The following is a 60,948-nucleotide window of genomic DNA, read 5'->3' on the forward strand; positions in this document are numbered from 1 at the left end:
TCACTTCAACACATGAACACAATGCACAATCACTCAGAAAACAGCTGTTTTACGGGGAAAACAATCTCACACATGTAAGTATATTCACCCAAACAGGACTCACCGACTAAAACTGCCACTCCAGCTTACGAGTCTGCTATCATGTTGCAAACACGCACACTCGCTAAAAACACCAGCAACAGTGTCTTACAGCCAGAAACGACAGACACGAGACAGATGTGCTTATAGCCAGAATTGGCATCTTGCTGCCATATGCACACGTTCACACACAGCAAGTTGGAGCTGCTCGGTGTCAACTGGGACTTTGAAGCCATAATCAGGATTAAACGGCTGGAAATCTGCTGTGACGAAGCGAAAAGGGGAGGACGGGGTTGGATGATGCCGGAGAAGAAAATGGAACCAAAGTGAAGACAAATGCACAAAGACAGTTGAGGAAGTCTGGATGGGGAGAGAAGGAAAGTTTCCATTTGAATGGGACTTAGTGAAACTTTGCAAAAGAAAAACGTGAATCAGGGGCTTTTCATCACCTACTCTCATTCCCATCCTCTCAAGACAAACCAAGTTACCAAGTGTTGTTACTACTCCCTGTCTGATTGGGCATTTTAGTCAGCTGTGTGAATAGGGCTCGTTTCCTCTTCTGACTACAGATAATGTGTGGCGTTTTCCTCCACCACGTTTCCACAAGCCTTGGACCCAGCGTGTCATAATTTATTCAAAAAATTCCAAACCTTTTTTGTCCTTTTTAGTTTTTTGACTTTCTGGCATTTCCTTCAGTTTTCTTTCTAATTTTTTCAACACTTGGCAGTTGGAACAAAGAATTACGTACAGGGTGTTGTGTTTATTATGCATTCAATATAATAAGATGGATATAAGATGCAGAAATGTCACTAAATTATAAAGTAAAAGATTTCCCTTTTGACAGTTTGTTCAGTGGGGTTTTCAACATAGTGAATGGAGCATATAGCAAACTTAAAAGCAGAAGACATGGTGTTTGAACAGCAGCTTCCTCTTTGGCGGCCTCCTCACTTCTTTTCTCTTTCTCCTCCCCCCCCCCTCTGCCGTTCTTTTCTTTCAATATGTCATCCAGCTTGAGTGCACGTACAAAAAACAAAAACGCACACTCTGTCCCCCCAGTAGCTGTCTGGACGTCTGTGTGAATATTAATTTGTCAGTTGCAGACTGAGAGTTGGGAGGTGCAAGGAGAAGGCGATGACCTTGCTGGTGTGAAATTTGATTAGTTGGTTGAGTAATGTACTTTCCAAGGAGACGGGCTATCTGTCACGGCATCAAATTTTTTGGGTCAACTGCAGTTCACCTCCTTTCAACTCACAGCAGTATGTGATTGTAGAGTATGTGTGCTCCGTTAACTTTGATGGAATAACAACAACAACAAAAATACTCATGAACTCGTGGGTTTAGCTGTAGATGACGTAGGCGGGGGAATGAAAATTCCCCTGACACTTGCTGGTGAATTACTTTGCAATATCCCACCTTGAATGGCTTGGAAAGTAGTCTGAGTAAAAATTACAATTTGCAACCAAATTTCCAAAGTGTATGTGTAGGCAGCAAGTACAATTTAGAAACCATAAGAGAGCATCTTTTGAGGCAGCTGAACAAACACAGCCCATGTAGAAATGAAATGCAGTCAACATGTCATTTCTGTTAGTAATCTTCTCTGGCGTGTTGCCTTGAAGCGCAGTTTGATTTAACATTAATATGTTCATAAATTAAGAGTTAATGATCAGTAACGTCTCAGGAAACCCCTCCGGCTCAGTCCGGGGAGCAAGTTATTCTTGAAAAGGACAGAATGCATGTTAATTAAGTTCAGGCCTACGCTGGTCCTTTCTGGCGAGTAGAGGTACCCGAGGGCAGCTAGAACGGTCGATTACCTGTTTCTGAAATCACAACAGGACAAGAAAAGTGAAAAACAATCCCACAGTTAAATGTGGCTTTCAGTATTAGAAGTGGTGCAAGTTCCACTCGTGCATATTGGGATTCAGCAGCGCTGACATGCATACAAATGTAGACATACTTCCAAACACACTTTGCACACAGGAGTAGGGTCCAGCAGGGGGAGGTGTTTTTTTTGTTTTTTTTAATTAAGGGTCTGTACACACACTGATTAATTGATGTGTTCCAATACACACTCTCTCTCTCATTCACTCACTCACTCACTCTCTCTCTCACACACGCGCGCACACGCACACACGCAGACCCTCATCATGGTTTCTTCAGTCACTCTAATAACAGATGGAATCCTCTAAGCTTTTGGGTTTAGATGTGTATTCCCTTAGTGCTTTAATTAAGATTTTTTAGAAGACAGGGAAGCTTTGAATGTCTAACATGCTTTTTATTGAAACCAATTTTGAATTGTGACCAAACTTTCCAGTGGCTTGCTAATCATGTAAGCTAAGCTGTCTTGGTAGCAGCAGAATCGTCTGTTTGAACCGTGGTGGCCATGCACCTGTCTAACAGTCCTCGTACAGGGGCCTCTGTTCTTTTCTCCAACATTTTCAAGTGTAATTGAACAGGCATAATGGAACACGGACCTGGATTCCTCTCCACCGGCTGGTCGCCTGATTATTCCAGTCACACTCACGGAGACAATGAAATGCTTTCCAAACAGTTCATCTTGAGGGCAGCATTAAATGTGGCAGTAGTTTGTTACGTGCAGTAAAATGTGATGAGTACACCTGGGAATGCATCTGTTTTTTGTTTTTTTTTCAAATGTTTTAAAATGCGTGGAAACCCGAGGCAAGTCCAGTCCATCAGAGCAGCCAATTTTGCTCATTAAAAGCAGAGCAGTTTCCCTGTTTTTATGTACCAGCAATACTGGAGCTGGAGGTCTTTCATTTTTTTTACACTAAACATGCCATCATATACCTCCTCATGAGTTGTGCTGCTTATTTGACAGCTGTATTTGCTTGTTTCCGTTGCAACATCTGGCAACCCAGTAGCACTGACAGTTTTAATGTTGAAGTTGTTTTTTTTCTCCCCAGACTGAGCCTGAGGTATACCTGCTCTCACTGTGCTCTCCCTAATAAAAAATTCCATTAAAAGTCTGCACTCTTTCTAGTCTGGCTATCACCAGACCAAGCTCAATCTTTTAAGATTGAACATTAGTCTGGGGAGTCTGCTGTATTTTCTCTGCACAAGAGGCGTGATCAACGGGTGTAGTTCAGATGACTATGTACGTAATTGGATAGTCCTTCAACCAATCAGACCAACGATCCGGGTAACGTAGCAGCGACAGCGGCATCAACGGGTTGCTGCGCTTCGGTGGCCAGCTTGTTAAATGTAAACAAAAAGCTGCTTGGTCGCTTCTCTATCGTCATCGTGTTAAACCCTCCAGTAGCGCGCCAGGTGGACAAGCCAGTTTGTGATTGGTTCCCGCAAAATTGTAACGGAAGCAGGATAGATAAATGTACAGGTTTCCAGCGTGAGCTGCAGGGCGAAATCAAATCGCCGGCAGATGGGGCTGGGTTTACCCAGTCTACACTCTTTCAGCACTGGTCTGGAAGAGTCTGCTTTTGCTCGTAAAGCTAAATGATGAAAACTGTACCGCACAGTTCATCAATACATTCTTTAAAATCGGACTCCAAACACATCCTTCTCTCTTCTACTTGCTCTTTCGGTTCTTCCTTCCACTCCTGACAGTTCTAAGTGCCGAGCTCAGCACCACAGTATAATTACAGTGAGAATGCGTACAGTACATACATAAGCACGCGTGCACCCCCTTTGGTAGAATTATAGGACGATCCAGCCTTACTCTACAATTTTACATTAACAGGTTAGACGGAAGAGAAAAGTCAAGTAGAGGTACGCTTGATTGTAATTTTTGAGCCAAAGTAGGGTGTAATGTTCTTGTTGGCTGTAAAACAAGCCTCGTCCATAACAGCCCTCCAGTTTAGACATTTACAAAGGCCTTGTTGAGGCCCTACAGAGCCAGAAGCCTGGCAGAGGTGACATGTTTACAGCTGTCTTGGACAAAGCCTTTCAGAGTGGCATTTCATCACAAAGTCTAGACAGCTAGATCGATGTGGAGGGAGAGAGGGGAAAGAAAAATGCAAGACTTAAAAAGTCTAAAGCCCTGCCTGCTTGAGGCTGCATTATTCATTGAGCTTACAGTCTAAAAGTGTTGGATACATTTGCTGTTTGTAGACCAAATTCACACTGAATATGTATATATGAATATGTATTGTATGTAATATGTATGTTTGGCTTATGGCACTACAGAGTAGGTTTTCAAAAGGCTTTTTTCCTCGAACGAGTATGAACATGCTCAGCAAATGTCATGATGGTCGGTCAAAAAAATGTCTCTGCAGTTCTGCCATTAGTTGACGCTTTCATTCCAACATTTCTGTGGAGAATTTGGACTGAGGTGTGGTTACCAAAAACATTCCCTTTTTAGCAAAAATCTGTAACAAATTTGACAGTATACAATATATCTGCTGTGTTTTTATGTTGCCTGCTGTGCAAGTGTGCTGTTTTGAGTGGAGGAAATGAGTACCAGTGTGCTTTTCACACAGCAGTCCCTTGATCAAAGAACTTATTTGGTGAAAAGTTAGCTGCTTCCTGGAGCCTCGGAAGGAATACGCTATGTGAAAGGATATATGACACTGCAGCAAAGGGTTGGGCATGGGATTATTTACAATCCTCGTAATGTTGGTGATCTCGGAATTGAAGCTTATTCTAGCGATGCCTTCACTCTATGTGGCTCTGGATAAGAGCATCAGGTAAATAACTAAAATGTGAAATGTTCCCCTAAATGGTCTGAGGTATCTTTTTTAAATTTTTTTTTTTTACAGAAGCTGTCACTAAACTGTCTGTCAAAGGACTTAAATCATCCATACAGAGATAATTGGATAAGTACTGTGCTCTCCTATCAGCTGACTGGAAAAAATAACTTAAATGGATTAATATGATCCAATTAAATCAGTCTTTTGGCAATAGACTGGACTTTAAGTATCTAAATGGACTGTGTATAAGCAGCAAAAGCCTGATATATTCATCATAATTCAACTGTTCTGCCTGAATAAACAAAGATTTATTTGCCAGACTCTTCAGAGAAATTCTCATCTGTTGATTGGGTTTGCAATGGGCTCTTTGATATTTCAACAAATCAAACAAGGCATTTCCACTCCGATAAACTGACAGGAACAATGAGATGCATGCTATTCTGGTGTTCAAGATGAAGTAGACAAACACAATGTGTAAACTGCAGTCTCACACTGAGTGGCAGAATACTGTTTTGGACATGAAAAGTCCAGCATGAGAAACAAAGACGATGTCCACAGAGTTGCTAGATGATGTTTCAGGTTTGAACATGTTTACTTGTGCTGTAGAAAGCTGGCTAGAGAGGGCAAAATAGAAAGAAGAGTGAAGGGTTGGAGAAGTGAATGGAGAATTAGGGGAGAAAAATGACATCACAAGAGAGAGAGTGCTATTAAGAGGGTTGGCAAAATATTTAAAAGTGCTACAAGAACAAGAGGGATGAAGAGGAGAGAAATTACTTTGGTAGAGTGCCTTCTGTTTTAGCCGCTTTAATGGCTTATTGGGAACAAAAGTCTCTTTTCTAATTCTAATGAGTTTAATTAAGGCTTGCCCTTTGCCAGGTGTTTGAAGCAGCTAATGTCTGGATTCATTAATTGTCAATTAAAACCAAATCAGATGAAGGCTCCCGATCTCAGCCAGCTCTCACTGCAAAAAAATAAAGAAGAAAAAAAGTAGAATAACTGTTTATTGTGTTCAGACGCTTGATGACAGCCCACTAAATAAATAAATAAGCTAAGCCCAGGTGGTAAGTTCTGATAAGAACTCAAGATGGATTTAGGATATGCCTCTCTAAAGGCAAAGTGCCATTTTCTTATCTGTGTTTCTCTGTGATGAGATAGGATTGGCAGTTTGCGTTTCATGCTGCAATGTGCCTCCTGCTCTTGGAGAAAGCGGATCGAGGGAGGGGCCGAGTGAAAGACAGCAGGAGGGAAAGCGAGGATGCATAAGTAGTGTTGAGATCGATAGAAAAGCGAGGGCTGGTTGTTTAGAGAATCCAGACTTTTTATTCTCGCAGATTTAAGTAATAAGGTGTGTTTCCAAGTCTTTGTGTGCATGTGCAAGAGTGTGTTCTTGTGAAAGAGAATAAGGGGATTTGTCTCATTTTAAGTAGACGATGAATTTGAGCTTAATGCCCAGCGCTGCTGAAAACAAAATGCTTTCAACTCGGGAGAGCAATAAGGGAGATGGAGGGGCCGGCGAGGATGGAACGGGAGTGTTAACTACAAGCTGTACTTTTTTTTCCCCTCACCTGCTGTTCCTTTCTTCTCTCCTCATTCCCTCTCTTCTCCTCCTCCTTCTTATTTTACTTTAATCCAATCCTCCCTGCTATCTCAGTTTCTGCATTTCTCTCTTCTACATTTCTCGTCTGAAGCAGCATGAAACACTTTTCATGTAGGAGTGGTACAGAATAACAAAATAAAGTTACTTGCTAGACTTGGGACCCTTTATTGATCTTATTTTATTGTAGTTTTTGAGTCAAACAAATTCACATTTCTGGCATAAATTGCTCTACATTACACACATGAGACCATGCCTCCATAATGTTTATAAACATTTATCAATGGCAGTCAATGGAATGCTAACAGCGGGTGAGTGCTTGTTAGCATCAAAATGGCGCCATAGGAGCTATGCTTGCCAGACGCTCGCTTACCACCTTGGATAAAAGGTAAACCATATTCTAGCTTTCTTCATCACTCAAGAGTTCAGCTTTTGTGATCCTTTTTTGTGAAGTCCAGTTTTTGTGGCATTTTGCTCTCAGATACAAGTGGTTTTAAAAGGGATCACTGCCATAAATAAGACTTACTATAGAAGATCAGTTTTTATCCACAGTCACAGAATGGTTCTAATTATTTTAAAGCCTCATTCTTGTACATTATTTAGTCCTAATGTTTCTATATATGTCTAGATTAATCTCTCTAGTTCCTGGAAGCTACAACATTTAAGATACATCTCAGTATAACAGTAACCAAATCCAAGATGATATTAACTCGTATATCAAAATATTGATTGCAGTATTGATTGAATGCCCATGATTGAATGAGAGATTCAACTGGGAGCCATTGTTTGGCATACATTTTAAAGTTGGCACATGGCAGTAATTGTATGCCTATACTGACACATTGTAATTTGTCTTAAAGTTGGGAAGTGCCAGGCAGAATGATTTGGCGACAGAACAGACCACACAGCCAAAGCAGCAGCAGTGTGGTGTGTCAAGTTTTTGAGGAGACACAGTTAAAGGTCCTCTGTACAAATGTTCTCTTTTTGTCCGTTCCTTTGGGGCTCTTTAAGGGGGGAAATTATGTTCAGTCAGGACTTGTAAGACTACAATGAGCATCCCAGCATAGTGGTGGACTGTGTAATGAAATTGGTCAAGCGGTGATATTTGGGTGGTGTGCAGCGCTGAGTTGCCCATACTGTTGGGGGTTTTATTCTATTTAAAATACACTTGAACTACCATAATGGCGACTGTGTGCATGCAGATAAACGGCTCTGCAATTAAACTGTCACCAAGTTGTTATTCTTTACTTTTCTTTTCCTATGCCCATATAATTGTCCTGTCATTCACTGTCTTATTTTTTCTTCCAGCAACGTTCTCAAGGTATGATTTATTTTATTTGTGTCTTCTTAACCTCAGCATTATTCTATTCCCAGATTGCTCCTTTATTCTTGTAATTAAATGTAGACATTAGAAATGTTTCACTAAGGTTTTGCTTGTGTTTGCAGTGCCTATAGACCTGTGTGTGTGTGTTTGTGTGTGTGTGTGTGTGTGTGACCTTTCACTTCCTTGTGTGTGGTTGATGTGACCCGTTTGCATGTTGCACCTCTTTCATTTCGTTTTGCTATGCATCTAATGTATGCGTGCATATACACTCCTATACATTCTCTGAATGAGTGTACACTGCTGCAGCACGTCCACCTCTGAGCCTGTGGGCGCCCATCTGTGTGGTTCAATTATATTCAATATAACTCAATAATGCCAGTGTTCAAATTCAGCAGCAAAAACCCCAAGCACACCGAAGGGACAGTGTCAGCGGCTTTGTGGGCGTACAGCAGCGCTCTCAGGGTTGCAAAGGTGAAGTAAGTGTGTGTGTGTGTGTGTACCTTGTTGCTCTCCTTTTGTAGAGTGAAACACCCTGCAGATGTTTAAGGAGTCACAGTTCACTGTGTGACGTTTGTGCATTGCACTATTAATTATGGGATTACTAGCAGGCGAGTGACGTGCTAGGTTTGAATCTTGCTGTTTTACTGTCAGCGAAAAGGCTCACGCTTTACTCACAAATGCAACTGGAGTGTGTGTAGGTGGCAAGGCAGTGTTGCTGCCTTTTTATGACAATGGAGAGCACTCAAGGTGGGATTCTTTTCATTCTTAATCCCGCCACTTGGTTTTTATTTGTTGTTCCTTCGGTAGCACAAACACTGCTGTGTTTGATGGTTTGATTCCCTCTGGAGACGCCCATTTGAAATCTATGAGTCTTTGAGATGTTTTGGGTAAATATCCACCAACTGTTCTTGTGCTAAAGTTAAAAATAAACCCACTAACAAGAAAAGTCTTTCCTCAAAAGTGTGAGCATCTTTCAGCGGAGGTGACGCATTGTGTAGTCGGCGCTGTTATCTATTTCATAGATTGAAGCCTGCTGTATTTTCAGTTACTGATTAAATATTTAATTATTATTATCTTGTACAAGCGATGGCACACAAAAGGACACTGTTTAAGTTCCACCTGTTATTGAACCCTGCATAGATTTCAGAGACTAATCCGTTATTGTCCATGCAGGTGACTGAGCTGAACTCATGCAAGCCGGTCTGTACATAGCAACTAAGACTGCACAAAATCACTGCAAAATGACTTCATGATTCATTATTTCTTTGTTGACAAATTGTCGTCGGAGGCTGGTGCCATTTTCTCTCAAATGAAACCGCTGATCTGAAAATTGGAGTGCACTCAAATAGTGATCAACGACTTCCCAAAATGCAATCTTTTTTTAAACGGGAAGGTCTTTCACAGGAGCAAGTGGATACGTTTAGTGATGGAATGCTGTGTTGCATGTTTTCAGGGAGAGGAAGTGCAGCATCAAACCTTTTTTGTTTTCCTCTCAGTGGCGTTATAATCATAACCTTGGTCATTTTCACAGATTTTAACATTTGTAGTTGCAGAAGCTTTAAGCCAATATTTGGCTTTTTTTGTGTGCGCAATGCCAGCAGGAGACCTCATTTATTTGATTAAACTCTTCCAGCTCCAAGTTGAGTAGAATTTTTTCCTCACATAGCAAATGGTTTGTATTGTAACAAGTGTTGTTGTAGATTGTTGAAAAGAGTGCTACGAGCAGTGCTTTGATGTGCCAAGGTCTGACATCTCTGTATGCAGTATTTCAGTGAAGAAATACATTTTCTTCAGCATCTTTGTTGCTGGTGTTGGCAAGCAATGGGACGTTGTTACAGCTCTGCTGTTCCTCTTAGAGTCTCAAAGCTGCGAGTGTTTGACAGCACTTTCATGTTAAACAACCATAACCTAAGCTTTGGCTTAAGATGCAACCAATGACAATATGCAACCCACATAGCTGCAGATATTGTATATACAGCCCTCAACTCGAGAGACGTAATTGACAGCCTATTGTGTCAGCCTTATATGACTGTAAAATCTATTTAGAGGAGTAGCAAAAATCCATTTGCTTTTTATAACAAGTTTTCCCCCAAACATCTGCGGAGGAGCTTTACTGTAGAATCTCTGCTTGTATAGTTTGTTTTCCAGAGTGCAATACAGAAGTCCTACATAAATAAATGAATCCATTACACCTTCCTATTGCAGATTCAAATGGAAGATGGGTTTTTATTTCAGATCTAATTGTTACCAGCTGCCTAAACAAACATTTCCCACTGCCTCACTTGTTTGGTTTGCAGCAAAGAACAACATACCTTATGGGATCTTTTAATTCATTTGCCTAGAAAAGTCATGCACATGAGCACAAAACCTCATTGTGATAAGTGCTGGATAACCACAAAAGAATCCCACAAACAACTAAACAGTACCGCCCACTGAAATCAGAGCTTCCTTAACCCTTTTGTTAACTTTGGGTCACATTGACCAGTTTTAAATTATAATTTTTTTTTATATCAGAAAATATCGGACGTAGAAATAAGCGCTGAAAATGTGTAGAAGAAAAATTTTACAATTTAAAATGTTGGAAAAAGCAACGTTTTTCAAGGTTGACGGGCAGACAACACAAGGGTTAAGAAGAAATGATTCATTTATTCATTTATACACAGTGTTTCAACAGGTCTTGCCTAGGCAAAAAAAGCAATGTTAAACTCATGATGATAATAAACATGCACCCATTTGGCTAATAAACGCAGTGTTTTCCTTCCATAAACCGAACACCTGTACTGACATATTGTCTCAATCTCTTTCCAGCTCCTGTATGTCTTTCTTACTCTCAGTCTCTACAGACTCTCTAAGTTAAACCAAGGAAAAACAACGCACCGAGGTCCGAAATATCCACCTGCAGCCAAACACTGAATATTTAATATTGATAACCTCCCACAGTATTTGGCCTTTAGGCATGGCTGCATACTGGCTGGTGCTGTCGCCTGAAAAGCTAAAGGACCCTCTCTCAGCAGTTAGTCCCACTTATAGCTCAGCTGAGATTCCCAATGGTTGTAAAGCTGTGTTTCTTAGTGCTGAGTGCTCAAAAGCAAATTTACTTCTTGCAGTATCTGTACTAAGGAACCTTGGTGACTGGGTGAGGTTTTTTATCTTAGTTTGGGTCCCAATTGAATCGTAAGCAGTAGGCCCAGGGGCAAAGTTGGAACTCCAACAGCTGGATCATATATTTTTTTGCTATATTTTGCAGAATAATTGTTTGAATAGGACAATCATCTGTTCCCTCCACAAGGAAAGAAGGGAAGTATTGTAGCGTTGAGCCATCTGTTTAAACATTGGTGTGGCTGTTAGTATAACTAATTGGGCATAGGTATTTGGGCGATTTACATAATAACTCTTAGGTTTTTAGTGTTGGTTCACAGATGGGAGTGGATTTGTGAGGTTTAGCCTCCCTAATTGAGCTGCCACAAAAGAGAAATGTAAGCTGCTTGTATATATTTTTGTATATTGGCAGAGCTCAGTGAGCATGTATGTTTGTAGCAGTCATTTGGCAAGGCAGAGCTAAACACACAAAAACAAAAAAATGCTGAGGGTCTTAAAAAATGCCATCATTTCATCTTTCGTCTTTTTCCCTTACTTCTTTTCAACTTTTGGTCTTTCATCGACATCTTTTTCTAATTCTTTTACTTTGTCCCCTCTGTGGCTCTACTTTCTCGCCGCCTATTCTTGTTTCCCCCTGTTCTGCTCTCGAGAAAAGCTGTAAAGGCTGTATCTCTCTTATTCTATTCCGTTGTCTCTCACATACACAAAGCAAGATCTCCCCCCCCCCCCCCCCACCCCCCATTTCAGAAAATAAACCGCAGAACCTCACGAGATGAATGCAGGTACAACATTTCACTACTTCCCTCAGATCAGGAGTGAAGGGAGCCCGCGGGGAGGATGAGTCGGAGGAGTAGGTGGTAAAGCTCCGCATGGAAGGAAAGAAAGAGATGAAATGGAAAGAATGAGAAAATTACTTGAGGGCGGAAAGTTGCGAGAATGGGCAGTGGGTGGGAATGTTGAAGAAGAACAGAGAAGTGATGTGTGGGATGCTGTAAAAGGGATCGGGAAATGAAGCCATGGAGAATGAGGCATCGAATAAAGCGACATGAGATAAAATTCATGCTCATCAAGTTTTCTAAGAGAACCTGTCAGTGAAGTGATGTGCTTCCCCAGTTGCAACACAAGACGCAAGTTAGACGAGGGGAGTTGGCAGAGGGGAAAGAGATTGAGAGGAAACAATCGCAGGACCATCACGAGCGAGTACTGAAGGAGCAAAAGGGGGAAAAGGACAGAAATTGGATAAACGCAAAGATGGAGAGGGGTTGAGACTAGTAGAGATCGGCCAAGAGAAGCCAGCGTCTCACAGGAGGAGACTACTGGCCAGGTGCAGGAATGGAGGGCACGTTATGGAAAAGATTATCCAGCTCAAAAATATGACTTGCTGTACACTTTATGTAAGAAATAGATCTTAAGGGAAAATATGAACATACAGCGTTCAACCGTTCTTATTCTCACTTAAAGAGCTCATATTATGCTTTTTGGCTTTTTCCCTTTCCTTTTATTGTTATATATCCTTTTTTTTTGTGCATGGAATAAGTTTACAAAGTGAAAAAGTCCACCCCAAAGGGACTTACCATCTCCCATAGAAAACACTGTTCACAAACTGCTCCAAACAGCTCTACTGTAGTCCAGCCTTTACTTCAGAGACAAACGCGAGTCATTTTGTAGCACACGTTATAATGCTCGCCTAGCTGCTAGTGTGGCACGCCCTCGAACCAAGCTAGTTAAAGCGGAGGTTCAGATAGCTGTATCGCCATGTTCAGGAGCCATGAATTAAAACGTTACGTATGAAAGAGTAATTTGTTAACGTTTAAACAACTTACCACTCTGACACGTCTTGCTCCAGTCTAGGTTGCGAAGCTGGTTCGGGTTGTTCTGCCAGGGTTTCGGGATCAGACTCGGGTTCAAACATGTTTACGGCTGAGCCGAAGCCATGGTTACCAGCTGAAGCGGCCTTCGTTTGGATCACACTAGCTTACTTGTCAGGGCCCGCCCTACTCTGCTTCTGACTGGCTAGTAGTCCTTACCTAAGCACCGCACATGTGCGACTCCCAACAAAGATGGAACAGAAGTGAAATGCCTCACTCTGTAGCTAAAACAGAGAGCTCAACACACAGGGTGAAAAGAGGAGTCGCAGCAATGTGCCTCTAAATACAATTGGGAACCTGAAAATAAGCATAATATCAGCTCTTGAAATTTGGTCGTTAAAATTATACAAAAAAATAGAAAACACTGCATTGATTCATAAAGCATAGTTTTGTTTGCATTGTACTAATGGGAATTGTTTTTGTAACCACCTACTGCTCTCAAGCAAATCTGATTCGTAGACTCCACAGCTCCCACTGAGCCTGTCCTTTCTGCTGTGTGAAAGGACTCATGTCGCTCAACTGCTAAAACATTGAACGACACTGCCGTAGTCAGGGCTCCCATTCCTTGTGTAGCTCAATAGCTAGGCTAGAAGGGTAAGGTGACCCTAATACTGCTGCAGGGCTTAATGGGATAAAAAAACAAAAACAACGTGCACTCATATTGGTGTAGGGCGCATTCTATAAAGGCAGCCAGCAAAAAAAAACAACACATGTTCTGTTCCCTTTCTTTTTGCTGGCAAGCTAACTTGAATAACATTTCCATTTTTTTCTCATGCCTTTTAAATAGACTGCAGAATAAAACTTATACATTTAAACCGGGACAGAAAGAGAGCTAGGAGGGACGGTAGTCACTGAAAGGGAAGGGATATCATCATTGTCTCTTAATAAAAATGTTTTCTTACTTAGTGACTGAATAGGGAGTGGGCTGAAGCAGGAGAATAGAACACGTGCCAAGAGTGAGGACAGAGGTGAAGGAGAGAGCTGGTGAATGGCAGAGGTTTTGTTGTTTCTCAGCATGAATTTGAATAGATGGCTTTTTTCATACATTTTGAAGCTTTTTAATGAAGTGAATGTACACTAAGTGGGATTGATGCTAAGAGACATTAAAATTATAGAGGAAGATGGGGGGGAAAAAATAAAGGAGAAGGAGAATAAAGTTAATATTCTTCAAGGGAGGATAACAAAGATGAAAACTATGTTCCTACAGTCAGGAGAGCAGAATACAATTAGAAAAAGACTGTTTGAGCGAACTGGCAAAAGAATGAGAGACATCAGGTCAGGGAGACGTCGAGATTAGGAGCGGATGTAGTTAACACTGGAATGAATAAGGAGTTGGTTGAGGTGAAGGAGAGAGCAAATTAGAAGGCTAAATTAAAGATTGTGGAGAAGAGAGGAAATGATGCATTAAGGTGAAGCTCATAGTCTAGTTTGAGCATTGCAACTCCTCTGTTTTCCTTCTTCCTTTCGTCTCTATTTTCTCTCACATCTGATCCTTTTTAAAGGTGCTCTGTGTAGCATGTCATTATCAAATTAACTCCGCTACCCTGGCGTGATTAAACGAACTATAGCTGAGACGGTTGGTGTCTGTGGGATCACACTAGTGCTGGTGTTTATCAGCACATTTCCAATTAACCCTTATGCCTACCATACACTAGAAGAAACAACTGAACAAACTTTGAAAAGACTGAAAACTGACACAATCTCACATCTAAAGACAATCATCTCACATCTAATGTTAAAGACTGTCATAATATGTAATAATAAAGACCCCCCGTCTTTATTATTACATATTATGACAGGGTCACAAATTGATAGATTCGTTTTAACCAAGCTAGCTAGCTGCCGCTAGCGTTAGCTGGTAACTTAGGGAAAAGTGTGCCGATTTTCTGTTCTGCCGCACATGCAGATGAATGTCTCCAGTTGGTAAAACTCCCGTTGGATGATTCGCTTCAGAAGGGTTGAAAATCAGCAAATTTAGCGCTTAGTTTAGCGCAGCGCTATAACAACCATAAACAACACATACTATATATTGGAAAATAGTCTGCGACAGTGGAATCGCTTGAAAAGTGGTTTGGTGTAAGGTCGGCATAACTTGAGGGTAATCTGCTTCACGCAAATCGAACGCTTGCTACCTGTGTCTGTCAGCACTTCTGGGATCCCTTAAAAAAAACAGACGCTCTTTCTCTGCATCATGTATTTAGATAAGGCACATGATAATTGACCTCTCTTCTGCTGCTGTAGTACTCAAGTTCTCCTCCTCCTCACTTCCTCCATCGATCTCTCCCTTTGCAGCAACTCCCATCTCTCTCCTCTTTGCCAATCAATTTTTTTTATCTACCTCTCTTCTGCTATATCTCTACTTCTATCTCCTCCTCTTTCCCGGCTCTCTTTCTCTCTCTGCTGAGTTACTGACAGCACATGATGGAAGTGTCGTCGGGGGCGAGACAGCACATGATGGAAGTGTCGTCGGGGGCGAGAACCAGCTTTGTATGTCTTTACTTCCCCTGGTCTGAACCGCACTGCACTGAACTGCAGGCAAATACTTCTGAATGCTTTGACGTGCATCAAAGCTGATAGTAAGGTAATATCTCACACGGGCTGAATCTCATAACCCTTATTTGATAGCTCGTCGACTCCTCGGTCCTCGGCTGAAGCGGAAGGTGTTCTGTTCCACCTCGGTGAAGGCCATCTCAAAGATCATCAAGGAGCTATAGCCGAGGATACACGAGAGCAGCCTTCCCGGAAGCCGTGCAGCTGAAAGAGTTGCTAACTCCGCCCATACATCTGACAAATTCATGTGACGCTTCAGAGGAAGGGAAGGGTCTAAAACACATTTGCTCGTTGCCTCTCTCCTCCCATAATTTCCTTCCGTCTCTCCCTTGCCTCCTCGGTGGGAGCGACTAAGACACATGGAAGGGAGGCAATTTAAGGGTTATGAGATGCAACTCTAGACTGATATTGTGACGCATGCTCAATATGAGCGTTCTATAGTCCTCATTCAAGCCTCATTTCCCCTGAGCCTTGTTAACCCTAACTGCAAACAGAAGAAACCGACAGAAACGGCGATTAGTGTCCGGCTGGTCGAGAATTCTTTAAATGTTCACGATTGGTATTTAACTTGAAGTATCATGTCAAAATGGCACGGTTCCTATAATTATTTCGAATGTCCAACAATAGAGGTGCGTGATGGTTCATTAGCTCATACAGGGACGTAGGCAGTCCGAGCTGTCAACTCCAAAGAACTGTGTAGTTAAAAATGGTAAAATTATATTTCATACCACAGGCAAAAATCTCAGAAAATGTCTGGAATATCAGGAGCATGGCAGAAAAGCTTTTACAGTAAATGTAAAGTGACAAAGTTAAATGGCACAGCTGAAGTGTACTGGTAGCCAGATGACATGCACATATGGTAAAAAAGAGCCGTCATGTACTATCAGGAGTCTGTTGTAGAACAGAAGGTCAGATGTGAAATTGCGTCATACTCAAAAGTTAAGTGAAGGATTTTTTTTTTTTTTTTCAGCCTCTCAAAAAACTTCTTTAGATGTGTATTGAACAATAACCGTCTCACTCAGTCACACTACTTTATATCCACTAAATCTTGCTGACAATTTCAATTTAAGCCACTAATTAAGTGTGACTCCTACTGCTGCTTCATCTTTGGAGGGGTTGGAATCATTCTAAATGTGTTGGAAGAAAGAAACAAGAGAGAGGGATGGAAACAAATGAGTTTTCTACATGGCCACCACTTTTTCTGCTTTGCTTCACATGTGTGTATTGCCCGTACATTTTTATTTGAGGGAAGTGTGTTGAGGCCTAAATCAAGGGCTCCATTTTGATGACAAAGACTGATTTGATTCATTTAAAAAAAAAAAAAAAATTGTTTTGATGAATCCAATTTCATAATAAAATGGGTATGTGATATATGATCATCTTGTTTTTCTGGGATTTGTTGTTGTGGTATTTCAGAGCATTAAACAGAAGAGTTTAAATAAGCATCTTCTTTATTATACCGTATGTGCCCATTAATTTATACAAATCTGTTTTTAGTGTCTGAATTTTTCTTTTTACAATTATTAGTCTCTCTTCTCAGTAGAATGGTAAGTTACAGTGTCTGCCCTTATTGAATCAGTTTGAGCCTCGGACAAGTTATAGAATGCCGAGTCATGTTTTAAAGGGACTCTATTTGGCTGTTTTTGAATTTTTTTGTTGAGAGTAAGGACTTTATCAAAAGAGTTCAACTAATGATACTGACTGTATTTGTGACACAGCTGCAGTAGTTGCCATGGAAATGTCATGAGTTTGGAACATGGTTTGATGTGATGATCTTGGTACCTTTGACTGCAGATCTGATTTTGATGTTGCAGCACTGGTCCAACTGGTTTCTAGTGCAAGAGGTGCGGAGTGTTGATGCACCCTGAGTCAGCAGTTACTCAGCACACTGCAGGGAAATGCATCATACCTTGATCATAACTGCAAATGTCAGAGGAAATTTGGCTACGGGCAGCCATGGCCTTTCAAGATGAACACACACACACACAAGCACGCAGAAACATGCACTGCAACACGCACTGCCACAAGGTTATCTTGCAGAGTGTATATATGCACATTTGTGTACGAGTGCGCCAAAAGGTGTTTGTGTGTGTTACTGTGGTGTTCTGTGCTGTGTTCTTCCCCTTCACACACACACACACACACACACACACACACACACACACACACACACAGTTTTTCTTTTTCAAAGGGGGCTGTAGCACAGACTCAGTCCTGCTTTTAATGTGGCCACTTATGAGATTCAAATCAAATTGTCATCTAACCTAATGTTAGATGACACACACACACACACACACACACACACACACACACACACACACACACACACACACACACTGCAAATACAATGACCTCCCCCTTCACTTCTCTCCCTTTCTCCCTTGCTCATCATCATCTATTTGTTCATCTCCTAAGTGTCAGCATTCTCACATTCCCCTCTCTCTCTCTCTCTCTCTCTCCCTCTTTCTCTTTCTCCACATCTTTCACACTCCATTTAGGCATTTAGCAGCGTCTGCAAAGGGCTTAATAGAAAGTGAAAACATGCAAGAGGAGAGGTAGATGAAAACATAATGAGATTGAGGGAAGTTGATAGAAACCTTTCCACTGCTTTCTGATTTTCTCTCTCTCTCTCACTCACACACACACACACACACACACACACACACACACACACACACACACACACACACAGATGTGAGGCTTTATTTTGATACTTAAATTGAATGACTCTCTCTAATACTGCTGATTTCACTGAGAATGAAAACCAGCTCTGTTCATTCCATTCAGCCCCTTTCAGCTCCCTGTTGTGTTGGTTCCTGCCTCCCAGTCGCCTCCCTACGGAGGTGTTCTTGGTACATGCACTGGGACGAGAACCAGAGACAAACCCTGGACATGATGGTGGGACTCTATTCCCCATGTAGCCTGGGAAATCCCCAGGACCCCCCAGTAAGAGCTAGATGACGTGGCTGGAGAACAGGAGGTCTGGGCTACCATGTTTCACCTGTTGCTACTGTGACCCGGTTTTCGTTTGCTAGTTAATTTTTTCAAATGTACTGCTTGTCTATATTTTTAGAAGTTTAATTAGCTGTGTTCAGTTTCGGATTGCTACCAGCTCATGCCTTTGCTTTGCTGCTAAATTAGTGTTTGACTCAGCTGCAGGGAGCAGCGTAAGGATCTTGTAATGTTTTACATTAGAAACCAGCAGATATGGTCGGTAATATCAAAGCATCACAATCCTGATCCATTAGTCTGACAGCTTTTAGTTATTTTTCCATCTCTCAATCTCCCTATTCTGTGTCATATCAAATCGGTTCTGTTTTTAGTCTTTTGTTTACTCGTATGTTACTGTCTTTTTAAAGATCTATCTGTTCCTGGAACTATTGATCTACCTCTTTGTGTGCCTCTCTTTTTTGCACTTTTTTTTCTCATCCCATCTCTTTGGTCTCATGTGCTGTTTTTAATTACCTTAAGAAAGTTTTCTTCACCCTTACCTTCTAATCAGCTCCACTGACAGACAAGTAAACAACTTCCTTTCTGCCACACAGACATGCATGCGCTGAAGCTGCTTTGACTCACAAGTTTGCCTTGAGCTGGAAACCTTTCCAGACTGAGTCATCTTCCCATTTCTCTCCAAATTCAGAGTAAACCAAAGAGCTAGCATGTTTTGTTCTTCTTTATCCATGTTACTAATATATTGCTGAATTAAATAGCACTTAAAATCGGGTTTAGGCACTTGGTGATAAACTGACACAGACAAATAATGTCGTACTGTAAATACTGTAAATTCTTTTCACACATACGCATGTAAAGTACATATGTGAATTCACATACATCCAAACATGACACACCCCTTACTCCCTTGTGTTAATGAGTCTGTCTCGGTTCCATACATGTCATTTTTATTATTTATATCAAGTCCAGAGAACAATATTGACTTTGGCAAAATGAAAAAAACAAAACAGAAAGGAAACAACCGTAATGGTTAAAAGTCATTATTATTAATGTAGTTGGCTCTGTTTCATAGGCATCTGTTTGTTTGTTTTATTGTGTGTGTGTCTGTCTTTTGTGCTGTGTGTGCTTCTTCAATGTCTGTTTTGATCTTTTTCTGCCCAGCTATAATCGACATTTTTTAAATTCTAATCATGAGGATTTTTTTTTTTGCCTAAAACAAAAAAATAATCACACATTTTATATTTTGTATTTGATCCTAACATCAATCCCCAGAAAACTTTGAAAAACAGAAACACATGGTGCGACAAGTAACATAATTTTTTATATATATATACTATATATATGTACTTTCAAGTTTTCTCTTTTAGTTATTTTTTCCTCTTTGATAGATGTTAAGAGTCTCTGTGCTCTGTGCCATTGGATCAGTCATCCCATAATACGTCTTGAAGAAGAGTTTAGTGGCTTCCATAGTGTTTCGGTCATGTTTTTTTTGTTTATCTGCTTCCTTTCTGAAAACATTCACTGTATGGATTGAAAGTGAATCCATGTGGCACAAAGGAGTCCGAAGTCACAAAAAAATAATTTGAAATTCCCCCTTAATGTTTGCCGCTTTCTGACCACGCTACAGTGCGGCAGGCTGCTGCTAATCTTAATTATTATTTTTTTGTATTTTTCTTTTTTACATTTATTCCGTTCACAGCATGTCCAGAAAGCGCTAAACCTTATTAAACACAAATGGAGTCTGGTCATACACATTCGTATACATGTGCGCACACTAACACACACTTAGGCACACATACACACATCCTGTCCCTGATCCAACAATGCATGCACACTTAGCATTGTTCGTTTGTTTGGTCCGTTATCATCCAACATCCAATGCGATCCCGCCTTTCAGAAATGCACACGCGCACGTGTTCCATCATGCACCCCTGTCTCCATTTTGTTATCCATATCGACTCCGTTGTAATCCCAATTTCTTTCTTTTAATAATGTCTGTGCTGCACTCGCTCTTTCCAGCCAGTATCGATTGATCATGTCCAATGCACCCGGCTCTGTATTTATGCTCCCATAATCCGCAGGCACTGCAAGCCAAAATCATTTTCCAGCCGCAGAGGACACATAAAAGTCACATTCATTGCGTTTTGGAAAAGAGTTTCAAAATGGCCGTCAGTGTTGGAGTCAAAAAAAACAAACAAAAAAAACAAGATGACAAAGCAGGACTATGTCATCCAAATGTCTTTTTGTTGTTGTTGTTGTACTGTTGTGTTTTTGTCAGAGGAGCGTGTTTCTCCAGTATTACGGGTTGTGTTGTTTTTGATCCAGTGTAAACCGTTGTGGGGGCTGAGGCCCTGGAGAGTTGAAGTGTTAGCAGGAGTCTGGTTCTATTAGTGTATAGGCTTTACTGGGATCCACGCTGGGCTCACGCAATCTCTGTCTCTGCTATATCACCTTTGTTCTGTTACTCTACTGATGTGTTCCCCTGTCTATGTCTCTCCGTCTGTGACTCTATACATCACTCAGGACATTGTGTCTCCTTACAACTGCCACTCTCAAGTTTAGTTTTTGCGTTCCTTCTTTCTGGTTCTATCTTGTATCTTTTATTTTTGACTAATGCAGCCTGAGCTCAGCCTTGAGTATTTTAGAACACTCAGCCGTTTCTCCCACTCTCTCCCTTTTCCTGCCACATCTCTCTACCCACTCATTTTCCCGCCCATCACTCTTCAGCCCTCTTAGAAATCTTCACCTGACTTCCAGGTGCACTTCCCCCCCTTTCTTTTTTTTTTTGACTTCTCCCAGGGAAAATCAAGGAGCTGCACAAGTGAGACTCGAGTCAATTTTACTCTTCTCCCTTCGTCTAAACTACTTCGTCCAACCTTCCCCTCCTCATCTGCAACCACTTCAACTCCCCTGTCCTGCTCCCTCTTCCACCTCTTTGTCCTGCTAAACTTAAGATCCCATGGAAACTGCCTCACAGACCCTTTATCCCTCTTAACTTGTTTTTTTTTACATTCCACAACCCCCTACACTACACTTTCCTCCAGTTCTTCAGCACTCTTTCCATCCTTCCCCGTTTGCCTCCCCCTGTCTTTTACACTGCTCGCTTTCCCAGTACTGATCCCAGTGTTAGAGTTGGAGTTGGTGGTGTTGTAAGCGTGGATGTATCCCTGTTGAAACTGGCAGCGTGCCCCAAAGCCCCCGCCACTCTCCTCATCGCTGGTCGTCGAAGACGTTGTGCTCGTCGTCGAGGCGCACTGCACTAGCATTCCGTGGAGAGACTGGCTCCGCCTCGTCCAGATCACACTCAGCCGCTTGGCGTAATTGACAGCACCATAGCGCTTGGCAACCGTTGTGGCAGCATCGGTCGCCAGGGCAACAGAGGAACCCATATCCAGAGAGTGCCGTCGTTTGCTAACGGTCCCGCAGACGGGGCTTAGAGGCGACAGAGGGCTCTGATAAGCCTGTGAGGAGTTCCATTTGTCCCTGCTTCTGGGACTGATTCTCCAGTCCAACAGCTCTGAGTCTCTCAGGGGGGCAGCCAGAGAGAAACTGGCACGATTGGTAAGTTCTCGCTCCAGACGGGGTTTCGGGCGGTCCCTGGAATGTGACTGACGGGGCAGGGTGGATGAAGGGGAAGGGGAGTAGTAGAGGGGAGTTCTGTCACTTTCAGGGGTGTATGGCGGCGCCTTGTCCAGCTTCCTTTGCCTCACCACCAATGCCATCTCACCTACTGCCCCTGTCGTCATGGAAACTACGCCCCCAGCTGAAAGAAAATGCTCCAGGTTGACTTTAGGTTTTGGCCTGGGCTTTGGAGGGAGTTTTGGAGGCAGAGAGGAAGCGGAGTCTTCCTTCTCATTCTCCTTCTCCTTGTCCGTCTCCCCTCCTCGTTTTGACGGCAGACCATTGGGCAGGACCACCATCATCATGTCCCCGGAACCATTTGATTGGTAGCACCCGCCACTGTTTCCCCCTTTGTCCCCGCCCCCTCCACATCCACCCTGACAGCAGGCCCCGCCTCCTGCTTCAGTGTTGCCGTTGTGACATATCATGTGGTCGCCATGATTGCAAACGCGGTGGCGAACCATGAGCGCCACCGTGAACACGAGCAGGGTGACGACAACAACACCGCCAACCAATATGGTCAGTGTACCACCCAGGAAATGGGCTTGGAGAGAGCGGCATGCTGGGTAAACATCCTTGGTGGAGAACGTGGCGCAGCCCAGCACTTTTGTCGCTGCTAATGTTGTGATAGTGTCATCGAAAATGGCCAGCACACACAGGTTATAGTCCACACCGGAAACCAAGTTCTTCAACAGGAAACGGTCACTGGTCGGCGGTAGAATTCTAAAGAGGGATAAAGGAGGAAAAAAAAAAAAGTAGAGGTCAGTTGAAAAAACAAGCCTGTTGTGAAATGTAAAATATCTGCAGTAACTCGAAGCCCAGCCTCAATATTCGGACCACAGTGGGACTAAGGAGAAAGGGTTGACTATTGGAAAAGAAGCAGAGGAAGGGAGGAAGCAAGGAGGGCTGGAAATAGTGCAGGAGTGGATACTGCAGGAGGGGGAGAGAGGGAAAATGAGGCTATTGATGGAAAGCGCGCCCAGGGAAAATGAAAAGAGAACTCTGTCTGCTCATTTGGAGTGTGTGCTCGTACTTAAATCCCTGCGAGAAGCAAACATCAAGCCATTTTGTGGGACCTCACATTAAAAAAAAAAGAGGCCATTTTAGGTTTAACGGTCAGGGCTAGGATTTACAGTGGAGCTGGGACATTTTGTGCTTTTGATTAGTTTATAGGAAATGAATGTGTCGACGTATTGTCATCACAAGCAAGGGTGTGTTTTGCTTTATTTTGACTGCAAATGTAATGAGTAAGTGGTTGCGTGGGATAATAAAGAGAGTTTTGAATGTGTCCTCATTTTAAGTGTTTCGAGCAGCCGTTAGAACTAACAAACGGGAGAGAGGTGAACAATAGAGAGACAGAGAGAGGGGGGGGGAACAATGAAGAGAGGTGGTGATGAGGACGGAGGGGCACTGGCTTTCTACATAAGTTGTATGTGCTCGTTTCTGTGTGCTCATGTTTGTATTTAGGACATAGTAGAATAAAAATCTGTGTTTTCACGTTCGTGGGTTTGTGTATGTGACATGCGGGGGTAAAGTGTGTGTGGGAGACTGTAGCACTTTCTAAGTGTCTGTCGCTGATGGGTATGACTTTGCCCTCTGCTGTCCAACCCTCTTGTGTGGGCAAGTTAGCGAATCTTTGTGTTGCTACCATGACTATTTTGCCAGTGATTTCTTTTCTCTTTCCTCTGCTTTTTTTGTTGTTTTCCAATTCCCTCTCTTTCCTCTTCCCTTTATCGCTACATCAAAGGGCTTTTTTTGTATCCAGCGTTGCTTAACATTCCAGCTCCCTTCAGTCTATAAATGCCATCTAGTGTGACTCAGACACCGGGGGGAGCCACCACAGACGGACCCTGCCCTTAGTCCATTTAAAATGCATTCAAAATAAAGAGACCGAGCGAGCACGCCACAACTTAGCCTACTCGTGTTTTTCTTCAGTTTTAAATTGGGTGTAATTTGGCTGCTGTTACTAATAGAAGTGAAATCAGTCTGACAATTCACACAAACATATTTCTGGCAGTGTTAAAGAAATTATGGGATTAGGTGTCCTAAATAATGCTAAAAGAAGCTGCCCACTCAGTGCAAATCAGGGGGCTTTGGGTTACGGTATGAATATTGATCACTGATTTTCACAGGCTTCTCAAGGCTTCAAAATGAACCAAATATTTTTGAACAAATGCCCAGAATATCAACTATTGCACAGGTATGATTTAGGATTTTATTAAATTTTTTGCAAAGAACAGTGTGTTGCAAACTCGGTTACGCTGCCTTAGCAAATTTCCTGGAGTGATTTGAAAAGCAAGCTCTGGCACAGAAATGCCTTTTTAGCAGAAGCACACATTAAACACTATGTATTCATGACCAAACCGCTTCGCTGGATTTATTTCCCAGAATATTAGTCATCTCTTTCTTTTCAAAGAGCAAACACTGACATAAAAAAAAAAAAAAAAAACTCTGCCTCGTTGGATCACAGCAGACTCCAAACAAGAGTACAAAAATTAAACACTGAAACTGCTGAATATGCTGGTATCCATTCTTACTCTTGAAATATTTGGATAGGTTTGAAAGTCTCCTTCAATTAATGTCTTCACTCAAAGAACTGTTATGCTTCAAGGTGTCGAGGCAGCTCTGCCAAATGATAGACACTGACTGCTCGAAACTTCAGAGCATTAACAGAAATTGGGAAAGAAAGTTGCAAAATTAAGTACTTTCAATGCATCTGAAGAAGTGAATTCAAGCCAACGCATGATAGCCAAATCTCAGGGATAAAAAAACAAAACAAACAAAATGAAAGCCTGTCTTGGTCAATCAGTCACACGGGGGGATATTAATTTGCCCATGTAAAGTCCAGTAGTACTCAGACAGTAAGTTGGTGCTCAATTAGATTTCCCGCATGAAATATGCAAGAAGCAGCACTCGTAACGCTACCTCTGTTTCTGCTTAAAAGGCCTTCATATCATAGGCTTATAAAAGGGCCTGAGAAATATGACAGTGGTGTCAGTTCATCCGGAGCCTTTATGTGTCTGTGTATAATTAATAGAGCCTGTGAGGCGGAGGGACTTGACCATCACTGTGGCGAGTACTCGGCTGAGGGGCCGGTTGCTGTAACAAAGGTTACATTTAAATGGGTTCTGATTCACTGTTGTGACGTGCACTGGTTCCTCAGGTGCTTTTCTTTTCCCCTCTTTACCCATGTCTCCCAGTGTCCCAGTTTGATTAATATTAATATTAACTGTTGCAAGCTAAATTGGATTCAGTGCTAAAAAAAAAAAGGCATTCGCCAAGTCTCAAACAAGCAATATATGTGCTGATTCCCTTTCGTCTTCCCGATATACGGTTGCATTATGAAATGTACTGCACCTAATGTATAAATGTGGATTAACATAAAGCAACTGAATCCCTTCTGCAGGCTATACTATCTATGATAAACTGGTGCACAGCATCAAACGATTCAATTGGTTCTCCATTGTGTGACCGTGACACACACACACACACACACACACACACACACACACACACACACACACACACACACACACACACACACGCCCACCTTGACGGAAGCCTTGAGTCATTTTTTTTTCATTCAATTCCCCTTTTATTCACTCTATCCTCTGTCCTTCACTCTATCGTTCTACTCAGCTCTTCTTCAACCCTTCCTCGATATATCCTCCTTATTCCTTTTCCGTCCATCTATTATGAACAGATTTCCTTCTTTTCGCTGATCAGTACCTCGCTCTTATCTCTCCGTATCCTCTGCCCTTTTCATTGCTTTTCAGTCGGCCATCGTGGCTTTGCCCATACCTGAATCTGCAGTAGTGCACTCTTTCTTGGCACCTTTCTGACTTGCATTTTAAGTTGTGTTCGTTTCCCTCTGCGCCTCCTCTCCTTTGTCTCACTCTGTGTCTTTTTCCTCCGCTGTATTTCTGCAGCTAATCAGCTATGCTTGCTGCAAATCTTTCTGCTATTATCACCGGCATCCAAGGTCTCTCCTCTCCTCTCCTCTTCTTTCTTCATCCCCGTCACCTCTACATTTGCCTTCATCTTATGTTTCTCGTCCTCCCGGTCTTCCTCTCCCCTTCTCCCTATATCGCCACTCTTCTCCACCCCCCCCTCCACCACCTCTCCCTCCCTATAATGAGATAGTGAATCACCTCTCTAGGTGTTTTTGCGAAAGAAATAGGCAAGCAAATACACTGAAATATACATGGAAGTCCTGGACACATTCACAAACGCATGCATCTTTGATATGCTGATTCACTCGCTACCGCTCACTGCATTATGCATTTTTATTTATTTATTTTTTTAAGATTCTTTTTTGGGGGGCTTTTCCCTTTATTGATTGTGACAGTGGATGGACAGGAAAGGTGGGAGAGTGTGCAGCGAAGGGCCGCAGGTTGGACTCAATCCCATACCATATTTACATCCCTATTGTCACACGTGCATGCCAATGTACAGCTCTGTGCTGTGCAGTACGTATCGTGGCCACATGAAATGATATGGACCTAAATCCTCAGTGCTCTTGAGACTAATGTATGTTCATAAATATCCAATGCACCACTCATAACTTGGACTACTTGCTCTGAAATGAAATGGATTGAATGGTTGAAGAGGCAGGGGGTGTTGCTTGTCATTACCATCCCTGTATTTGCAGACACATGGCGTTGCGCTCCGTCGCCTAACATGCCAAGTGTTTGCGCGTCTGTCTCTGTGATTCTAATTATGGTTAAACCAAGCAAAGGGGCGCACATACGCACAGATGCAGGGAGAAAGTGAAAAGAGACAAGGGAGTGCTTTGTTCAAGCTGGTGACACAGAAACGAGTACTTATTAGCACCCGAGAGAGAGAGAGAGGGAGAGACGCAGGGAAAGGAAAAGAGTGAAAGCAAGGGGATAAAGGAATGGTGGAATCCTGTCTCTTTTTCTTCATCTTTCCCCTCTCTTCCTCTCCTTATCTTGTTTCTCGCACTGCTTCATTTCTTCTTTATATCTGTGTTACCAAGTCTGGTGGTCTGACACCAGACAAGACTGGGAACAGAGAGCAAGAGAGAGAGAGAGGAGAGACGGATAGAAAGACGAGGAGGAACAACAAAGCAATTATCTCTTCTTCTGGCTGACATCTATACTGCCCTTTTTTCCTTTCCTCCCCCGTCATGTCTTTTGTTCGTTTACCTTTTCTTACATTTTTTGGTTTTGATTCGTTGGACTGTTTACTGTCTCCCTCAATGACGTCTGATCTCTTCTGTTTTTCTTGATCGGTCTTTCTGTCAATCCCCCCTTTGGATTTAGTTTCATCCCTCCTTCTGTCTTTTCGCATTCCTTAATCTATCCTTCTCACTCGACTCTCCCTCATTTGGCCTGATTTTCCCGCTCCGCCTTATTCAGTTTTCTCTCTCTTTATTCCCGCTCCTTTTTTTAATAACCTCCTTGTTCTCCACAATCCCCCAGTATTTGTCTTTCTCCATCATTTCTCCCTCATTTCCCTCTTGTGATTTTAGCCACATAATCAAAGGAAGTATGAATCTCACTGGCTCCCTCTCCTCCTTCCTCTACAGTATAATATAAGTTGACATATGTATTGAGTGCTGACCCTTTCTCTTACCCTTCCTCCCTCTGCCTCTGATGTGAGTTGACACATGTATTGAGTAGTTTAACACTTAATTACATCTTCCCCTGGGGTTCTACTCTTAACCCCATTCCGTCCCTCCCTTATCCTCCCCTCCATCCTTATGGCTGTCTAAGCCCTTGTTTCTCCATCTTGTGCCGTTGCATGCCTTCCCTCCTGCCCCCCAGTTATCTCTCTCTCCTTACATCCTTATCTAACCCTGCCTCAGTAGATGCACTCAGCTTGTTTCTTGTATGATTTCTTGTATTGGCTACCAGGCGCATACAGGACTAAAATAGGACGCTTATTATTAGTTTCCTCAGCAATATCATATTGTACAATACAACGAGCCATATGCAACATGACAGACATTCAAAGCATCTCTGCATGTTCGATTTTTCCAGTGGAGGAAAATAGTTGATTTGCCATATAGTTTGGTGCAGCAAGCAAATATCCTCTGTGTTCTCTTGTTTGAAATATCAGTCAAATATGCTATATAATTAGCAGCAGCAAATGAGTGGTGTTGCCATACACCTAATTTCCAGGTTGTATTTCTTTAATCCTTTGATTTCCCTCTCCTTTTGTTGCTCTCATTTGTCTTATGTCTCAACATGCTCCTTTCCTGTGGTTGTCAAACTGTGGGTCGCTCTTCTGAGACTTTTACTTTCATTATTCTCATTATTTCTTTAACTCTGCATGATTTCCCCCTCAAACTTTCTCCTCTCTCTTTCCCTGTGATCATTTCTGTTCCCATTAAATTGTGTGTCAAACTTGGCACTTTGAGTGCCCACGCAGCAGGAATGTTGGTCCTGTGGAGACTGAGGCGAAATTTTGAAGATTGTCAAAGCCCTTCAATCCTGCCTACAGACTTCGAAGACCTCTGAATGTAATACGAAACTTTTAGCTCTGACATGTACAAGTGTATAAATACCCCCACTGACATACCTAATCCCTACCTAAGACATTCACAAGTTATTGAGGACTTCTATCCCAACAGATTGCCAATGTTAAAAAAAGGGTCAGTGGCACAAGAGAAAGCAACAGAGATTGAAAAATGTATTTCAATTTTTGTATACATACAGAGGATGGACCTAATGACACATATACTGTAAATTGTAATGCAGTTCCTATAATAAGTCCTCCAACTAAAAATATTGATGTGAAGCTTTGGGTGGTATTATGCACTTTCTACAGTACTTCATGCTACTGCTACAGAATCGTTTTTAACACAGCCTCAACAAAAACTATAAGGGTCTATGTTGTGCTGATTTTAAGGTTCATTGTTGTATTTTTGGTTTCTACAACTTGTTTACATTCTTTAATTTTTGAAAAACACATTATTTTTCTCATACTGTCTGTCTAAAAAAAGCTCAGTTTTAGCGCCTGTTTAAAAAGCACCCTTTCTAAAAAGCCCAGTCTGCTCTGATTAGTCAGCATTTCCGGGTCTGCCGCATTTGTGCCTCCGGCGTCTCTGCACTGTCACTGCAGCCGGCTAATGTCTGTAACGGCACTGTATCTTTCTACCTTTATTTTATTTATCTATCTATCTCTCTATCTCTCCATCTCTCTATATCTCTATCTCTATCTATCTATCTATCAGCCGTACGAAAGTCCTGACGGCTCGTTTAAAGTCCCCGTTCCTGAATACGGGCTTTGTGCCTTTCTCTGTGGATTAAGCGTTTTCATACTTTCACAGTATTTATATAGCACCTCAACATGCTTTAGGATTAAAAAAAACATGGGAATCTCACTTTTTACAATATGGGACCTTTAACATTCCCACCAATGATGCCTGTTTTGTAAGGTTGATAGGGCTTTTGGATTTAGTCCACCCCTGTGTGTTCTGTAGTGGTTTACAACTGAACTCCGCTCAGCTCACCCATGCATGCATGGCCATGTAAAGGAGACATTGTTGCGCAAACCTAGAAATCTCGCTGTAACAGATGGTTCTAGAGGTCGCTTACAAATGCTGCCTCATTAACATGATGGGACATTCTTTCTCCTGTTCTTTGTCCTTCAGGTAGGTTGTACCCATGCGTGGGCAAAAATACAAAATAATACAAAAAATAATACACAATACAAATCCTTGGTTATTGTATTGCAAGTTTTTGTTCCAGAATTTCTGAATCAGATCTTGCATTTGAGGATCAAGGGCATTTTCTTGCGATCAAATGAAAGTATTGCACTGTAACGCTGTGGCAAAGCGCCAGGAAAGGAGGCTCAGTTGACGGTGTCAGGGGAGAGGAGGGTGACAGGGTGAGCGGTGCCCAGCCGATGCCACATGGACAGCATCCCACCTGGCACTGTCACAGATGACATCAGAATTAGACAAGCCATGCTAAAATGGAGGCTGGTATTGTCTAGCATGCCACTGACCTTTTTAAAGTTGATTAAATCTGGCAGCCACACAATGTGCTCTGCTGTTCTGTAATCTATACATACAGCATATATCTAACTATGTAGCTCACTTTTTGTTCCATCTGTCATTCTTACATTCTGTCTGTTTTCCTCTTTTTCTGTCTATCTCCCTCCTCTTTCCTCAGCTCAAATCAGCTGGGCTTGGGCTGGGCTTCCACCTGCCAAAAGCACATATACAGCAGCAGCAGCAGCAACAACAAAATATGAACACCAATCTCTACGATAGCGCGAAATCTCACTCATCCATTCTCTCCTTTTGAATTCATAAGCCAGACTCCCTTTGGCGGACTCCTCTTTTCTCAGTCTCGCTAGCTGGTGTGATATTGCGGTTAGCTCCGCGACGTTGATAGCATGATAGAATCTATAGAAGAAATCACTGGCTGCATTGTGGTGTGCTTCCTTTCAAATCACCAGTTCCATTTCCCCTGGATCTGTGCTCCGAGACCAAATTCCCTGCTTCCTCCCTCAAAGCCCTCAGACTTCTCGTCTCCTCTTTCAACCCTTTTCTTCTCGTTTCCAATTCAGTTCAGAGTTTATATCTCAATTTCACCTTTAAGATTTCACCATTAATTCTCTATCTCTCCTTTGAGACTGTTATCCCTCCCCTCTGTTTTGTTTGGCGGTGTGATTTGTTTAGAGTTTAGTCAAACTCCAGATCACTTTCTCCCTCCTCGCTGAATTTCAGCATCTCTCCTGTGACGCCGGTTGCCTTGGCTCAGGCTTTCACGCTTATCTCTCCTCTGTTTTGCTTCTGTGTGAGACTCGGTGAGACTTTGTGTCTATCAGCATTTCCTCGTCTCATGCGGCACTGCCGAGCCCTCACCTCTACTGACCATTGTTATTTTAAAGTTTGTGCTTCCTTTTGGTTTGCAAGAGCTAAATTCAGCCAGGGCAACCGGGGTTTAAAGTAATATTATTAACAGCTGTACAATTGAATGCAATCCAATACTACCTTTATCCAGCACAATGTTCCCTTTTTGTCAAAGGTGTTGTTTCAACTCTTAGGACGCTGTGGGTGAGGCAACCTGTTTGTCTCTATGTATTTATAGATGCATCATATGCTATATGCATTGGTTTGAAATGATAGTTCAATTCATCCATGTGTCAGTCTATTGCAAAATTTCACCACACCGCCTCATTTCTTTTTTTCTTTTATCCCAAATTTCTGTGCTCCTTTCTCTTCCCCTCCGCAGTCTTTCTTCCCTTTTTTCCATCCCCAGGTGTATTTCAGTTGTGTACACCCTTTTCTCTCTGTTCCGGTGACCGATTTAAATACCTCCCCTCCCTCGCCCCGGCCTTGCTTCATTGCTCTTTCCTCAAGGACCATTTGGCCCCGCCCCTCTCTCTTCTTCCCCTTACTGTCTGTCATACTCTCTCCTTTCACCCATTCTTCTTTCATCTCAATCTCTCCCAAGGTGATTCAGGTAGAGCCCATCTCCTATCTTTGCCTTCTCCCTCAATCCCTTTCCTCCTCCTGAAATCATTCCTGTCTTAAAATTCACCCGTTCTTCCCTTCTGGCTCTTTCCATCATTCAAACTATTAGTTCCTCCTCCACATCTGTCATTTTTTCCATTCACCCCTGGCAGCCATCTTCCTTACTTTGCTTCAATCCTTCTCATTATACCTGCACACAGTTTTTCATCTTTCCAATCTTCTTTCCATCTGTCTGTCTTCCCTGTCCTCTCCCTGTTATACGGCTAGCTCCCTTCACCCCCTACTTGATGCCACTTACAGCAACAAAAATAATGCCATGATGGCAGTCCCTCTCCAACCTTCGCTCCGCTTCTCTTATTCCATATTTTACGGTAGCAACAACCCCATCACATAAATGTTTCATCAGTCTATGCTTGTAAACACAGAGGCAGTCAACTTTGACTTCATGCCGCCATAATTCATGTGCTTTGCATTAGTAATGTACATGTAAGTACACCAAGCAGATAAAACCCAAGCCACACTGTTACATTTTGTCAGGACTCCTATTTTGAATCCATCCATCTCGGATTTATTTACTACTTGCTTAGCTTAAACTTGTTCTTCCTTCTACTCTTTTTTTGTCTGTAACCAAGTGTCTACAGTAATACTCCTTTTCTTTTTGCTAGACCCACAGCCACTGTATACAGTTTGGCTCTTAGCAACTGGGAAAGATTGGCAGCTTTGCAAATTCGCTTTCACCTCATGTTTTTTTTTTTTCTTTCTAAAATGTAACCTAAAGGTATGAAGCAGGGTGTGGCAGTCTCCTAAACAATTTCTGATAATAAGAACGGCATTGCAGCCCTTAACCTCAAATCTGGTCTTCATAAATGTTTGATTGTTTTTCCTCCTCCGAGAGCATGTTGAGTAAACACGGACGGTGAAGTGTGAAGGGATCTCATTTTAAATTCAAAATGACATTGCTTACTGAAGGTAAAACTGTTGCTTCAAATTGAAAATGACATATCCCATCAAGATCCTGTGTTATGTTATCAGACGTGTCCATTAGTACTGGCACATTCTACTGTATCTCACTAAATGTTGCTGTAGACATATCTTGCATTCAGAGTCAGGCACTATTTACTTGCCTCTAGATGTTTTCATGTTCTAGGGCACACTGTCACAAATTTTTGAAAGTTCCCCTCCCTCAAAATCACCTTTTACTCCCCAATGTTCATGCACTTGTCCTCCTATGTGCACTGACTGACTATCCATCTGTTGGGTTTTAGTGTCATACAGTGGTGGAGATAAATTATTAACTTCCTTCGCTCCTCTATCCCTTCATCTGTCTCCCCACTCATCCTTCCTTTGAGCTACCCACCTGTCCATGTACAAGGTAAACGGTTGCGCTGCTGAAGTGTCCCGCTGTAATGGATAAATATTTAAGGAGTTTTGCATGAAAACAGGAATTACACCTTTTTTGAAGGAGGAAATAAAATACCTGTGTTTGCCTACAAAGGAAAAGCTAAAAGATACCTATTGGCAAGCATCGAAGCTACTGTAAAAGTACCATTTCATTACATTGGCTCCCATTGTTTGCATAGTGAGTAAAAGTTGAACTCGCCTGTAGATGAGGGTCTCGTCGGCGGTGCAGTTGTACTGTATCTGATACATCCAGACAACGTAAGCGGCAGACATGCGCCCCATATCCCACCGGACCTGAGCTGAGGTTGAAGTAACCCCTTGTACTCCAACCATCCTTTCTTCCTCCTCGTCCCCCACGTCGTCCTCCATGCTCCCTCCGTCGGCCCTTTCCCCTTCCGAGGCCCTGCTACTGTCGTCCTCATGGTCCTCGCCACCTCTCCTCCCATCCTCCACCTCCCCTCCACGTCCTGCGCCGTTGTTAATCCCTCCGTTTTTCCCTGTGCTGATATCCGAGGAGCCCGGATCGGCCCGTAAAATCCCATTTGTCACGTTCCTGTTGTTTTTGGTGTTCACGTTGTTACTCCCTGTGTTTCCGCCTGCTCCGCCCCGCTGAGGCAGGGGGATTATTTTCAGGTCCACGGTGGCAGTTGCTTCGCCCGCTGCGTTTATTGCGATGCATGTGTATGCCCCGTCATCCCGGACAACGGTTACCAACATATCCAAGGTCCCATTGCTGAAGGAGCTGGTCCGGGATGAATTGGCAATGATGCGGTCATCTGGTGAAACCCAGTGGACTACTGGCTCTGGGTCGCCAATGGAACGGCATTTTAGCGTGGCTCGCTGGCCCTCCAGCACCCACAGCTTGTGAGTGTGACGGGTGATGAGAGGTGGTTCACACGTGAACTCCTCCTCAGGAATCGACCAGAAATATCTGAGAGAGAGAGAGAGAGAGAGAGAGAGAGAGAGAGAGAGAGAGAGAGAGAGAGGGGTCTTTTATCCCTCAGAGGTGGGTTTGGCAGATTAATGTAGTACATTAACCTAAAGATTTATGTGCTCTTGTCTATCAATTTAAGGGTAAAGTTCAGTAACACACAACAGTCGGAACAATTTCCCATGCTACTCTGCAGAAAACTAGACTAAGCAAAGAGTAATTAATGGTGACAGTGTTGACAGATGACAACAGCAGATGCTCAATCCTTTGATTTCACTCCATACTGTTGACTACAGGGTTAGACTGGAAGATTCTAGCAGAGAGATGCAGGGAGGAGAACGCGTGAGGTAACAGAATAATGACTTGCAGCAATAACCCATCATGGTTTCAAAATGTAGTCCTTAAGGCCTACCTGTCCTGTGAGTTTTTGCTCCAGTTCTATTCTTGCACACATGACAATCCAATTAAGATATCATTAAATGTGAGGCCTTTAATTAGACGAGGGCTAAAAGAGGACCAGGGAAAAAGCTTGTAGGACAGATTGGCCTTGAGACAAGGCTGGGAAACACTGATGTAAGATATTCAGTTAGTCTCAACACACACCTGTAGCTATTCTTTTGCTTCCCCTGACATTGAGGAATGCTTCACTGAGTAGAAGGATTAAGATAAACAGCTGGTTCTAAAGGAAGGTTAAAATGATCCATTGACCAACTGATGTTGCTGATGATGAAAGTTACCTTCCAGCCAGGTGTGGAGGTGTGGCACACGTCTCCATGTCGTCCCCACGGATAAGCCGGCGTAACCAAAGCAGTTCACAATTGCAGTGCAGAGGATTCCCACCGAAATTTAAGCTTATGACAGCATTGTAGGGGGTGGGGCTTATTGCACCTGTCTGTGACCTGAAGATGAGAGAAGAAAGGGACATCACTTTACTTGCACATATTTGTAAGGCTTAATGGAGTTAAAGTTCATTTAAATGCTATATTCTTGATCAGTTTGACTTGTAGTCAATGTTGGACGAACTATAAATGTGTTGTACCTCATGCTTTTTTGTAATTTTAATTCAATTGTAAATGTAAGAATGTTGATCAGTGAGCGTGAGTTTAGTAGGTATCATTTTCCCCTCACTATGTTTTTTTATTGCTATGAAATTGTTGAGCATTTAAAGGGTGAGTTTAAGGAACAAAACTCATTTTGCCACAAAGTGAGGTCTTGGCATCAGCAGGTTAACAAGAGCTTGCTGCTCAAAATGAGAAAAACAAGTCATTTTGAAAATGGTCCACAGCAGGTGGATCAAACCTACCCAGGAGCAAAACTTAGAAGTAGTGCAGTTATAAGCATCTGGCATCTGGCCTGTGCAACTTACAATTAGAATACATTTGCAAATAACAAGGATGAAAACAGGACTCTGTTTAGCTTACTTCCTAAGCACGTTTCTGGAAGGTGGGTCTGAAGACTGGGGCGGTAATACACTACCACCGTAATAGTTTAATAGCTTTAATGTCTGTATAATTTTCTTAGCGAAGGAACATTGTTGGTAAATAAAGCAAGACAGTATGGATGAAGCAGTGGGATATAAGTGTATGCATATATAGGTATTTGGGTATATACATGGAGGAGAAAAGGAAACTATAAAGAGTGCCAGTGGACGGCTGCTGATTACAGCTCTGGATAACACTTTATAATAGCCATCATTAATGGCAAATGGAAAATTGATAGTTAAATAAACACGTTATTTTACTGTAAACAAATGATGAAATGATAATTTATAGGTTTACTTATTATTAGTGACGCTATAATTTGTTATTTGATCATATTTTAAGTATTTGTTAATGATTACCAAATGATGATTTAAGAAACTGTTTGTGAACTGTTAATTATTTGGATGCTATTATGAAGTTGCAAGTGATGATTATAATACCTTGTTAATGGTGATAAATACTTAAAGCAACTACAAACATATACAACTATCAGTGCTCAAATAATCATCTCTTTCATAGCTCACTAAAAACTCTTGAACACTTGGGCCAAATTAATTCAGGTTACTTGATAAACCACTTATTAATCATTAACTAATTATTATAAGTATTAGTTGCAACTTCATAATAGCATCTAAATAGTTTGTCAATCGTTAATTGTTTTAAAAACCATCCATAAAGTATATATTTAATTTTAAAAACTAATGATTTTATATTACACTGAACTAATGATAAAATAACATACATTATAACATTACTAATAATTGGTATAGTATAATAAAATAAATCATTATTCCACTGTTTGTTAACAGTAAAAAAAACTTCATTTTAATTAACTTTCAATTTACCATTTATTACATTTATTATGGTTATTACAAAGTGTTCCTCACCTCTCTTGGTCTTGGCTTTGAACATTCAACATATTCACTCGACAATTAGTAACTAAGACCGTACAACCCCCAAGCAATTTGCTTTAAAACTCATCTGTGCTGAGCGCAAGTTGCCTGAGGTCGTGTCACAGCTGGATCTGGTTATTTCGGAGTTAGCTTGAGCTTATTTGGCACCTCTAAAATGAGTATGATTTTCTTTACCTCGCTCATTACTTTCCATGAATCCATTTCCAAAGTTGAAAATGTATGACTAGCCAGTAAGTGGGCACTGGAGACCTTGAGGGCCTTATTAATTCACCTTGCGGCAACTTGCCCCTGTGGCTTTCTTTGACACACACGGCGTGGAACAAGCCACTGCCTTATTTTCATATAACGAAACACAAAAGGGAAATACAATGAGAACACAGGGTATGGTTTCCTCACATGTTCCAGCCTGTAGACTTTTAAGACTGACAGGATTTATATTGGGATGTACATATAGTGCGTATGGATGATTAGAAGGCAAAATATATAGTGAAGGGATTGACTTCGAATTTTACAGAATGTCTGCACACCAACATTGTCTGTTGTCACTGAATATTTCCACGAAACCACATCTTAGAGAAACATAAAAGAAGAAGCTTAAGAGCTGCAGTACCTTGCAAATAGGGCATCAGGAGGCATGGTCCGGAGCCTGTTGGACGTCATATCCAGCCTTGCAAGCTTGTACAGCTCTCCAAAGACACCTTCCGCTATGTGGTCTATCAGGTTATGGTCCAGGTTGAGAGTGTGCAGACTGGCCATCTTCTGAATGGACTCCCATGGCACCCTGTAGCAACAAAATAGAGAACTATTTAGAGAATAGTGTGAGAATCTTTAAATTAATAGAATTTGTGCCATGATTGGTGATTTATTCTTGTTTAAGAGTGGATCAATTAGCAAAGTAGTGGTAGCTGTGAAGACAGGTCCGCCACTGATGGTTAGTGTCCCTTGTGGGTCACATTGACTCTATTAGATAATCAACCGGATTAAAAAATGAGTGCTGCTACTAGATCAGTCAAAGCTTACTCTCTGTGTTCCGAGCACATTTCTGAGTTACTCTGCGGAAAATGGGAAGAAGCAAAGACTGACTTCTGACAGACTTCAACAACAGATGCTTATTTTCCTTCTCAATCCTTCTCTTTTCTGGGTTTCACCAGTCCCATCTGTGACCCATTGCTGTAGTCATTTAGTATTCTGTTTGTGCAAGCATTCACTTAAGAACTGTGTTGGTCAAATTGGAGAGTCAAAACCGAGGACTGAGAACCAGCAAAATAGAATACACGAAGTAATGCATTTATGTTTGGAGTCAGGGTCATACACTGTTGATATCATCTTGTGTCCTGTCCTTGTTGACTTCAATGCAGTGTGTCTCTCAGTCTTAGAGTACACTGTACTTTGTGTTATCTGATATACACTGTAGTATTCTCAGGGCTGAGCACATAGAGAACCTGCTCTCTCTCAATATCCCACATTATTAAGTTGATTTCAAAGATAATTTGGGGAGAATATACTGCTTAGTGTAATTTAAGTTTAATCCCTTCAAGGGGAGATGGAAAGTTGCTAAATTATTGTAGGCTACAACAAAGCACCTTGTTAAGAAAAGTGCTATAAACTTTGAGTTCATTTTAGTTTATTATAAAAGCAGATGGTCACTGTCTTGTCTATGAAGCGCAATGTCTCTGGACAATGTGAGGAGAAAGAAGTACTAGGCTTAATGATTTATAAATCATGTTTGTGGTGTAGACTACAGAGAGAAGGACAAATGAAGGATAGTGTTGCACAAGCATGCCTCTTTGATATGATCTAAATTATTGCCCACAAACACTTTAATTTTGTTATTAAACTCATCTTACAGGCCTTGAGTCATAACAGGAGTCCGATGTCGCTAGTGCAGAAGCCAACCAATAATTTGGTCATAACTTCTTTTTTATTTATTGTTTTAATTAATAAAGACGGGAAATTCACCCGTCATGTCTGCATTGCTGAACATCTGTGTCCCAGAAGGTTAAAAACATGAGCTCAGTTCAGGTTCCAGAGATGCTCCATAAAATTCTGCTAAAAGCAGTATTTGAACAAATCTAAGCTGCAGGAGACACCAAGCGCCCATGAGTTTCCTTCACAATTAAATTACACAGGTCATGTTCTCATATGACATCGGTTTCCATTTTTGAGCATTTTTAACCTTCATAAGAAAACATCTGCGATGCAGGCTCACTTTGAATTTCAGTCTGTAAAGACCCCTCCCAGTAAGCCGCATCAAAAGGCAAACGGCAGTTGCTAATGCACATATAATTAAAACTTAACATTTTTCGTATGGCTTGGTGTAGGTTGGAGAGAGGCCAGAGAGCTCCTGTCGAGGAGACAAATGAAACCTCTTAATCAGAACTGACAGCCAAAAGCTGCTGAATTCATCAATGCGGTGGGACACTATGAAGAGCAGAATAGGCGGTTGATAGAGAATATCATCATTGTTCTGACTTATTATTTCATCCAGAGGGATACATAGTGATGCTGTCCCCATTGTCCTAGATAGACATGAGTGGAATACTACAAATTGTGCTAAAGGAAGAACCGGATACAATAGATATAGCAATACACACTCACACTGAGTGAAGTGAGCTCAGGCATGTGCTCATCACATCTTAAAGAAAATCGAAGTCAAAGAAAATTAGGACCTCATCAAAATTGATTCACTTTCAATTTCCTGAGCTTCTAGTACTCTCCTCCCAGCCTCAGCAGTTTGAGCTGGTTCTCCTTCATTGTGTTTGCTGACTTTGCTGTGATGTCAGGGTTTCCCCTGCCACTTTCGAGCGTGGAGTTTCACTGTGTCTGCGCTGAAACTGAGCGCCTGAGTTTTGAGCCTGGGTATACAGTTTCTACTTGACAAAGCAGAACAGTACATTCTCTGAAGGCACGATGCGTGTGGGTGATTACAACAGAAGCAAAAGCTTACCTCCTGAGGTTATTGTAGGACATGTCGAGGTCTTCCAGTGTGAGCAAACAAGCTTCCCCTGCCCCAGGTTCCCAGATTTGAGCCAGCTGGTTGTTGTTGACGATCAGGTGTTGCAGATTGACCAAACCTGAAACCAGTCTATGTCTCCCAAGCATGATGTCACAGCGATCCTATGATACACACATGGAAATATGAATAATACCCACAGAGGTTTTAATCAATGTTTTTTCCGTGTAGCTTGAGTTATCTCAAAATTTTACCAAAATAGTTATGTTATACAAAAAAATAGGACTACTCTTTTGGCTCACCATCCAGATGCAGCGAGCGCAAACTCTCCAGGTCACCAAATGTCATTGGTCGGATCAGGTGGATGGTATTCCTCGACAGAGTCAAATCAACCAATCCGGTCATGTTGACAAAGTCAATCCCGCCCACTTCCGTGATGAAGTTGTCAGCCAGTCGCAGCTCCACGGTGCGGCGGTCAACGTGCGGGGGGACAAACAGGAGGCCCTTGTCGGCGCAGAGCGTGCTGAGCGACTCCGAAAGGTTTCGACACACGCAGTGGAAGGGACAGGCCGAGACCACGCCCCACGTCTCCCCTGCTCCAATCAGAGAAGGCAGCAGGCAGCATGTGACCAGAGCCAGCCAGTGAAACGCCGGGAAAGGGGCAGAGTCGAGACGGGTTTTCTTCGTGGCCCTGGGGCATGCGCAGTGGACGAGATGGGATGAGGAGGTCAAAGATGAGACGAAGAGAGGGGGGAGAAGAGAAAGAGAGAGGATGGATGGAGGGAAGAGGGAAGGGAAGGTGGAACCTTCTGCCCTTTGTTCGGGGTGGCGGTGTGTGTCGGGCAGGTGCTTTTTTCTGCGGGGATTGAGGGGTGGGGGGACAGGCATGGTAGAATGCCTGGCGATCCACAGACCTGGAGGGAGAATGGGGATGGAAAAAAGAGAAAAATGGGTTTTAGTTTTGTTCCCTTTTCAGAGATTGTTTTATAAGAGATGTCTGAAGTGTGTCTTTGTGTCTGATTTCCTGTCTTCCACCTACTCTGACTAGACAGAGCTGGAACGAGAGCCAGTTCTACACACATGCATAGTTGTGTGGGTTAAGGCCTCCTCTTAAATGAGTACCACTCTGCACTAATGCCCACTTGGTGCTTCACAGCATTAAAAAAAAAAAAAAACATATTGAAAGATTGAGACAGCCCTGCAACAAATACTCTCTTACTGTACCTCTTACATAAACATTTGCAAGTACACACCTCTTCACCACTACAGCTTATCGCCTAGCAACAACATCCCAATAGACTGAACACAGCCAGTCCCCATAGTAACAAGTTACCTAGAAACCTGTAAGAGCAGATTAGACAAGTGTTATATCATCGGACCCTTTCTTAAGACTGTGGGTCAGAGAATCAAATTGGATTACCGGGCTATCAGGAAGCACCAAGCCCAATGTAGGTCTCATACATGGCTCCCATTGTAATCTTAGACGTGCAGCAAATATCCCAGAAAACATACGCTTTGTGCGCAGACATCGTTAAATACAGCTATGCATTGGTAAGGTATAGAGATGAGTCACTGCCACTGATTGGCATGCATAATTGTCGTCATAGCAACTGTAACCTAGATACAGAGAGAGTGACAGGGAGTGTTGATGACAGTCAGCCACGGTAACTTGGGAGAGGAGACTGAGAATGAGATGGTTTGTCAGACAGACGGACTAGCATCGTTGGAGAGACAGTATGTGTAGAGGTGTATTTTTATGTGGTGCAAATCTGGAAACTTGTGCAGCAGAGTAGAGCCTTGAGCCTGGTGATTATATAGTGATATATAATGTATGCAACCTAATACTTTGAGTAACGGCAAGACATAACCGTATATCATGCTGACTTTACAGGTTGACTTATATTGCTGGCTCAATATTTTCCATTAGGTGCTAGCTTTGCTCTTTCTGTGTGAAAGTATTTTGCACTCTCCTCTCATTGCTTTAGTCCCCTTCCAAAATGTGAGTCAGACTACAGCTTCAGTCAGATTAAGAAACCTAATGCTTGAAATGAGGATACATTTTTATCTCATCCTCCTAAATGTTTTCACTTTCAAAGCGAACGAGAAGGAAGGAAATGAGCTGTATCTGTCTCAGATGATGGGAACGCATTACTTATGGATTACTTTAGGCTCCAATGAATGATATCATCACTTCCTGCAGGATCTTTGGGCAGAACATTAAACTGATGGGCTATTGGTTTAAGGAGAGAAATGCAGTTTGATTTGATAACAGGCAGAACGACAAGTCTCTGTCCAATCATACTGTAGGACCTTTAACAGGCTACAATGACTTAAGTGTTAGAAAAAACTGCTTTTGTTGTCAATTTTTGCTACTTAACTCCTAATGCTTGAGTGTCACTTAGTCGCTCTAGGGAGCTGTAATGACTAACTAGGAACTTGGTACCCTTTTTAAACCAAACTTTAAAATATAACTCCTAATTCGAAATAGTACAGCAGATAGTTATTTCCTTATGTCTGGTGTCATCAGTTTCAAAACATGGCTTGCAGCCAGAGAGAGTAGGGGTGTGCAGGCAGGGAGGGGACAAAGTCACGATTGCCTGCAGTGACAGCCAGTCCCCAGGGCAGTCAGCGTTGGAAGTCGACTGCTCCTGAACTCCCGTGGAGGCACGCATACTAAAATCTGAAAAATCGCCCTGGAAAAAGTGAGATGGCGCTCTGCGGCGGTCCAGAAAAGCCCTTACGTCAGGTGGTGTTGTAGAACGAGCGGGGCGCTTCAGTCCAGGCTCGACCAGCTTACTCCCGCGCTTTGCTAATGCTCGCTCCTCAGACAGCTTACGTTACACCGCAGCTCGCTGAATGTCAATACACTCGCACACTCTCCTGTTGCACAGCCTGTCTCTCCACTCCTTCCTTTGACCTTTATCATTCCTTCAACCCCCATTTCTTATCTTTTCCCCCTCTTTTACTCTGTCTCTGCCCTTTCATTCTCGTAATAACTTCTGCTCCTGCTCAGTCTTTTTCTTTTGCTCTCTCGTTAATTTTCACCTCCTCTCCTTGTGAAAGCCTTCACATCCTTTTCCTTTGTGTCATGTGCACACCTTAACCCTCCCCCCTACCTCTCCTCTTCTTCCTCTTACTCTATTACTTGGGATTGTTCTTTCTTTCTTTGCCATCCATCCCCTACCATTTGTCTCTCACTGCAGTGCTCCTCCTTGTGTTTTCCATCTGTTTCTATCCTGGGTCTCCATCCTTGCTCACCTTCCATCTTATAACCCTTTCCGCCCCTGGCTGCTCTGTAAATTTGCCCATTTTCTTTCTTTCTGTCTTTTTCCCTCTCTTTCTTTCCCTCTGTCTTGTCTGCCCTTGAGGCAACCTGAGCACGACAATGTTATCAGTCACCGCTTTACCCCACCACCTTCTCTCCTCCTTTTCCCCCCCTTCTCCACCTCCTCCGCCTGTCTTTTTGTCTTGTCTCTCTATTGCTTGCTGACTCTGCTGCCCTCCATGTCTCCTTGCCTCTTCTGCTTCTACTTTCAGTCACAAATTATGCACACACACACACACACACCCCCCTCCCTCAGATCCTGCGTGCCACACATGATTTTGTCCTACCCTCTGCTGTGCTATGCCTGTCTCAGAGACACGCTCCCTACTTCTTTTCCACTTCTCCCCTTCCTCTTCATCTCTTATTCTTCCTCTATTACAGAGCAGATCTCATTTGCAACTAGAGCAGTGCAGTATTGGAGCTTTCTGACACACACACACACACACACACACCTACATACACACACAGGTCAGGTGTAACGGATCTGTCCGCCTAGGGATCGATCTGACCCAGAGAGATGGATAGCACCCTGTCCCATTCATTTACACTCCTCCTCTTGCTCTTTCTTTCTCTCCCAACCTCATCATCCATGGCTATAGTGTTCCTTGTCTTTCCCATTTAAAGGTCGTAATCATACGTGTAATTGATTTGTACAGGTATGTATTGTTAGGGGGGTCACTTTGTATACTGAGGCTTGGTCTCTTTACGTTCACTCGTTTGGACGCAGTGTGTGCTTGCTCAGCTATTGCAGTAGTTTCCAATAAAATAAAGTGAAAACATTAAGCAAATGTTTGGAATTGTGGATAAATAAAATGTGAATCAACTTTATTTTATGCAAATAAATTAAAAAGAATTCCACACCAATATCTACAGCAGTATGTACCACAACATAAAATATATCTTTTCCAATATGACAACATTTCTTCCTCAGCCGAGCCAAACTATCTTGCATTGTTTGTCTTTGTTTTGAATTTATGGCATCTTCACTCATCAGGCATCAGGTTTGTAAATTGTAAAAATGCACATTTTCATAATATAGAAAAGGATAAGTTCCCAGAGTCCAAGGTGATGTCTTCAGTTTGTTTTTTGTTTTTTTGTTGTTTTTTTTTATATTCAGTTTGCCATCGTATAAAACCGAATACATTTGCAAATCCTCAAACTTTAGTCAGTTAATGTGTGAGTTGACCATCAGCTAGTATCAACACCTAATGTGTATGGTTTGCTCAAGGTGTGTGTGTGTGTGTGTGTGTGTGTGTGTGTGTGTGTGTGTGTGTGTGTGTTCCTGTGTGTGATTTAATGTGACATTTTCCTGCACTTAGGAAGCATTAAGTTCTCTCGCCCTTAAGAGTTTGCTGCTGAATTTGCAATAAGAAGGCAGATGTGAGCGTGTACACACAGACGTATAGCAATAAGACCAAAAACCCTTTGGTATCAAGCCTGCCTGATACCCTTTTGGAAAGAAAAGGACAAAGAGAGTCAAGCAATGGAAGATAGATGATAGAGAGACAATACACAGATGAGGAGAGCACAGAATGACGACATGAAAAGAGATCAGACAAAGAGCAGAGGAAACTTGCACATAAAAGTACATGTGCATTTGGCTAGGTGTATGCGTTTGCTCCTAGGCATTTGTACTGTACAAGTGTCCGTAGCCGCTTAGTTTTTTTTCTTTTGTCTTTTCTTTTGCTCCCTCTATTTTGGGAAACCTATGCTACGCTACCTTGTGTGAACCCTCAACCCTCCAGAGAGCAAGAAAACAGGCGGGTGGAGAGCCCAGAAAGGCTGCATGAAGTGAGAGTGAGAACATGAGCTAAAAGCGTCGGTGGAAGGAACCACTCAGTGTGTAGCCCCTGTTTTGGAGCAAGACTCAACCTAACCTCACCCTAACTTCCAAAAGTTTCTGTTCAAACACCCACCACAGCCCCAGGAGCGTGCTTCTTTTCATGAACCAAACCCAGCTAAATATGACACTGCTAAAAAAGCTTATGAATTTCTATTAACAGTGTTTTTTCGGTGAACTGAGCGCAAACCCACGCAATTAAGAGAAGCTTCAGGCCTGACTTAAAAGCTCTAATGTGTCTGTTTGGAAGTATCTTTATTTTCACAAGACCTATTGCACTTAAAGGCTTAATTCACTTTTTGGTCTCAGTCTTTAATTCTCTGTGGACTATTATAAATGCCAGGGCCTTAAATGCCAACCAGAACTGAAGTGTATTCTCTTTTAAAATAAAAGGACTGCAGTCTCCTCACAGCAGGGCTACAGTTATTCCGAAATACTCCACTCAACTAATTCCTTCCAAACCTCTGTGTTGTTTTTTTGAGAGCGAAAAATAAACTGTGTATGTGTGTGTGTGTGTGTGTGTTTGTTTCATCCTCTCTGGCACGCGCAAATGCCATTAGCCTGTAATCGACTTAGGAAATGTTGCAGTGTTTATAAACAAGGGGATTTGTATTAGCTCTCAAAAGTCACTTATCACAAGCACAGTAATCCACAGATCTGATTGGGAGTGTGAATAGGTACATCACAAGGCTTCAGTCAAAATCGCTGCCAGCTAGTCACCACAGCATCGTGTGACGGGGTAATGTAATGTTTGAGTAGTCTATATCCACGACGTTCCACTTCCGGGATTGTTCCGTTGCCGATGGAAATTCTGTCGGATTTCACTCATTTAGGCCGGATATCCGTTACCTTCCGCTTTCTTTGTGTTGGAATTTTAAACTCCGGTGGACTTATGAGGACTAGAGTTAACTGCTCCTCAGATCTCTGCAGGGTAAATCCAGACAGCTAGCTAGACCATCTGTCCAATCTGAGTTTTCTGTTGCACGACTAAAATAACTTTTGAACGTACACACGTTCCACCAAAACAAGTTCCTTCACGAGGCTGTTATGCAGCGGCACCGTGGCTCCGCTCTGCGCTTAGCACCACCCAAGACGATTGTGATTGGTTTAAAGAAATGCCAATAAACCAGAGCACGTTTTTCCCCCATCCCGGAATGCTGTGTGGACTAGCCAGACCCTCCTCCACAGCGCTGTGGAGGAGGGTCTGGCCATGCAAGACTAATGTTTGACTACAGGGTGTGGAAAGTCAGAGGTGGGAATGAGAGAAATGTTGAGCTTGACAATGTTCTTTGACTACCAGTACATTTTGCTGACGTGAGCTCTGCCGCTTTGTCCGATCTGAAAAAATACACACCAGCTCTACTGACACAAATGCAGGGATCGAATATAGAGTTGAATTCTTTCAATCACGCGAAGGCTTCCAAGCATGCACTCTTACTCATAATCCAGGCCCTTGATATTAGGTGAGCGCTTGCAATACAGAAACAACCGCGAGCATACCAAAACAGTCTTCCCACACAATCATAACTATAGGGAGGCCGACACATACATCTCTCTCTCTCTCTCTCTCTCTCTCTCTCTCTCTCTCTCTCTCTCTCTCTCTCTCTCTCTCTCTCTCTCTCTCGCTCGCTCTTTAAGCAAGAAACAAAAGAACGCCCACATAGCCTCTTCGTGCGGCAGTCGTGTGTACTGTAAGCCCACTCATCCTTTTGATACTATCAGTCCTCTGTCGTATTCTGTCCTCTTTAGCCACCCAGAGTATAGAAAGCACGGAGAGAGGGGTACACCAGATATGGAAACGGACACCAAAGGAGGGACGCAGAAAGTGGCTAACTGCATGAAATGCAGTGACAGGGAGAGACAAAATGAGAAGAAAATGGGTGAAGAGTGCACAAGATGGTGGAGGGGGTGTCTGTGTGTGGAAGGGGAGGGGGAGTGTAAAATTGTAGAGAAATGAAACCCAGTGCGAAGAGCTGAGAGTGAGCGTAACAGAAGGAAGATGGAAAGAGAGGGATGAAGAGTCGCTGTGTATGAATGTGTGCCGTTAAGCGGATGGGCAGAGAAATATGTAAAGGCGATAAACGGGTGAAGGCCGCCATCCATCACTGTCGGAGAGAGGGATGAGGGAGGGGAGAGTGGATTTGATTAGGGAAAGGGAGAGCTGTGTTAAAAGTGAGTTAGCAAGGCATCACCCATCATGGTGGTGGGAGATGCAGGAAGACAGCAGTGAGAGGGAGGCGATGGCTGAAGAATGGGAGTGACAAGGTGATGAGGTAAAGGATGAGAGGAGGAGGAAAAGAGGGCACAGGTCAAGAGTGACAGTTACCTTGTAAAGCAATGGCTGGGGATATTTAACACAATGTTGAAACTTTATTGCCACGATTTGGCCATCATAATGGTCTAAAAATGTTTTATTTAACATTAAACCTTATCAGAGGTCAGAAATTAAGAGTTATGAGTGCCATAATGAGAAGCTGTGCCATAGATGTTCCTCCGTGGCCCTCGTGGAGATGTATGAAGATCAGTAGCTTTTAGACCCAGGTAGCATGTAATCCTAGTCTTTTCGTCGAGTGTGTGCTTCTCAAAAAATCTGCAAATGTCATTAAGTGCGTGATGTGTTGCTTTTTTCCAATCTGTACAGGTACAGACATGGGGTACTGATGAAAAAAGCTGACAGAACCCCTGAGGTAAATGGGAGGAGTGAAAGAAGAGAAATGGGAAATTGGAGAAAAGAACTGAAGTGTATTCTCTTTTAAAATTAAAGGACTGCAGTCTCCTCGCAGCAGGGCTCCCAAAATAATACAGTTCTTCTGAAATACTCCACTCAACTAATTCCTTCCAAACCTCTGTTGTTTTTTTGAGAGAAAAATAGTCTGTGTGTGTGTGTGTGTGTGTGTGTGTGTGCGTGTGTGTGCGTGTGCAGTGTCTGTATCAGCATGTGTATACCCATCTGTATGCACCATCCTCTCTGACTAAATCCTGTTGGAATCCATCCTATTTGGAAGCTTTTGATAATTGTTTCTATTCCTGGAACATTGCACAGTCAGATTTTTTAAATGTTTTTGTTTTTTACACCTTTGGAAAAATTCCACCCCTGCATCAGTTTAGGAATTAAATGCTTATATAAAAGACCTTGTTTTGGTCTCACTGATGCACATTTCACAGCTCTCGTACAGCGGCTGTAAAAATTCCAGTTTTGGTGATTTTCTTCACTCTGAAAATCAAACGTTTGCTCCTTACGTCCAGAGTATTGACTTTTGGAGACATGAGCCTTTATTTTGAGGCTGAGTGAAATTGTTGCAGAGCGGTTTTGGCTACAGCACCTTATCTTAAGTAAGAAGTACTTAAAAGTATCTATAATCTTTTAACATGGCAACACTTCGGAGGCTGTAAGCCACTCTGAGTTTGGAGTAAATGCATAATAATAATAATAATAATAATATTGGTGGAGGCTTTAAAGTTCAGCTTTTTAAAGGCTGCCACACTTCACATCTAGTCTTTATGAACTTGGAAAGCTTTGTTGAAAATCGATTTTTCAAAAGTCCAAAAAGTTGAGAAATCAACGTTACCTTTTGAAGTGTGGCCTGTTTAAGAGTGCCAGACCTCCTCTCTCTGGTGTGTAGAAATGCAAGATTGCAAGAATTATTCTGAAAAACCAGGAGGCAGAGTTAACACACTGCTCTGATTTACTACAGGCTGTGAATTGGTGAACCGTGAAGACTTGTGCAATGGTGGACAAGAAAATCCCAAGCAGCGGACCATAGCATTAAGCAGGCCTTGCTCTCGTCTGCCTTATGAGTGCTGTCAAATGTTGTGCTTGATGCCACAGCTCACATCTTTGCCCCCATAGTTGGTGGTTTTTTGCCCCCTGGTACCCCACCACTTGTTTCAAATTATGTGGAGACTTGGAGGGCACTGGTGCAATAGAGCAGAGTAACGTAGAAGTGCTGTTGAGTAGTTAATCCATTTTCTAGCAAAAAATATCTGTACCAATGGTAACCAAGTGAGCAGTTGCATGCTCTGTTTATTTTCTCTTGCTGTTGCATTGTCATGAGTTGATATCTGATATTTAACTGGTCGCTAAATAGTTATCATCATTATGAAGCTAAAATAAGATTTAAAAAAAAGACATGAAAATTGCTTGAAACCCCATCTAACTGCTAAGAAAATAAACTAGGCTTTTGCATCTCTGAATCATGTTCCACCATCTCAGCTCAGAAACTTTTCTCAGCAATGTCTACAACAGTGTTGTTAGATCTGTGGCAGCCAATCTCCCACTCCTTGCTGAGTTTTTGTAATTTAGTTTCCTCCCTTTGGAAAGCCTGCATGACTGCGCAGCTTGGGGATCAAATTTTCTGGGAGGTAAATTGAATTGGCAAACAGCGGAGGTGACAATGATTTTCTTTGGCACTTCACTGGCTCGGATCGAGCCAGGGAGCGGTCTTCACATGATCTGCTATGAATCTCTCATTTGAATTTGTAAGTATCCACTCTCTAGTCTTTACCTGCTTTAAGATGAGCATTTGTCCATATTTATAGAAGTGTACTGGCACAGGCTGGTGGTGTTGTGGTGGGCATCAAGGTTATTTACCCTGTAATGCCAATGTCACTCCTACTGCAAAGTTGGATCTCAGCATTATCTGTTTTGAAAGTCCTTCTGTAAACTGTAGCAGTAGTTTCATCCTACACATCTAGAACTGTCTTACAGATGGATACAGTTGAGCAGCCAAAATGACGGGAACAGCTAAGCAAATGAGGGACATAAAGTGCTGAAAAAGCTCTGGCAGCACTGTTACACTGCCTTTTTACTTGGAAGGGAGTCATTGTTCATTGGTGGTCATATTGGTGCCAGAGAGGCGGCTCAGTACTGCTCTGTTTTGATGCTCCCTTACTCCAGATGGCAATAGACCAGTTGCATCTGATTAAATTGTACACTAACATGGTTTAAGATGGGAGCTGATAAAACCTATAATTAATAGCTGACAGTCTTTGTGTTGGCCACATGCTCATCTTTTGATGCCGATTCCATATTGGTGCTGAATGCGATGTGGAATTTGGATTGGATTCCTCTATATAGACGCAAGCGTTTCTTTTTAAAGCAACTATAATCTGTGTTTTTACCACAATGTATCAAATGAAAATGTGAAAGGGGTTGCTCGTAATTATCGCCTGAATCTGTAGCTCCCCTTGGCTTTTTAGAGCTTCATAGCGAGTTTCAGCTCGTTGTTTTGCACCATTTTCAGCCGCAGCATCCTGCTGTAAAGCTCCGCGCCAATCAGCACTCAATTGCTCTTAATATTTTATGGGGCGTTTTCTTCGGTGGGGTGCAAATGTTCCACCAAAACAAGTTGCTTCCAGAGACCATTTTACAAAGCCACCATCTCTGCATCTGGAATTTAGCGACGCCCAAGACAATTGGGATTGGTTTAAAGAAATGCAAACAACGCAGAGCGTTTTTTTTCTTCTTCTTCCTAACCTAGAATATATCTGTGGTGTAGCCAGACCCTACTCCACAGCGCTGTGGAGATAGATCTGGCAGTGCGAGACTACGGTAGCAACTAAGGAGCTTGACATTTCCCTCACGAGATGGGAGCGGTTATTACAGCATTATTATAGCAGGTTATTACGGATTTGTGTGGACTACTCTAGTCAGACTTCAAAGGAAACCACTATGGACTTGATCCCATTCATGTCAATCCCACCTGCAAGAGATTGGAGTCTGTCCCACTGTCTGCATCAGCATGTTTTAAACCGTGTCTGATTGTAAAATGAATGCTGCTTAAATTTTGTAATTATGTTCCCGTCCCGTTAAATGTGATAGTGCCATAGCCTGTGGTTTTGGGCCTAATTCCAAACACTTGCACTATGAAGCATCTTATCTATTTGAGTCTAGTCTCATTAGATATTCTTATACAGTTTGATGCTTTAGGATTTGTGTCAGTTGTACGTGAAGGGGGCGGATGGTTATGCGCATTGGTGCTTGCAGTCATCGACAGGTCACCCTAGAGACTCTTTAATTTAAACTCCTTCAGTTCCTAATCCTAATTTTCTCCACACAACTGCACATTCTCACTCTCAAACTTGCACACACTTACAGTTCTGCTTACACCCACAAATTTCCCTTTGCATGATACACATTATCACAAGTGCTGCAAAACAACTGACCTGCCACTCACCCTGAAAATAATGCGCTTGCAGTTTTCTCTGTGCCTCTCCTCCTCTGTTCATCCCTTATGTCCCTCTCTTCCCTTCTTGATCTTCCTCTCTCTGTGTCTTTCTCGCTCAGCCTTTCTGTCCATACATAATTTCTTTCTATCCTTGTGTTTCTCATTTATCTATGCTCTCATCTCCTTGCAGTCTCTCAATTGCATTTTTGCCCCTTTTCATTCTCCCATATACGCCTTTTCCGGCCACCCTGCCATATTTTCAGAGTGCTTGCGTGCACCTGTGTATGTTTACAGAGCTGAGGCTAATCAACAAAAAAACTGCAATCCACCACAAACACCGGTTGAACAAGCGACACATAAACACAGCACTTCTGAGCTGTCAACATCTCCCGCCCAATCAGAAACCCTGCGGCGTCAGTTACATTGGCCCTGATTGGCTGGCTCGACAGTAAGCGGCGTGACAAAAAGTGTGTGTGTGTGCGTGCGTGTGTGCGAGAGCGTGTATGTATGTATGTGCAAGTGGCAGTTTGATGATTCAGCAGGGCTCCTAGCTTTCTAAGGGGAAATCCTGAGCAAGAGAACAATTACCCAATCAGCACTCTGCATCCAGCGCAGTAGGTCAATGACATGCCAACCAGGCCTTTGAATCACAGTGATGGATGTATTGATTAATGACACTCTCACTCTCTCTATATCTACAGTCATGTATTTCTTCATTTTTCTGTCTATGTTCTTTTTTTATTTTGTGTATTGCTTTTTTTTTATCCCTCTATCTCACCCCCTACTATGAAACCGAGGGATGGAGGGCAGGCTAGGGATAAGAGGTGGCGCGGGGATCAAAATAATTCCCAATGATAACTTGGTTGAGGCCTGTTTTTACCAGGCATGTTTGATCGCACAGGCTACTTTCAGCCATAATGAATCACAAACTGCATTGTAACTCACCAAAAGAGTTTTTCCCCCCCCCCTGATGTGAGACACTAATAAAAGCGAAACAACCTGCAGGGGAAACTGGTTTCTTTTGAGTTTTATTACTGCATCTCATATTCTAATGCTTAGCAGTGCTGATAGAGGCAGGAATGCTCCGTGCTTCGCTGTCAGACTTCGACTATACCGTACGTGTTGCCGACTAAGTACTAGCCGGTTTTTCTTCTGACAGTCCTCACCCACGCTGTATTCTGCATCCTGATTCACTTGAGCATCTACAACCTGCTGCATCTGTTGAGCATAGTGGGAATGCAGACGAACACCTGCACGTTTGCAGACTTACACAAGTGTTGATTTGGATGCTAGTATGCAGCTGTGGGAAAGAGGTGTTGCCAACATGCATTACAAACCATCTTTTGTAAACTGATGGATTGAACAGTCAAATGTTCAGAAACTCACTGTTAAAGGTTTTATATACACTTGTCCAACATCTCCTCTCCTTAAAAACATAAAATCAATCGATCGTAGAGGATTAATAGTACCATAATGTCAGTTAGTGGACTGGCAGATCACTTAACCCATTTTACCTGTCGGTGTGGAACTGACGAGGTAACTGACTCATGATTTTTCTGACATTTTATTGACTCCGAAAACATCAACTGATCAATTAATAATGAAGCTAATCATAGTTGCAGCCTCAGTGTGATAAATGCCACCCATCTGCTCCTCCGTCAAGATTAAAATAAAGCCATTCCATCGTGCAAAGCCGAACGGGTTGTAGATCTCACTGAAAAGGAATTTGAGAATGTGTGTACGTACCGACTCTTAGCCCTCTTTACCGCTCCATCTCCGGAGGGTTTTTTTTTTTTGTCACTAAGCAGGATTAGCAAATTAGCCAGATAACTTTCAAAATACTTTTTCTTAGCAATTCTCAGTCTGCATAGCTGAAAGCAATTCTAAAACAAATATTCAAACTAGTTTTTGTAGATTTATATCGGTATTACCAAGAGCATGGAATAATCTTTTACAGATATGTGGGTAACTTCCTAATCCTGATGTGTGAAATTCCCTGCAAGGGCTCATGGGTCTTTAAATCATTGTCGGTTATTGGTATTTCCTAAACCTGCAGATACTTCCACCTGCATCTCTCGTCTCATCCCTCGTTTCTTCATCATGCTCTCTTTCATCCCACATTTCCCACTTGTACCACTCTCCATTCCTCTAATCCCCCCTAGTCGCCTCACTCACTCACTCACTCTTGGCACTTGGTGCTCCCCCGTCTCTAACTCCCTCCCCTAAATCTCCCTCCCCAAAACCATCCCTCCGTCTGTCTCCAGCGGTTGCCGTGGTTACAGTTTGTTCTGCTCATCAGGCGCATGCTGTGACTAAACCGACTGTCAACAGTTTAATTACTCATCCTCTCATCCCTTCATCTTTCCATACTTCTGTACTACGTGTTTGCTTGTCGCTTCCACCTCTTAGTCACTCCTCCTCTCTGTGATAACTCTTTATCTCTCCTTTCATCATTTTCTCATCCTTTTAACATTCAGTCACATTACAGTTTCATTCCATTCATTCATTCATCCATCCATCTCTCTTTTCCTCGCCCTCAGTGTGCCAGTGCTTTATTAGTGTAGTTTTCTTTTTTCCGACATTGTTATTCCTCTATTCCCTTTTCCCCACCCCTATCTTATCATCCACCTCTCAAGTGTCATCACTCTGCTTTTCATTCTTCATTACTCAGTCTCTCTCCATCCTCTTGAGTGTTCCTCCCTATCTTAAACAGCCAGTCTTGTAATTACTCCTCTTTCATCACGCTATCGTCCCATACCTCTCTGTCCATCATCTACCATTTGGTTCCTTAGCTGTTGACAGCGGGCTGACTTCTCACCCTTTGATCCTCCCTCTCTTCCATAACAGCCCAGCCTTTCACTTCTCTCTCTCTCTCCACCATTTCTCATCTATTCATCCATCAAGTGCCGCCGTCCTGACATTGACCGCTTCTCCCTTGTTTCAGGTTTTTTCCGAATCTTCCACTGCTCGCCTTGATTGAAAGCTTGTTAAATCAGAACGGTGTGTGACATGCTGCATCTATCATTTATCATCGTCTTTGATGTCTTTTCATGTGTCAGTCTTCCTCTGTTTCAAGTAATTGTCCTTAATCCCTGCAGCTATTGCTCTTGGTATTTGGTGGGTCACTATTTTTTTAACACTTCATCAGTCTGTCCCTTTCATCTTCTTCCTTTTGACTTTTTATTCCTTAATTGACAGTTCCCAAAACCCTTCCCTCGAACAGCTAATGGCCAATCATATCTTAGCAACCGTAACTCGGTCTGTCAAGCTTTGGCTTCCTCTCTATGTTGAAGCTGTGTGCATTGTCCTCTAGTATGTGGGAAATAAACATTTTAGATTGTAGCTTATTTCATTAGTGAGTTTGATGAAGTCTGAGGGATTTTAGATATTTAGCTGAGAGACAGAAAATCAAAGTGTCCTATTATCAAAGGACCGTCTTTCTCTGACAATTACGAGATAACACCAGGCGGGCAGTTACGACACGCCACAAGTAAGAGTTTGGATCGGGTTTCTTTTTTAAAACTTTTCAAAAATACAAAAGCAACAGTGTAAAGAATGGACTAGAATAACTGCATTTAAAAAGAAAATGTGAGAATGGAGTTGAGAGACAACCTCTCTATAAATGAATATATGCATATAAATGCAGATAAATAAAATAAAAAACCAAATCCTCATCAGACAATAGCTGATTGGTTCTCGAGTCTTGCTTGTCCAGCTAGAAACATTAAAAAGTCAGCTGGAGAGAGACGTCAACCAACTCAAGGAGCTAACGTTAGCTTAGAGTAATAAGTTTGCTAGCAGCAGTGACAGCTAGAAATGAGAAGCCTGATTTGTCTCCTCCTGTCAGAAATCAAGGAGCAGTTATTTAAAGAACTAAGAATTTTGATGGTTAATTGGCTTACTGTGAACTGCATATGTGCTGTGCGGGAACGGAAAGCTTGACAGGCGTAGCAACCGTAAAGGGGGGATTGGGACTAGCAAACTGTCAATTCATTGATCTGCATTTTATTTTACTCTCTTTCAATAAGTGATCCATTGCCTGCCTTTTTTTTTTTTTCTCTAGTCCTTCATTCACTTGCCAGTCTGCTCGTGTTGGCAGCCTCCGACTTTGAACAGTGAGCATCCCATCTGTTCCTGCATCTCCCTAACCGTAGCCTCAGAATGACAGACCCCCGTGGTGAGCCACACAGAGCATAAACAAGATCATTTAGAGAATGTTGTTTTGTTTGCCTTTATTTCCCTTTTTGAACCATATGACACTTACCTGCTCTGTATTCCCAAGACTACCACTAGCAGGAGAGCAAATCCAATTATAGAATTATGATTTGGTTAATGGATATCAAAAGGCCTCTTTGTGACACTCTTTGTGAACCACTGTCCCGGTTCAAAGCAAGTCAAAACTGCTGTAAAAGATCAACGGAGCAAGTAATGAGCCCTGTCTCAGTTATTTGACACACTTATTGTTCATAAAAATAGTTTCACATGTGGTGTACTGTTTTTAAGACGGGTCTCTTTTGTTTCCAGGGTAATTAATGTTCCTCTAAGGTAGAATTTCACTTTTCCCCCCAAGTTGTGCCTCATAATTGGCACATCTATTACGTGGAAAAGCCCCATGGTACACCAAATTCCCCTCGTAGTTGTATCTCTAAATAGCTCATTACTGGTATTAGTGATCTTTTACAGACGTTTTGGGGTCATGTAAGACTAATTGTAGCCAATGGTGTAACAGTAGAAGGCTAGATAATGATGGCCATCTGTCATTTCTAATTATCTCTTCCTCATCTATCCTTCTATTTTTATCTCCCTACGGTAAATCGCCATTCATTTCTCATTTTAGCCTGAATGTGGCTCTTTTTAACCTTTTTTTTCTTTAACTTATTTGTTTTTCTTTTACTTTTTTATTTAACCTCTACAACTTAAACAAATTCAAACACTATCTGCTATTATATCGATCCTCTGTTCCTCTTTTTTCTTCTTTTTCTCTCTAATTTATTTTTGTTCTTTATTTTCCATGGAGTGCTTCCAAAGCTCTTACTCTCTTCTTCTGCAACTTTTTAATCCTTTGACTTTTTCTGTATCACCCCTACTACTTTCTCTATTGTCGTTTCACATCCTTCTCCTCTGTCCGTCTCATTTTCTCCTCCCTCTCTTCACTTTACTTTTCTTACTACTCTTCCTTTCCTTTCTCATCGCCCTCTTATCCTCCCATATATCCACTCAGTCAGTCTGATCTCCTGTGTCAAGTGTGCCAAATCTGTGTATGTGTGTGCGCGCGCTCAGACACGGCTTACGTAAAAAGCCTCAAACGAAGGGAGGTTGGAACTGTTCTGTGCTGCTGCTGCCGCCACACAAGCACTCACAGCCCTGCATCCACACACTTACCATGATACACACATAGACACACACACGCGACACACCAGGTGAGATTACATAAAGGCATGGTGATGAAAGCCAAGCTAAAACGCACCTACTGAGTAATCTGATACAGGACAGCTGTGTGTGTGTGTGTGTGTGTGTGTGTGTGTGTGTGTGTGTGTGTGTGTGTGTGTGTGTGTGTGTGTGTGTGTGTGTGTGTGTGTGTCATTCATTCATTCATTCATTCATTCATTCTCTGGCTGACATTTGCCATTTGACATGTTTCTGTTGTTATGAATGCATTTCTGTTCATTATTTATAGGCATGTGTGTGTGTGAGAGGGAACACTGAGTTCCAGTCCAGTGAGAGCTGGTGTTCACCGCATTGATGTGCTCAATGATTCAGCACAAGAGAGCTTACCATGCAAACATAGATTCACCTTTACCGGGCCAATATATGCCAACTGTGTGTGTGTGTGTGTGTGTGTGTGTGTGTGTGTGTGTGTGTGTGTGTGTGAGAAACTGCATCATCGTTACCTTTTCCGTCTGTGCGGCTCTATAATCCGAATCAGCTCCACATGTTATCCAGGTTTGTGTGTGTGTTTTTTTTTGTGTGTGAGTGTTTAGCACAGATCTCGCCCCAGGTGTTTCTCCTTGTGTTGGGCCAGCGGGAGGAATGCGGGGGGGGGGATTGTGTGTTTGGGCTGCAACCTGTCCTACTCCCCTTCACACACACACGCCCCCACACACATCAAAAGGAGGCGGATGTAGGTCAGTATCAGAAAACCAGAGAGTTGCAGAAATTCCGATCCCACAATATCCTCTTAGGCTTCTATAGATGAAGAAAACCTGAAAAATCCCGAATTACTTGCTCAATCCTGGTGTGATATTCCAAAAGAGAGATCTCAGTTTGAAAAGAAATCACAAATCCACTTTGCTTGAAATCCTATTTATGGCGTTTTGATATGATTCCCTCATGGCTGTATTCAACTTCTCTCTATAAGCGGAGCAGTTCAATTGGCAGAGAATAGGAATCCTGGAGTTGGCGGCGATCTTCACCTCCCCTCCTCACCCTCTTCCTCCTCTCGCCCCCTTTCTCTTCCACTCCACTTCCACTCACTCATACAGCCCAATGTCTTCTTGTTTGTTCATCTGGCTTTCTCTCCTATTGCTTCATTCTTTCACACATTCAATTTTTCCCCCCTCTTTTTCTCTCATCCCTCACTTCCTGGGGGGTGATTTCCAGAGTGTGTCACTGGGGCTTTCTGCACTCTACGCGGTGTGATCCGTGTTTGTTCTCCCACTTTGAGTTAGTTGTTCATTGATGACCTTGGAGTTAGGTGCAGAGAGGGAGGTTTGAGAGTATGCTGCAGGAATGGCTAGAAACCTGCAACAGAGGAGAAAGATGGAGAGTGTGAAGAGAATGAACTGTGTGCAGTGCACATGTGTTTAGATTACATTTACATTAGATTGAGTCCATTATCACTTTTCTGCCCCCTTTTTTATCTTCCACCCATCTGACCTTCTCTCTCCCCCCCAGCTATCTACATGCATCCCCCTTTCCACGACTGCTGATGTTGATCATTACCTCCTCCCCTACAGCTTCTTTAAATCCCCCACCTTGCCACCCCTCGTTTTTTTTCTTTTCTTCTGTCTCCCCTGCCCCCCCCCCCCACCCCATCACCTGTTTGTCAGATAGAATCAATAGTTCTGAGACCCTCTTAACGTCTCTCAGGAGGCTGCATTAGCTTCTTCTTGCTCAAACACCCTCTCATGAGCACCATGCAAACACACAATCATGCAGCACGTTCACGCATGCTTAAACACACCACCACCACCACCACCATGCACACATCCACTAAGTAGTCATGCAGTGATACTTTCATGCAAGCGCACACAGCCTCTGCATTCCTCTCTCGCTCTCTCTTCCAGTCACACACACACACACACACATATACACACACACACACACACACACACACACACAGTCTAATGAAACAACTGGGCTATTGATCAGCGCCATGAATGTCAGACAGTTCTAAAGTCTGCCCCCTCCCTCCCTCCCACTCGCTAGCCTGTCAATCAAACTCCAAAAGCCAACACCTTTAAGAAGACAATCTCATTATCTTGCTCTAAAGCTGTGCACTCACTCTGTGTTTGTGTGTGTTTCTTTGTGAGTGTGTTCCTCAGAGTGTGCATATGTACATTAGTGCAGCTGCTACACATATGCAGCCTCTCTGCCAGATTTTTGCCGAATTCAACTGAAAATCTCAAATTTTTTGTTCTTCTTTTCATTCCTGTTTATCTGCTTCTCCACCTCCGGTGTTCACTTTGCTACTTCAAAAGCACAATACAGCTACTTTGTGTCCTTTCATCCATTTCTTTAGTCTTCCTCTAGTTCTTTCTTCCTTACCCAACATGTCTTGTTTCCCCTGTTTTGCCCTCCGCTAAATGAAAAGGTGAAATTACTAACCTTGTTTTCCTGATCATTCCACCGTGACTTCTGGAACAATCGCATCTCCCGGTTTCCGCGGTTCTCTCTCTATCTCAGCTCCGTGGAAAAACACCCATCTCTCTCTCTCTCTCCTCTCTATCTCTATCTTGCACTGTCTATCTCCCCCCCTCTCTCTCTCCTACCGCTGGTCGTCCACTAACTCGCTCTCGACAGCTGCAGCGCTCTGTCTGCCTCCTCTGTCGCTCTTCCGTCAGTCTGTAGGCTGATTGAATTTTAAGTCATGTTAATCCCAGAGAACAGGTACTGAATGAAGGAAGGGACACTGCGAAAAGAAGGGAGAGAGAGAGAGAGAGAGAGAGAGAGAGAGAGAGAGAAAATAGCAAAATGCAGGGAGTAAGCTGCCTTGTATTTTTAGAAATATCTCTCCTTCAGGAAGGTTTTCTCCAGTTTGTTTTGCCTCCACCCAGTCACTTCACTTCATTTATCCATTTTATCCTCTTTCCTTGATTCTTTTGGCTTTCTTTGTCCTTATCTGGGGGAGAATAGTGTGTGATTCCCGACGCAGAGCAGAAGAGAGGACTGATCTGGCTTCGGCAGTGGCAAGCAATGGGCAGAGAGAGAGAGAGAGAGAGAGAGAGAGAGAGAGAGAGAGCAGGAGAGGGGGGGAGAGATGGAATCCTGTAGGAGGAGGAATAGGGAAGATGAGGAGAGATGAGGTATTGGAGACAGAGGGGAGGATAAGAGAAGAGGATGGTAGACTGAAAAAGGGGTAAAGGAGTACCAATAATGGAGGGCAGTAATAGAAAGGAACCAAGTAAATAATCAAAAGTAATCAAGTACAGTTTTGAGGTACATCTGAATTGTATCCAAATTTATATTATAGTGTACTTTTAACTCCATTTATTTGACACCTGGAGATGTCAAATAAATTGGTGTTTTTATGAGATGAAATCTCATAAAAACACCAAAACCAACTTAAACTCCTTGTATTCTGCCCGTAGACAAAGCCTGATCTAGTTTATTCCTCTTTACCATAGACCTCAATTGTTGTCCAAAAACTATTATAAACACAGCATTGCACTGGGTGAAATGTTCCTCCATTACAAAGGGGACTTGAAATTTCTTTTAAATCAGTCCCACATACACTGTCCTTCTGCTGTTGTTACCCACCAGCATATCAAATGCGTATTAATTTGCAGCTGAAAATAGTTCCCAACTAGAAAGACACTCTGATAGCGCAGACCTCCGCCAAGGCCAATGGGGCATTCACGTACTCCTCGGATGGGCCCATTTCGCGAATTTCGAAGGTCGTTGTTCATGAGCTTTAAGTCGTAATGTGGAAACAACATGCAAGAAGACGTGTTGTATTTGATTGCTCAGAGCTTCCAGTGTTTGTGTGACAACGAAGAGAAAAGGGAATGGATCAGGCGAGCTATGAAATCTGATCAGGAACTCATTATTCCAACACCACATCAGTGTAGCACGAATGCCACATCTTGCAATGTTAACACAAGTGAACAGTAATATGTATTTACCCTGTGAATTGGATCCCCTCCAGAATTGAATGGGGTCTTCCTTGGCCCAGGCTGAACGCTTCCACCAAGTTTCAGGAAAATCAGGCCAGTAGTTTTTCCTTAATCCTGCTCACAGGCAAAGCAACCAACAAACAAACAGACAAACCAACCCGAAAACATAACCTTCTTGGTGGAGGCAATATATACGCTATTTACTCCCGTTTCAGTAACATTTGCTACAGTGCCTGCGGTTAGGTTTTCTGTTTAAGGAAATTACTGAGCCTTTTTTCAAAAATAAAAATTACTGAGCATTTTAAACATTTGGACCAGTTTTTAAAGATGTATATCTGCAGCAGGACCAAATTGGCTTGGGCTTGAGTGCCAAAAACAATGTAGGAAAATCGTAAAGCATTAAGAAGCAGACAAAAGCATGGTTTGTTTTGGTCTTCACATAGAATCTGTGCACAATGGGGAAACAAAATTCAATAAAGGGTTCAATAATAAACAATGGCATATGTGGTGTTGCACAAAATTTGTTGTGTGAAAAATGAAGAAAAAAAACCCGTTGCGAGTGAATTGGAAATTCCTCTGCACACAGTCAACTAGTGAAGTGGCTGCAGATGCCGTATTGTTGTCTCAAAGAAATGTTAGGCGCAGCCGTTGGAAGCATACAGACGCCAGCTTTATCCTTTAGTGCACATGTGCCAAACTCCAGGCCTGCGGGCCGAACCCGGCCCCTCGCAGTCTTTGATTCGGCCTGCGTTTCAATGTAGGTTCACAATACATTTTGGCCCCCTTTTTGTTTGCCAAACCAAACAGACAGGAAACTGTTTTCAGACCGTTATTACGCAACACTCAGATATGACGACTTTGAGACTCAGAAATTCCCCCAGAACCAGAGAGATTGCATATTCAGGCTGTGAAACGTAAAAAAAAAATGTAATCATTTTGCTTGACTTGCTAAAAATATATGATGGCTAAGGAACTCTTTGACTTTTCAGGGTTTTATGTCGACTGAAGTGTGACAAAAGTCGAAAAGAATGGAAAAAACAACAAATTAACAAAAATAATCACAAAAATGTCTTAGAAAGCCACAAAAGTCAGAAAACGCAACAAAAATGACGAAAAAAGCGGCATGCAGTATACAGTCAGATATTTTACTTTTTTCGATGTATGCATATCAATAAACTACACACGTCTGGCCCTTGATGTGATTCTCCTTTCCTGTGTGGCCCTTAGTGAAAATGCGTTTGACACCCCTGCTTTAGTGCATCAGTTATAAAAAAAAAAAAAAGTAGATATTATAATTAAACACTCTGTAAGGGGCCATTATGCATATTGAATGATTTTACTGCCACTACGTTTTTGTTATAATACTTTTTTACTTTCACTTGAGTCCAATTTTGAAAGCA

The 60,948-nt window shown here is 42.4% G+C and overlaps 1 protein-coding gene across 1 annotated transcript; it reads right to left on the bottom strand.

The window, feature by feature from the left end:
- Window positions 1-20,888: 20,888 nt before the first annotated feature.
- LOC120573491 (leucine-rich repeat and fibronectin type-III domain-containing protein 4) lies at window positions 20,889-56,251 on the bottom strand. The gene is made up of 7 exons (XM_039823246.1): window positions 56,105-56,251; window positions 39,171-39,795; window positions 38,876-39,013; window positions 36,539-36,709; window positions 34,271-34,432; window positions 32,802-33,533; window positions 20,889-22,470 (listed from the first exon to the last, which is right to left on the bottom strand). Exons 2-7 carry the CDS (start codon window positions 39,767-39,769, stop codon window positions 21,150-21,152), a joined length of 3,123 nt encoding a protein of 1,040 aa, XP_039679180.1. The 5' UTR covers window positions 39,770-39,795; window positions 56,105-56,251; the 3' UTR covers window positions 20,889-21,149.
- Between the last annotated feature and the right edge of the window lie 4,697 nt (window positions 56,252-60,948).

This window comes from Perca fluviatilis, chromosome 14, assembly GCF_010015445.1.
Source record: "Perca fluviatilis chromosome 14, GENO_Pfluv_1.0, whole genome shotgun sequence".
Classification (NCBI taxonomy): Eukaryota; Metazoa; Chordata; class Actinopteri; order Perciformes; family Percidae; genus Perca; species Perca fluviatilis.

Coding starts and splice junctions, on each gene's coding strand:
- LOC120573491 (XM_039823246.1), bottom strand. CDS start 39,769: ATGCCTGTCCCCCCACCCCTCAATCCCCGCAGAAAAAAGCACCTGCCC. Junction 34,433..36,538: donor CCTGATGCCCTATTTGCAAG/GTACTGCAGCTC, acceptor TCTCATCTTCAG/GTCACAGACAGGTGCAATAA. Junction 33,534..34,270: donor CCTCCACACCTGGCTGGAAG/GTAACTTTCATC, acceptor TCTCTCTCTCAG/ATATTTCTGGTCGATTCCTG.